This window comes from Monodelphis domestica, chromosome 3, assembly GCF_027887165.1.
Source record: "Monodelphis domestica isolate mMonDom1 chromosome 3, mMonDom1.pri, whole genome shotgun sequence".
In the NCBI taxonomy this organism is placed as follows: Eukaryota; Metazoa; Chordata; class Mammalia; order Didelphimorphia; family Didelphidae; genus Monodelphis; species Monodelphis domestica.
Window position 1 is genome coordinate 257,448,635 of NC_077229.1, and position 61,487 is coordinate 257,510,121.

A 61,487-nucleotide genomic window follows, 5' to 3' on the forward strand; every position below is an offset into this window, starting at 1 on the left:
ACTTTTTGACTACCTCCTCTCTGATAGTTTTCTTGGGCACTGGATCTCAAACCATCTTATCTTCCTCACATCATGGACAATTCATATTTAAATCTTTGTGAATTTTTGGTGAACAGAATTTGCCCCATGTACATGTCTAACCCTTTCCTTCATCTTATGGAGTGCCACATAGCTCCTATACACACATGGTAACCTTTTTCATTGTTCTGTCCCCATCTCTATCCTTCAGATCTCTTATCTGACACTGGCAGTTCAGAGCATTTCTACACTTGGGCTATAATATTTATTTCCTGTAGTATTTTTTCCTCTGGAAGGAAGAGAATGGTGTGATATTAAGTTCTATTTGAAGTCTAAACATCTGTCCAACCACTTCCCTTTGTTCTTCTGCTCTCCTGTAGTGATCATTTGCAGTACAGATTATTGCCTGCCATAGTGTTCACTCTATGACATGGTACCAGCAAGCTTCTGCTCATGCATGATATTAGGAATGTCAAAACTCCAGTAAGCTTCTTCCCCTGAAGAACTGCCACAGCACTGACTGTCTGTTGCGTGTGACCTGAACAGATTTTGACAGCCTGGAGTCAGATCTCCACAGAGCTAGAAAGAGGAAAGTGGAGAAGGGGTTGAGGTTCTATTTCAGTCCTCTGTTGGTTTCTTGGTATGTTGAGAATAGTCTTGCTGATGATGATACAAGAGATGAGTACAGAGTTAAATTCAGGATAGATATCAGTTCACTTTTTTTAAACTTTCTTTTGGATTCTATATATCCTAGACTAGAGAAACAGATGTAGAGTTTTATATTTGACACATAATTACTGGCTTGGAGAAGTTTAAGAAGTTACAGGGATCAGAGAAAATGATTCTTCTGCCATCTTGCTGATGATGTGCTAGGTACTTTTATAGATCATTATTTTTATAGATCTTAAAAGTTTGAAAAGTACTAAACATATGTTATCTCATTTGATCTTTACAACAACCCTGTGAAGTTAATGCCATTATCATTCACATTTTGAAGAAAAAAATGAGCTAAGAAATATTAAGTGATCTCAGCAGGGTCACTAAGTTAATAAAATTTTGAAGGACAATGCAAAGTCAAGTGTATTCTGACTTCAAGTCCAATATTCTATCCTCTGGATTGTGAAGCTGCCACATCTGATAATCATATGACTTTAATATATGGTGATCCTTAGTAGACCATCTGGGCCAGCCTGCAAGTGTTTTAGCTGAGGAAACTGAAGTACATAGCAAGTTGCATGATGGCCTCTAGCAAGTTAATAGGAAAGATAAGGTTCCTAATCAGGTACTTATTACATAATCCAAATCATTCCAACCTAATCCAAGAAAAATAACTAAAATTTTAGTTTTTGTTTTTTTTTTTTTTGTTTATTAGCCTATGGAAAGTGTTTGTTTGCTATATAGGTTTAAGGTATAAAAAAAGACAAAGTTTTGAATCAGTTCAATCCTCAAACCTGGTAAAACTTTGTTGAAGAAAAAAGATGCATAGTGTTCATGCCATCCACTGTATAATATGGCATGTTACCGGCAAATAAGGTACACCTCAGACCTTCCTATTTAGATACTCTAATACTAATGTCTGGACTTTACCTGGACTTTGGGACAATATGCAACCCTGTATCTTTCCCTTATTAATACTGTCAATAAATAACCCTCATGAAGATGATGCAGGACTACTGTCAACCTGAAAAAATATAGATCCAATAAAGTAGCTATAATAAGGGTCTTTAATTGAGGATAAGAAGATTAATCTCAAAAGACACACAGAACCTCAGTTCTGACACTCCCACTGAACAAATGACTGCAGCATGTTTATATAGATTTATGTAGCAGGGGGTGGATTTATTTCTAGTCACTCACTTGAGACATGCACTAGCCACAGTCTAAAATAACTAGGAGATGCCTCTATGCAATAGCCTAAGGATAGCCTAGATACAAAAGGAGAAACTAAGAAAACCAAAAGGATAACTAAGACTTTGATAATATCTGCTAATCCTTTGTAAAATGATCAACGGATATTTGGGGGTTTATGGTTTCATGAGGGATGAGGTTCATTGAGGGGGTTTCTTGAAGACTGGCTGATTTTGAGGTTTCATAAAACCAAGTTTTTACTATCAACCACAAGCATTAGTAGCAATAGCAATACACAATAGGAACTCTAGAATGGTACTCTGGTCCCACCAACCAAGAGCCTTCACACATATACGTAACATCTATCTTAATATCTATGTTTTGTGCTATTTCAAAACTATTTCTACATAATTGAAATTCACAGAAATATTTTGAAGTGAGATAATTACATGTGAATGTTGAAGGAAATAGTTCTGTGTTCTGTAGGGTCAAAGATTCAACCAAGCAATTTATTAGATTTTTAAGTAAATGCATGTTTGTGATATAAGGTTAATTCACTTAAACTAGATGCAGGGAAATGACAAATTGGGCTCAGAATAACTAGTCTTCAGTGAAGAAACAAGTGAAGGTTTCTATAGGCACTTGTAAGTCTTGAATAAGTATTATGTATCTTTCTGAGGTGATTGAGGATCATGGGGTATTGTATATGCTTCTAGACATGACAACTTAATGAACATACAGTCTCCCCTTTCCTTGTTTTGTATCAGTTCTAGGTTATAGCAATATTATCTAGAGCCAGAAAACAAAGAAAAGATCATTCAAGGATGAAAAATATTTGATAAACTGTCAAGCTCTGAGAAGTCACTAAGGAAGAGGGGAAAGAAGCCATGGAATGAGAATACCTTCCTTGCTGAAGATATTTGTATTTAAAAGTCAAACCAGTAGATTCTATGAATATTCTTTATGGGCCAAGACACTGGGATTATGGTGACTACTCAGAATCTTTTCCACAGAATAAAAAATGAATCAATGGAACATTTTTATTTTTTTTTTCCTTAGACTAACTCATGGAACCTAAAGCTGTAAAACTTTGTTTTATAAAAAAATTATCATAAGAAAAATAAGTAAATATAATTTAGCGAAGTAATTATTTTTCTTAATCCCTCATTTCTATAGGAGTTTAGGATTCACCTAGCATTTTCTGTAAGGCAAGCAGTGCAAATATTAATGGACCTAATGTATGGGATGAGTGGTATGTAATTCACAGAGTCATCTTTGGCTTATTGTAATACCAATTTTCAAGATCCCTTAGTATTACTATTCCTTAGATTAAAACTGCCTTCCTCCACCACTCCATAAAATTTTTAGTTTTCCTGACCTATTTTCAGTTTATCTGTACCCTGGGAAGAAAGCCAAACTATAAGATAAGCTGACAGAGGGAAAGTACAGAGACTACCAAAAGTACATTTTTGTCCTAGGCTGGGAATCCCATAATAGTCATGGTTTTTCTTGATCATGGAGTTCTTTAGGGGTTCAAACCTGGAAACAAACGTCACAGCTTCTCCACACAATTAAACAGAGGGGAGGAAGAGAATCTTGCATCAGGACTATTATAAAAGTCTGTGATTGTACCTAGAAGAAGAGAGGACATTTTTGCCCTGAGCAAGCTCCTTTTGTGGACAGAATCCCTTTACTTCCCTTTGCCCTTCCCCTTCCCCACCTTTCCTGCTGTCCTCTCTTTTCTCCAAATAAAGCGTCTTGTCTCTGCCAACAGTTTATCAACTGTTTATCTCCTGTCTGCTCATTAGAGTGATTTCTGAGGGTACAAGCCCCTGCCCCAATTCCACTCCACACACTAGTCTACCCACAAGTTAACTGGGAATCTTTGTTGTGTAAGGTCACATAATTGGTAAGTCTTGGAAACAAAATTAGAGCCTACATCTCCTATTTTGTCTTCAAATGTCTTCAATTCCAGAGCTCTTCTAATTACACTGTGATGGTCTTCATGATTGACATGCTGAACTCTAGAGCAGTAGTACAAAAATAAAAGCTATGATCTTTGGGGAGGAGCGGGGAAAGAAGGCCATTATTTAAGAAAAACCTTAAGAGTTGAAATTTATTTACGCCTAATAGTCAAGTGCCCATGCTAATGACAATGTGTGACTAATCCTTTTTAATAGTACTGCCAAACTTGCTCTTGTGTAACACAGATCTATCAGAGATATGGGAATAGGTAAATGGTAGAAAGAATATATTAAGTAATAAAAACACTGGTGAAGTAGCTAAGAAAACAGGTTCTTAGTTATGGTGCTCCCACTCATTAGCTCTGTTCCCCATCACTTAAACTTTCTGGGTTTCAATTTCCTCACCTGAAAATGAAGGAATTTGATTAGATGATTCCCAAAGCCTCATATATTTAAAAATTATCCAATCATTGAAAGTTCAAGTTAGGTTGCTGAAACAGCAACTACTTTGGGGTAATAGAAGCCAATCCAACAAGTAGCTATTAAATTCCAATAATGCCCAAGGTGCGAGAAATAAAAAATCATTTTATAAGTGAGGCAACTGGTCCTCTTGGTTGCTTAGTTTCACAAAGTTGTCAATTGTAGAAAATGAAATGTGAAATGTGAAATCAGGCTCCTGTCTTCAATTCTAGAGCTCTTCCCAATACACTATGATAATCATGATTTTGACTTGCCAAACTAAAGAAACATGAGGCATGAAAACAACCCATTTCTACAAGGAGCTTATGTACTACTGAAGGAAGAGGAATTACCATGATTGATTAGTCTTTAAAAATATATATGAACCAGATTGGAAAAGGCTTTAAATTTGAGACAGAATTGTTTTTATTTTATTCTAGTCATTTAGGAGTTATTGAAGCTTCTTAAGCAGGTTAATGGCTAGGTCAGACCTGCCCTTTATTTTGGTCTGTTTGATCATTCAGCAGCCTATTTCAATAGTGCAGGTGAGACATGATGAAAGACTGAATAAGAATGATGGCTGTGTAATTGTAGAAAATGGTATGGATATGAGCAAAATTATATGATTGTACTAGATGATCAGTAATGATACTTTCAGATCTGAATGCTATTACATATCATCCTCAATTATGCCACTTTTTGATTCCTAGTCATTGGTGAGACTTGATTATTTTTGACAAGCACATTAGATAATTATTAGCTAGATAAAAGAGATCAGAGTGGCCTGAATACCTCAAAGAGGAAAAAATAATTTCTTGCTCTTCTATAAGGGTACCTGATGGATATTAATTGAAAAGAATTAAAATGTGCAAAGATGAGGGAGGAGGTTGAATTCCTGGCATGAGGATCACATAGAAAAAGGCACAGATGCAGGACTCTCTCTCTGAACAATGAAATAGTTCGATTTGATTGGAATAGAAATCATTTGAAAATGAAATGAACCTGGAAAAATAGTTTGGTGATAAATTATGAAGTACCTTCATTGGCAGGATATGGATTTGGGGTTTTATTTAAAATAAAATTAAGGACAACTAAATGCTTTTGAGCAAGGGAATGATGTGGTCAGTCCCATATGTTAAGAAGATTTCCCAATGATATGGAAATGGAGACAAGGAGACCAGATAGGAGACTGATAATCCAAGCAAGAGCATATGAGAGCTTACTTATGATTAAAATGACATGTGAAAGCTATTTTTTAATAGTAAAATTCACCAGACTTGAGAACTGATTGGTTGGAAGGGAGGGGTGTTGTGAGAAGTAGGAAAAAGATTACATATGATTTAAGGCTCAATGGCTGGAAGAATGTTTGTTTCAAAACTTTGACGAGGCTCAGAGTTCCTGTTCAAGTCAGCACTTTTTGATAGGTATTATTGAGTCATTATCAGCTAAGCGATATTGTACAATATTCATAACTATGAAGTTAGGTAGGAAGTTCACTTTTCACATTTTCAGTTTAAGGTGTTAAAAGATACCTAGGTGAAGATTTTCAGTAGCCAATTAGAAATTCAAGAACTAAGTATAGAAGAGTTATTGCTAATGGAGATGTAGATGTAGGACACATCTGCAGAGCAATTATAAGGAGTATAAATAGTTCAGATTTGACTACATGTTGCTTTTAGGTTTATAAGTACCTCCCAGATCATAACCCTTCAGCAGATCACCATCATCATTATTATCATTAAATCATCATTAAAAATACAATTACAAATACAATCATCATTAAATATTATTGCCATTTTACAAATGAAAAACCTGAGACTCAGGGATAGTAAGTGATCACTGTAAAAATAGTAATTATTGGAACCAAGATTCATGCCCAGAATGCCTGATACTGAGGCACATTTTCATTCTTGTGTAACAAACTATTGTGTTTACCATGAAAATATTTGGAATACATTAGTATATGTGGAGAAGATAATATGGCATTTAGGTATATGCACACATTTATGGATAAGGAGAAAAAATAGATCAGTGAATGAAGAAAGATTGATTGGAAAGATAGGAAAATAAGAATCGAGCAATGTTATGGATTTTAAGGGAGAAGAGAATAGCTTCAACAGGTGAAAATGAAGAAGAAGCATCATGGATAATGGGTCCAAAGAAGAGGGTATTGAACTTGGGAATTAGAAGGTTATATTATTTTGAATAATACTCTTTCAAAGTAGTGTTGGAGGTAGGAACTATCATGTGAGAAGTTGAAAAATGGGACCAGATGGTGAGGAAGATCAGGTAGCAGGTATAGATTAATATATTGAGGACAGCAGTGAATGAATAAATAAATAGTGTATTTATTAATTGCTTCTTCTATGCAAAGCCCCGTGCTACGGACTGGAGATACAAAAAGTAAGGCACTTCCTATTCACCGAAAGCTCATGTCATATTTAGAAGACAATGAATATGCAAGGTTTCAGTTAATAGACAAACTGAAAGGCCTTATGGACCTTAGGATTTGATCGCAATGTATATGGTAATGTTTCTACTTGAATATAATTTTTACAGATAAAATATTAATTTTCAGATATTAAACTTTTTGGCAATTCCCAAGAACATTAGTGACAAGACCTTTATTTTCTGAGTTATAGATCTGACTGTGTCACAATCAGGGTGAGTTACCAGGTTATACCAATGGAGTTTCTTCCCAATAAGATGGTTATGGGCACTGAGTATAAAACATTACTATTTTAGTGTTTTAGGCTGTTTCTAAGAGAGTTTGAGAGGAGAAAGAGGCTACGTTCATTATAGAGATTTTCCTTGCTTGGAATAAGCTAGTTCCAGTCTCTCTTCAAGGGTTGTCTTCTTTTTTAACTAAACTGCCTCATCTGTGTTTTGAATGGCACTTTCCATAGACCCATGGTGGTGAACCTATGGCACATATGCTGGAGCGGGTTGCTCACCTGCCCTTCTCCACATGCACCTGAGGACATTTCTCTCATCACCCCCTCCTCTGCCCAGTGGCTCAATGACAGTGTTTCCTGTCTCCCCTGCCTGATGTAAGGCAAGGAGGTGGTGGTGCTGGTGGCTCACATGTAGCATGAAGCTTGCAGTTTGGGCACTTGGTTTCTAAAAGGTTCTCTATCACTGCCTTAGACCTTGTATAATATTGTCTATGAAAGCTAGATTGGAAGCATTGCCATTGTTCTGGTGGGGACTGGCATTTTAAAGACTCTTATCCTTATCTACCCATTGGTGGCAGATGGTCAGCAGTTGATGATAGTGGTGATGAGTTACATAGGTCCATTCTCTGCAATGACTTCTTTCCACAATTATGGCTTTAAGTGCTGGACTAGAAGCAGGTCTGGTGGCTTGGGAGATACTGTTATTCCCAAAGATCTTAGGTACATGGTCTTGGTATATTTTTGCCAATGCCCAAGGGAAAATGCATTTAAAGATCGTAGTCATGGTGGTCAACTTGCCAGTTTCATGCTATCACCCATATCCCCTCAAGATGCATTGCTATTATAGTTAGACTGACTTACTTGCTTGCCTTGTTCGTAGGGATGAATGACCCTTTTCCCAAAAGAATTATCTCCCTGAATGATGACTGTGAGAGCTAGGCTGGAAGAAGAACTCAATGTTCTGGGAGGAGAGAATGCAATATCTCTTTGAGGGCATCAGAGTGAAGAGGAAGTTTGCTGTTGTTATTGTTTGGGAGAATGAAGGTAGGTAGAATATTTGCAGGAAAGGAGGAAAGAATCTTGAAGTTGAGAGTCATTCAAGCTAAGAGAAAGATTGGTTCATGAAGCCATTTAAGGGAATTAATTACACTCCCCAAGCTAATAGCTATTTATAAAGTACCAGCCCACTTTTCTCCCTTAATGAAACAAAATTGAACTTGATACCTTTGGAATTATATCATCAATCTCTTCAACATAAGCCTAAGAAGCAGGAAAAGGTAGAAATCATATTTTATATTTCACTGATAATATCTTTCAAATGAGAATACTGGAAAACCGAAATGGCGATATAATTTACCACTATTGCATGGTGCCTCTGTACTGGATCTAGGAATCTGTTTTTACTCTTAATTTTGGAGACTCGGTAAAATGATCTCAGCTCTATCTTTAGACTACACTGCTGCCAACTCTCTGGAATAAGTAGTGCCATAAATATGAGACCTGATTTTTATAATGTACTGAGGCAATAACAATAGGAATATTTACATTTCTCTCTTGTGATTTCTGATTTCCGATTGAAAGATTGTATCCCTCGTGAGTGAGATTTTAATTTTGTGCATTTGAATTAATGTTAGTTGGAATTTGCATCTTTATGAGTATGATTTGAAGAAGAAAATAGAGGAAAACTAAAAGGTAAATTCTGTACTTCTGGAAGGGTATGTGAATAAAATAGGGATCATAAAATTCTGAATTTGAATTCTACACCAAAAGGTTTTGTGTTCCTAGGCAATTCATGTAATCTTTCTTAACCTTGTTATGCTTTTTTTTCTGAGTTACCCATTGTCATTTATTATAACACAATAGTACCCTATCACAATCATATGCCACAATATGTTTGATCAACTCACAGCTGAAGAACTTCCTCCAACTATCTAATTCTTTTCTACCCACACCAAAAAATAGCTGCTGTAAACAATTTTGTACATATAGGTACTTTTCCTTTTTCCTTTTTACTGGATTGGTTTACAGATTTGGTAGTGATGTTGTTGAATCAAAGAGTATGTAGTTTTATAGCCTCTTTGATTGTTCTCAAGAATGATTGAACCAGATCACAATTCCACCAAGATTTCATCCCCTCCAGCATTTGTCATTTATGAAAGATGTGAGGTGGTAGCCCAGACTTGTTTTAATTTGCTTTTCTCTAATCAATAGGGATTTAGAACATTTTTTTCATTTAAGTAAAGATAGCTTTGATTTCTTCTAAATACCTGTTAATCTGCTTTACCATTTATCAATTGAGGAATGGCTCTTGTTTTTACAAAATTGACTTAATCCCATATATATTGAGACCTTTTCCAGAGAAATTTGCTTTAATTTTTTTATATTACTTCTTTTTCTAAAGTACTATTTAATTAGTTTTAATTTTATTTTTCTTTTCTCTGAGATCATGATTGCCACCTCAGTCTTCTTTATTTCAGGTGAAACATTAACTCCAGGCCTCCATTTCAACTTTGTATGTATTTTTTTGTCCCAAGGGTGTCTTTTGTAAACAGCATATTGTTGACATCTGTTTTCTAATCCATAATTCTATCCCTTTGGTTCTCTGCATTAGCTCATCCCATTCCCACTGTGCATTTCCTTCCCTCCCATTTTCTTTTGTTTCTTCTCTTTTTATTCTGTCCCTCCTCAAAAGTCTATTTTGCTTCTAACTGCTACCATTCCCATTCAATCAGTTCACCCATTATAATATCTCCATAAATCTCTTATCCCCTCCCTCTCCTATTTCCCTATTGAGATAGATTTCTATACTCAAATGATGAGATAGATATTGTAAAGATTAAATTTAACTCACCTCTGATTGTGAAGATAAAATTGTAAGATGTGTCTATTTTTAGGCTGAATCCCCATAAGTGTAAACACTCTACTTAAAGTTGAGTATGTAGATCTGCCCATTTTAGATCTAATCACCAAAGATGTAAACATCCCATTTCACACATTAAGTGGGAGGTCTGTGACCCAAGTGTGAAATAGTGGGTGACAAATTAGAATCAACTGATTGCCCAGTGGGGCAGTCCTAAAACAAAGCGTCAACTGTGATTGGTAGACATAAAACTAGGGGAAGATACAAGATGTGACACAAAAGAAGCATCTTTAAAAGGAGCTGTTACTTCCTGTAGGACAAAAATTCTTCATTTTTTGATCTGCTGTCTTGACTTGAGAGCCTGTTCCTAACTGGACTGACATGTGGTGAGTGAAAAGATGACTCTTAACTGCTAGTTTTTCTCTGAAGACACCAGCCTCAGGAAAGACCTGTCCTCTTGAGAGAGTCTCCCTGTATCCCAAAGGCCTCAGCTACAAGGGCCAAGACCCCTGTGACTAAGAACTAACTCTCCCTGACCAGGAGCCTGGAGCAAATTAATTAGTATTTAGGCTAGATATCTTACCTTATTATCTCTCTAATTTCTTGCTTCACTCTTCCTACATTTTAAAAATAAATTGTAAATAAAATCTCTTTGGAATTAATTAAATTCCTGGTGACCACACTCATGAATTATAAGTCCAACCCTTTTAAAATTAACCCCTTACCTCCCCCCTTACAAAATATAAGATTCTTTCATCTTCTAACCCTTTCTAATTAGAGTGAGGTTCAATCACTGACCTTTTTCCCACAGTTTACCTTCCATTATAAAAGCTCTTCTTTCTGTACCTCCTTAATGTGAGAAAAACTTGCTCCATTATATGTGTCCCTTCCCCCTTCTCCAAGGACATTTGGTTTTATCTCTCCTACATGCTATTTTTGGAGATGATCCCAACGTAATTGCCTCATACCAGTTCCCTCTGTCTATCCAGACTCCTTCTAACTGCCTTAACAATGTTAAAGTCTTAAGAGTTAGATGTTTTATATGTTTTATATTCCCATATAGAAATGTAAACTGTTTAATTCTTTATGAAAAGTCTTTCATGTTTACTTTTTTTATGCTTTTCATAAGTCTTCTGTTTGAATGTCAAATTTTCTATTTGACTCTGATCTTTTCATCAGGAATGCTTAGAAGTCTTCTGTTTTTAATAAATATCTCTTTTGGAGAGCAATTTGGAACTATGCCCAAAGGGCATTAAAGATTGTCTGCCCTTTGACCCAGCCATATCACTGTTGAGTTTGTACCCCAAAGGGATAATAAGGAAGAAGACTTGTACAAGAATATTCATAGCTGCTCTCTTTGTGGGGGAAAAATTGGAAAATGAGGGGATGCCCTTCAATTGGGGAATGGCTGAACAAATTGTGGTATATGTTGGTGATGGAATACTATTGTGCTAAAAGGAATAATAAAGTGGAGGAATTCCATGGGGACTGGAACAACCTCCAGGAAGTGATGCAGAGCGAGAGGAGCAGAACCAGGAGAACATGGTACACAGAGACTGACACATTGTGGTACACGAGAATGTAATGGACTTCTCCATTATTGGTAATGTAGAGAAAAAACACTGTCCACATTCAGAGGAAAAACTGTGGGAGTAGACACACAGAAGAAAAAACAACTGCTTGAATATATGTGTCAAAGGAGATATGGTTGGGGATGTAGACTCTAAATTAACATCCTAATGCAAACACCAACAACATGGAAATAGGTTTTGATCAAGAACACATGTAATACCCAGTGAAATAGCATGTCAGCTATGAGAATGGGGGGAGAGAAGGGAGGAAAAGAATATGATTCTTGTAACCAACGAATAGTGTTCTAAATTGACTAAATAAATTAATTTAAATTTTAAAATATCTATTTTTTTTACTAAGATTATACTCAGTTTTGTGAGTAGGTTATTCCTGGTTGTAATTTTAGTTACTTTGTTTCTTGAATATCATATTCTAAGCCCACTGTTTCTTTTAGGTAGAGGCTGCAAAATCTTGTGTGATACTATTTATGACTCTAAGATATTTTTTTCTTGTTCCTTGCAATATTTCCTCCTTGATCTGATAGCTCTGGAATTTGGCCATAATATTCCTGGGAGTTTTTATTTTCGGATCTTTTTTTTTTTCTCAGAAAATGATTGATGAATTCTTTCAATTTCTTTGTTCTCTAGATTTAAGGTTTTAGGGTAGTTTCCTTTATAATTTCTTGAAATATGATGTCTAAGCTCTTTTCTTTTTGATCATGGCTTTCAGGTAGTTCAATAATTCTTTCCTCAATTTATTTTCCAAGTTAGTTGTTTTTTCCAATGAGGTATTTCATATTTTCTCCTATTTTTCATTCTTTAGATTTTGTAATATTTTTTCTCAAAGTCCCATGAAGTCATTAGCTTCCAGCTTGTGTAATTCTAATATTTAAGTAATTATATTCTTCAGTGAGCTTTTATACCTTTTTTTTCCATTTGGTCTATTCTGCTTTTACTGGAGTTCTTTTCTTCAGTTAATTTTTGTGTGTCTTGTTAATTCTTGGGGTAATTCAATTTTTATGGTGATATTTTGGTGCTTCTTTTATCAAGCTAATACATTTTCATAATTTTCCCACATTATTTCTATTTGTTTCCCAATTTTTTCATGTATGATAACTATGTCTTTTTCAATGCTCCTAAAATTATTCTTGGTTTTGGATCTAATTAGCATTTTTATTTGAGACTTTGGTTGTAGCTATTTTTATAAGGTTGTCTTCTAAATTTATGTCTTGATCTTCTTTGCCACAAGTAGCTTTTTAGGCTTAAATTCTTTACTTGTCTATTTTTTCACTTTCAACTTTATGTCAAAATTGGACTTTGTTCACCTGGGTTGAGGAGGTAGCATGCCAACCAGCAGACTTTCTTTCAGCTACTGTTTTCAGAGCTAGTTCTGAGGAGTTACCAAGGTTTTGGTGCTTCCAAGAAATTATTAACCTCCTGGGAAAGTTATAGTCACTGCTTTCCTGGTCTGCACTCTGTTCTTTATCCATGAAGTACATATCCATCCCCTCCAGTTCCAAGTAGTAGTGTTCCTCTTAGCCCTAAAACTAGGACCATGGCCCTGATTCTTTGCAACTATAAGTATTAGGGTTTTTCTTAACCTTACCAATTTTTCTTTCCTCCTTTGTCAGGTACTCTGATAAATCATTAATGCAAGAAAATTAAATAATGGGCCAATATGGTTTGTGATAGATTATCTGTTAACTTATAATCAATCCTTTCCCTTTGTCCTCTCCAAAAAAGACTAGGCCACAGGGCTCTAAAATTCTTGGCAAATAAAGGCAAAGATATGTAAGAAAAAATCACTATCATTAAGCATCTATCATTAGTAGAAAAACCAGAGACTTCTAGAAATTCTTGAATTTCTTTGGGCATGTCAATAATTTTATTTAAACTTTAGTTTCCTTGTGTGTAAACTTAGAGATTTAATGAAAATGACCTCAACCCCTTCACCCCTTTATGCTTCTAAAAATTTGCAAATATGGATGACCATGTTTTGGAAAGAAATGGTATAGACCTGGGTTCCGGTAAAAGCTCTTCTATTAATTAGGAGTGATATTGGGCACATATCATTTAATGTTTTATTTCCTAGTGTCTTCATCTATAAAAATGAGGAGAGTGAACCAGATTAATTCTAAATAAAAATCCTTATCAATTCTAAGATGCACACAGAAAGTAAATGCCAACAGTCAATTGGAAAAGAAATCAATCTGATGCTTTAGAGTGGATTGTCCTTTTCTTACTCATTCACTGGAAAAAAGTAAGAAAAGAAGGATGAAAATTAACAAGGAAGAAAGAGAAAAAGAAATAAACCAATAATCAAAAAGAAAGGGAAAAAACACAAAAAAGGAAAAAATGCACAAGAAAGAAAAAAGAAGCAAAAGAAAGCAAATTAGAAAGTCATAGAAAGGAGAAAAAATAAGACAAACAAGATAGGAAGAAAACAAAAGCAAACAAAAGAGCAAGCAAGAGAAAGGGTAAAAAAGCAAGCAAGCAATATTAAGGGAAATAAAATAAGCAAGAAAAAAGTGAATGAAATAAACATTCATCAAGTGTTATGGTGTGCCAGGCACTAGGATTACAGGTTCACTGACTCATAATAACAAAACAAATGCCAGGAAAAACCCCTTTGATTTATGCAAAAATTATATCTTGAGTTGTACATATTCTAAGGTAAACCATTTGTATATGCTTGAGCACACAAGTGTACATTATATTTATTATATTATGATGTTATATATAATATTATTGAATATTATAATGTATTATATATATCATATACCATATAATATGCAATATACATATTATTTAAAACCACAAATATATGTCTATCTCTCTATGTGTATGTATATATATATATATATATGTATGTGGTATGTGTATAATAGAATAATACATCTATTGTGTCCTGCACTATTAAAGGTTCTGACCCAGAGAGGACTTTATATTCCTACCTTCCAGGTCAGTGTCTTCATCATGGCAGAAACTTAAATGTTTGAATGGTTTAAAAGTCTCTACCCTTATGAGGATTATATTTTGTTTGTTAAATAAAATATTTACATCAACAAGTATATACAAAATAACTTCAGGGATGAGAGAAGAATAGAAAGAGGAGAAAAGAAGGGAGTGAAGATCATGAAACGGTTAATATTAGGGCTGATCTATGAAGGAAATTAGGTACTCTAATAGACAAAGATGAGAAAATAGTTTATTCAAGGAATAGGGGACCACATGTTCAGTCCTAGAAACAGGAGACAGAATAACATGTTTGAATAAAGACATTTTGCCAATTTGACTGAAATATAAATTGCACGAATTGTGAATTGAATGAAATAAGATGAGAAATGTTAGTATGAGCTGTATTATGAAGAATTTTAAACATCATGCTGAGGAATTTTCTTAATGGTTACTAAAGAGTTTTAAATGAATTAGAACTGGTCAGAAATATGTTTTAGGAATAATTTTAAAGATAATAACCTGAGAACAGTCAAGAAATCACCAGTTTGAGTATTCTTTTGATACCAGATAAATCTAGAAAATCAGAAAGTTAAGTGGAATATTTATCACTTCTACAAAATGTGAGAAATTAGACCATTGTCAGAGGTTTTTGTTTTATTTTTCCCAATTTGTTGCTTCCCTTCCAATTTGGTTGCATTGATTTTGTTTATATAAAACTTTTAAAATTTAATAAAAAATATTCATTTTACATTTATGTAGTATTCTCTGTCTCTTGATTGGTCTTAATTTCTTTCCTTTCCTATAGATCTGACAGGTATACTACGCTATGTTCACCTAATTTATTTATAATTTCCTTCTTTATATTTAAGTCATTTACCCATTCTGAATTCATCATGGTATAGGGTATAAGATATTGATCTATACCCAATCTTCCTCATATTGTTTTCTAATTTTCCCAGCAGTTTTTGTCAAGTAGTGAGTTTTTGTTCCCAAAGCTGGGATCTTTGGGTTTTTCATACACTATCTTACTGAGGTCTTTTTCCCCAAGTCTATTCCACTCATCCTCTCTTCTGTCTCTTAGCCAGTAGCATATTGTTTTGATGACCACTGCTTTATAGTACATTTCAAGATCTGGTACTCTTAGGTCCCCAATCATCACATTTTTTTCATTAGTTCCCTTGATATTCTTGATCTTTTGTTCTTCCAAATGAACTTTGTTATAAATTTTTTAAGCTCAATAAAATAGTTTTTTTGGTAGTTTGATAGGTATGGCACTGAATAAGAAAATTAATTCATGTAGGATTGTCATTTTTATTATATTAACTCATCCTGCCCATGAGTAATTAATGTTTTTCTAGTTATTTAGCTATCACATTCTGAAAAAAACTTATAAAATTATTAATTTCTGTATATATCCTTACCAAATATAATTTAGAGAAAACATCCTTTCTCTGCATTGTCATCTCCATTAAAAGGTTGTTAAATTTATTTGTGTGGTTGAGACTGAAATATAGTCACCAGGGATTTAATTTTTAAATCCCAAAATGAATTACTAAAGTAAAATGTAATTTATAGTAGTTTTATTTATAATAGAAGGAAAATATTAAGGAGAGAGAGAGAGAGAGAGAGAGAGAGAGAGAGAGAGAGAGAGAGAGAGAGAGAGAGAGAGAGAGAGAGACAGAGAGAGAATGAATGAGAATTCTAAGGCCCTAATCAGGGAATAATCAGGGAAAAATGCCTCAAGACAATGGGACTTTCTTGGAAGTTTCTTTCACAAAGTTATCAAAGATAGGGTAAAAGGACCTGCTTATATACAAATACTTAAAGCAGCTCTTTTTGTGGCAACAAAGAACTGGAAAATGAAGGGATGTGTAATGGAGGGGGAGAATGGAGTCCCCCAGCACTTGATTCAGGACTAGAGTGTGGAAGAGATGGAATGGAGCTAAAGGGTGGAGAGAGGAGATAGATTGTTTCTCCCCTCTCCCTAGAAAAAACCCACACAGGCTGCCTTCGGATTCACAGACTAATTTCTTCAGAGACTGTGTTGAAGGAAAATCCAGGACTGAACTGTTTCTTCTTCCTTGGGAAGGAAATATAGTTCTCCTCCTCCAAAGCTTTAGGTCCTTCTCCCTAAATATCAGGAGCAGGCACTTGATCTATATAAATAGCTATTTATTCTGGAAGAACACACAAAAGGTAGGCTAAATGAGATTGTAGGATAAGGTAATGGGGAAGTGGGAAATAGGAAGTCCCTAAAGATTAACAACTGAACCCCTTCTCCCCAAACCCTGCAGAGTCAGTCTTTGCCTGCCTGACCCTCTGTAGTCAATTGTAAGAGCTGTCCTGACTTCTAAGTGTCCTAGTATGGTATGAAGTTCAAGGACTGCTTTAGAGGGATGGAGAGGAAACCTTCCTTGGATGGATAACTTTATGACAAAGTCCTATCGACTTCTATTGTCTTCCACTGGATTCAGGGGGTCCGGTTTCCCAAAAGGATGATCAAGACTCAGAGGTTCTCTCAGACCAACCTCTCTGGAGGGCTCCCCAAAGAGAAGTGAGTAAACTGCTTGGATTCTCTCAGCTCTTCAGTTCTTTCACCAGAATTCTCTGTCCTTCCTGCCCTTTCCCCGCTCAAGTTGGTCTTCCAGCATGGTGAAGCTGCTTTCCTTTCTTACAGATGTCTATCAATTGGGGAATGGCTGAACAAATTCTGGTATATGATTGTAAAGGAATATTATCATTTCTTATGATGATCACAAAGAAACCAAGAAAGGCTTTTGTGGATGATGCAAAGTGAAGTGAGCAGAATCAGGAGACTGTTGTACATTAGTAACAACAATAAAGTATGATGATCATCTATGAATCACAACTATTATCAGTAATGTGAGAATTCACCCCACAGGCTATCCACTTCAATACAAGAAACTGATGGAGTATGAATGCAGATTGAAGCAAACCATTCTTCACTTTATTTCCTCCATTAACTTTTCTCTAGTATAAGTGATATGTGCATTCTTTCACAAAAATGATGACTAGAGAAAAAAGTATATATAGAGAGAGTATGATAACACATGTATAAGCCATATCTTATTACCTGCTGACTTGGGGGAGAGAAGAGGGGAGGAAGGGAGGAAGAGAACATAGACTCTGAGATGCAAGACCTTTAAAGGACACTAGTTCAACCCTGACTGAAGCCCAAGGCAAATGTTTTCCCAGGCTCACTTGAAGACTTGTGGTGCTATGAAACTCCTTACTTCCCAAGGCTGTTCATTCCATTTTTTGATTGACATCTGCTTGTGCAATTGAGATTCTCTGCATGATAGAATTCCCATTGATCTACATGCATACATTGGGCTTTATGGATTTTTAATGTGATGCTTAAATAATGTAAATTGACTAATATGTTGGCTAAATTTGGGGACTTGACTCTAATACATTATTATTTCTTCAAGAAGGAATTTTTCATTTTATTAGTAGTTGAAAACTGTTGCATTTGAATCATATTGCAGAATCATAATACTTTCAAGTAGTTCTTAATAATGTCCACAAAAATGTAGGTGGTTGCTTAATTAGAAATTCCATTAAGCTAATGACTTATAAGCATCCTAGCTTGAGGCAAATCATTCTAATATTTTTGGATGTTAAAATTCATCAGTTGTTCATGTGGTCAAAGGGCATATACTCTCAGATCTGAGTTCCTTGTGAATAGATGAATTCATGAGTTAGCTATAAATAAATTTAATGATGCAGTAAAGAGAATGAAGTTCATGTTCCTCTGTGGAAGATAGTAATTGGCTCCTAATGTTGTGGTGAGGTTCTAATGAGATCATGCAAAACACTTTTCAAGTCTTCAATTATCATATATCAGTTATTATTCTTTTTTCAGTTTTCAGATGAATAGTAATGTCATAGTAGGAAGAATCTAAATTTTGGTTCGCAATTTGTGTCCTATGTGCCTAACATAGTGCACACAGGGGGAACTTAATAAATGCTTGTTGAAATAAATTGAACTATACACAGTATTCCAAAGCAAAATGCCTTATAACTTTGATATCATGAGATTATTTAGAAGAGAGAGGCTGTCCTGTACAACTTCTTCCTTTTCCAAACAAATAAAATAGGTGTCAAAGAAAAGTGAAATATTGAAGGTCTTACAGGAAGCAAATGACAGAAAGAGCAGCATCAAATGCAGGTTGCAAAACTCATGTTCTTTTCAGTAAAGCATCACATCTTTCCATATGATTTCTTTATCAGTTGAATTTTTGATCCTGGTCTATTTTCCTGTCCTCATTGTTTTCAAGCATGATTTCTATTTAATAACTTTCCTTTGTCTTTTTTATTCAAAGGATAGGTTACTACTGAACCTGGAGGTAAAATGAGAACAGTCTTATTAATATCTTAAAAATACAAATTTGTATTTATGAAGTGTTGAAATATTTTAAAAGGGGGAGACTCAACACTTTAATTTTTATTGCTTCTTGTCTCCAGTTGCTGCCAATTCTCTTTTGTTAAAAGAAAAAAAAGACAAAGGTGCCATTGTTGCCTGAGGCCAGCCAAACTTCTACTTTCTACTGCTACAATAAAATCCAACTTTGAACAAGTCATATAAAATTTCATATCCCTATAGTAAATGATTTCACACACAATAAGCATATAGTCAAGTTTTCAGATGAGATATAAAACTGAGGCCCTATATACTGTGGCATCTATGGCCAACTTTCAAAGCAGGTCATTATATTCTGCCATTTAATTTTTTTTTCCTGTTGTTTGAATTCATTTTTAATTTCTACCTCCAATACAGCCCTTTGGCTGGTGAGTCTCACCAAAACTACACTGAGTTTATCTTGTGGTATATTTAATTTTCAGGAAGATTTTTTTATTTCAATAGAATTTATTTCCAGATGTCTCAGCTATTCCCTCCCTTTCCCACAACATAGAAGGCATTATCCAGCAAAATCATAATATATATATATATATATACATATACACACATACACATATATATTTTCTATATATGATGTCTTTTGTGTTTCTACTTTTCAATTCATTCTCTGGCGGTGAACATTCATAAGTTATTCTTCAAATATTAAATCTGTAGCTATATGTAATGTTCTCTTGGTTCTACTTGATTTACTCTTCATTATCTCAAATAGTTCTTTTCAAGTTTAAAAATATAATTTCGTAATTTCCTATAGCACAGTAGTATTCCATCTCAACCATGTACCACAATTTGCTTAGTTATTCTGCAATTTATGGACAATCCCCTAGATTTCCTGTTCTTTACCACCACAAAGAGAGCTATTGTAAACATTTAAATATATATAAGTTCTTCTGTTTTCCCTGATCCTCTTGGGAATTAGATCCATAAATGGTATTGCTGGGTCTAAGGATATACTTTTGTCTAAGAGTATACACAGTTTAAATATGAGGTTATACACAGTTTTAAAGAAGTTTTAAATAGTTTGCATGTGTGTGCATGTATGTGTACACTTTTACAACTCCCTTGAATTTTATCAAAACCTTTTAATCTTTGTCTATCTAATCCAGTTTTTAGTTTTATATTTCTTGTGGACAATAGTGAGTCTTTTGGTATATGTAAATGACTATCTATTTATATCCTGGATGAAAATTTAAAAAATAATTATAAATAATAAAACATTTAAAACATTTGAACTGATAACTCTAAAATGTCATAGATTTTTTATACTTACCTTTCTAAACATTTCTCTAGGGTAAAACTCTTCAAGATCTTGGCAAGTTCCCCTCTTTCTACCTTATCATCTCTACTTTGGCCATGCTCCTTCTCTCTTTCAGCACTAATATTAAGCCCATCTGACTTGAAAATTATTTGCTATAAGTAATTGGCACTGCCAAAATTCTGTTTGTTCCACAGTCCAAAGCAAGGCTTAGCCCATTCTCAGACATTCAACCCACAAAGTTTGCACGAAATATATTAATACGAGTAACCATTTGTCAAATGAATGTATGAATAAATGAATGATTTTTAAAAATCCTCTGAAGCATACAGATACATTTTCATTCAAGGCTCCTCAGCATATAAATTCAAGACCACACATATAACATGTACCTACATACCCATCCACCAATCATAGACACAAGTATATATATATATATATATATATATATATATATATATATATATACACTAGCAGGGGATCAGGAACCAAAGCTTGAAAGGTCTAAGAGAGAGAGGGGATAGATAAATAGAAGCACCACTTCCTTTCCCAGGCACAGCTACACTAGGGGAAGTGAGAGATTAGATCAATGTCCAGAGATAAAAGGTAAAGAGGAAATCCTCTTCAGTCTCTGGTTTCTGGTTTCTTTCCTGGATGGATATTATCTTGATCCCCTTACTACATTAGAAGAATAAGATGTTCAGTTCTTCTGAATTAATAAGATCTATTTATAGTTTTGATATTCAGGAATGGTAGGTTTAGAAAAGAGGAAAAATAGGAAGTCCCCAATCCTATTTTAAACTAAATTCCCTTCAGGAGTTGAGGGTTCAGATCTGGGGACCTGGGTCCCTGAGGGAGTTGTGGAGTCAGGCTGGTGTAATTTCTTAATATCGAGAGATACAGTTATTGAAAATATCAATGGAAATCTTCTTGAATGGATAGTCTCTTATCTTTCCCAAAGGGAAAAAGTATCTATTCACCACTACTGAGGAAGGAGGGCTAATCTGATTTCTTCAGGTTGATAAGAGATCACAGCAAGTTGAGCTCAGCAAGATGCTCTTCTCACTTTTAGTTCAGGAGAGAAAAGAACCCCTTTCCAACTGCCCATCTGCTTTTCTTGGCTAGAGGTTCTAGTCCCAACCCCTGTTGCCAGGAAAGTTCCATTGTCTTCCTGCATGAGGTTTCATTGTAAATTAAGTCCTTGCAGTGCAGACTGTGCCTCTCTCATCTACACTACATACCGATCTACCAATCATAGACACAACTCCAAGATGCCTCACACATATGTTCCCAATTCTACAATTTTCAGTTGTCACTACTTTTCTGCCTGCTCACCTGGTTGCTTTGTTTCAGGACCAATGATGATGATGATGTTAAGAAGATAGAGTAGCAAGAATGTCGAGAGAGATGGACAAGGTCACACATAGTTCAGAAAGTCAGGTAGCCAACATATTTAAATGAAAATTGTTGAGTACTTTCAGAGATCATGCTGGTTGTGGGTGACAGAGAAGAAAGCAGTAGCTTAGGGAACCCAAAAGAGCTTGGGAATGAAACTACAGAAAGATGCTGCTAAAATCCAAGCCTTTTTGGTCCTGCTGTGCAAATAAAAAAAATGGCTGGACTAATATTATGTAACCAAAGGTTCAGAACTATAGTTCTGAGCCTATGCATATCAAATACAATTTTGGCATGTTATAAATCTATATGGTTCATTTTACTATCACCCATAGTTTGTACTGTGAACATTAGAACTTCACCAATATCTTTAGAGTCCTGAGATTCCATTTGGATAATTAAGCTAATCAATTATTGAATTATATAGATAGATTTTATATACATTCTCCCCCCAAAATGTGAAGTACAGACACCAAAATCCTCAAAAAATTTAATGAGCTTCTTTTTTCTCTTCTGAAGGATTCTTTCTTTTTTAGATAAGTGCATATTCTTCATGATATATAAAGTTACATTAAGTGCAATCACTAACAAAAGAAAATAATTCCAAGTTGCTAGAGAGTACTGCAGCCCAACCTTATTCCTGTGACAATGGAATTCTTGTTCACTTCCAAAACTCACAACATCAGAAACAATAGATCCTCTGCTTTGAAGCTTCTGATGCCTTTCATGATAGTAAGACCTCTCTTCTTACTGCTCCTCCCATGTAACTATCTGGTAGTGGTTACTTAATACTCATGGATGTCTGGGTTGGGAAGGGTCCTTGGAGGGAATACAAAGAAGCATAGATCTCTTTCTATTGGGTATTTTAAAACTGCTCCACTATACTCAGGCAGACTTTAGAAGATTTGATTTAGTTATTTCCTGATTAGTAACAATGGGGATACTTGATTTAACAGAATCAAGTCTTGGGAACTATACATTTCTCCACCCTACTTAGTTTAACAAGGTCACCATACTCAAAAATTTAATTATCTGAGGAAATGGCCTTCAACAGACATATGCAGAAAAAGCAGACTTATCCCTGGGCTGTCCTAAGTCAAGCTAAGCTTTCATTGGTACAGAAGAGATGCAGGAAAGTGACATAAAACCGTCTATATAAGGGACGTCACTTGCTCTCTCTCTTTTTCCCAGGAGAGGCAACTCTGGCTGGTAGCGTGCTAAGCTTTCTAACATCTTGGTGTGGTGGCAGCTATTGTCTGGGTTTGGCGATGAGTTTGCCCTTGAACTGATTCAAGTTCAGGCATCTTGGCTGAGCCCTTTGGTGTTCAGGCTGATTCTTTCCTCCTTACTCTTCAAAACCTTATCTTCCTGGAGCCTCTGGTCTTCTTCATGGCACTACCCAGGTGGGAGAAATCCTACACCCTTTTCCTTCTTCCTTCTTCTTAATTTATTTCCACTATATAAATTAAATCATCATAAATTTCAGCTGACTTAGTTATATTTCTTTTATATTTGGGATATCCCTGGTGATCAAATAATTAACATAGTTTAGGTCACAATGCTAAATTATCCTTTACAGTTTTGGCTGACCATGTTGGTTGTGACAAAATACCCTCAATCTTCTTAACTTTCCTAAATCTTTTCTCTACTGTGACTATCACTAAGTTCAGTTTTTAATAGCTTATTTTGATCAGCTGTAGAGGTAAGACAATTTGGAAATTTTTTCCCTCTCTCCTTAAATTAGATAGAATACAACTGTTTTTCCTTTTTTTTTTTAATCCAAAGTGGCAGGACTGGGAAAGCTGTTTATTAAATGATAAATTCCCCATAAGCTATGAGTTCTAGCCATGAATATGAGTTGGGGTCATAGCAGAGAACACAAAAGTAGAAATAATGAGAACTCAGGACAAGAAGGATTCATGGTTTGTTAAATAATTATCAAGTACCCCCCCCCCAAAAAAAAAAGAGGAGCTCATCTGGATCCTTCCATAGAATGTCTACTACAAGTATATCAGATTTATGGAACTGGTGAAACTGATGAGTAATATATATATATATATATATATATATATATATGTGTGTGTGTGTGTGTGTATGTATATATATACACACATATATATTTTACTCTTATTTGTATATAAATTTTATTTTTAAAAGGTTGTTTTTAGAGGAAAGTCTTTGTGAAGAATTCAGTATAAGTGTTATTATTATCCCAATTTTAAAATGAGGAAACATGCTTAGAGATCTTATGGGATGATTTACATTCATTTTGATTTATATTGATGAAAAGAAAGCTATTTGAATTTAGTGGTTACTTCACATTGAACTCTTTTAAAGCACCTATCACTATATTTGGCATATAGGCACTTAAGTGTTTGCTTACTTGATACCTTACATTAGTAGAGAGATAGAAAGATGAAGGAGACTTGGGAAGATAATAATCTAATAATTCACTTCAGCTGGAAAATAAAGTACAGGAATAGTGAGAATGTGAAAAGTAAGAGAGATTGTGAAAGTCCCAAAATGTTATGCGTAGAGTTTTTTTGTTTTTTTTTTCACCATGCACAAAAGGAAGATGTGAGAGAAAAATTTTTGAGTTGCAGAGAAACAGAAGCAGTACATGAAGGGAAATAAATTTGGCAGATATGCAAATGACAAAATGGAGAAGGGAATGAATGATGCCAAAAAGACCAATTCTAAGGTCATTAAAATACTCTAGGTAAAAAGTAATTAAGAAATAAAACAGTGTGAAGCAAGGCAATTAGAAAGAAAGTGATTTTATTTGAAAAGCATTGTGGAGATAGAATATGCAAGAATTGATAATTAATTAGATATAGGGGTTAAGAAAGAAGTAGGTGATGGACTTTGAACTTGAGTGATGGGTAAGTCATTAGTACTCTCAACAGGAGAAGAAATGTAGGGTGAGAGGGTAATTTTATTCATTTTATTGAATATGGGGTTTGGCAAAATATCTAAAGAGATCTAGATCATTCTATCAATGTATTTGTTGAAGGAATTGGTGATACTTGACTAGATGAAGAAAAGATTTAGAGGGGATGTGATAGTTGTCTCTGAGTGACCAAAAGCTTCTATGTGGAAGAGGGATAAGACTTATTATTTTGGAATCCAAACGTCAGAAAAATAGGTGCGATTTAGGACAATTTGGGCTTAATACATAAGGAAACCAAATAATAAAAGCTCTCCCCAAACTGGAATACATCACCTCAATATTTACGAGGGTGGTAGAGTCGTCGCTTGATAGAAGTCTTCAAGTGAGAACTAAATGACCATTTTTTCAGGTATTTTGTAGATGGAATTATAACAGATGGAATGTTGGACCTGGAGACAAGATCTTAATTCAAGTTTTGCTTCCCAGCTTGGGATCCTGAGAGAATCACTTAAATCTTCCAGAGCTCATCTTCTCTATTGTCTGTAGTACAATCCAAGTCAAGAGTTAAAGGAAATGCAACATTTAAAGTCCTTCATAAATGTCAGATACCATTCTTTTTAAGTGTCAGGTTTGGATTTTGCTAGATGGTGTCCTAATTCCCTTCTTGTGCTTAAATCCTGTGATTCTGGGATATGATTGACTCTGAAAGGTGAGAAAGTTGGAAATCAAAGATAAATTTTAAAAAATTATGAAGACTCTGGGCTGTGCTCCTCTGGGTAGCATAGTGGTCATATTTATAATCTATTTGATTTTAAATATTGTTATTGTTCAGCCATTTCAGTCATGTCTGACTCTTTGTGACCCTATTTGCAAGATTTGGGGCAAATATACTGGAGTGGTTTACCATTTCATTCTCATTTCTTTCTAGAGATAGGTGTGTTAGAGGAATAATCCAGGGACTTTGAATGACAGAGACTGGAAGAAATGAAAAGGTTTCCATCCACAGCAGGGGATAGTTGAGAAGACTTAGAAGGGAAGAGGAGATTCCAGGGAAGAGGCATTTGGTCTCTTTCTTGAGACAGCAAAGGAGAAGTTCTGATCTGAGACTGGATCCTGAGCAGTATACAAAATCCCTCAAATATCCCAAAGATCCCAAGAAGTGTGGCAGAAACCTGAGAAGAATAAGATACAGCCTAACAAGATCTCACACAGCTCCTGTGACACCCTGGGTCTGGACATTGGCTCTGCTGTGACAAAGACCAGGGGTCACCAAACCTGAACCTATTAGAGGTCAGGCTACCAAGCCTAAGTCTCTCAACATTGGAGGGAGGGAAAGGGAGATTTAGACAGATAGGGACTTCCTTTCTCCTTTTTCCTCTAGACGCTAGCCCTTCAGAGACCTTCCTGTTTTACCCCCTGACCATTATTGTTAGAATAAAGATTTGTCATTTATCCTAAATTGACTTCCTTGTCATAGTGAAAGAGGGAGAGAGCTGATTTCTCTCTCTTTCTCCAAGGGAAGAGGTTCATCTATAAAACCAGTTATTAGAGGGGAGTAAAGTCAGGATTAGTGAAGAGACATCTTTGAAGAAGACTGAAGGGGGGTAATAATCCATCTCACCCTCCTCCTACCTTCTGGGCATATGTCATCAACTCCTTCTCCATAACACCCAAACCAACCCTTTAATACACAGGTTAATTTTTCATTTTGATAGATGGATAGCTATACTTCCTGTGGATCTCTCCATATATAATGCTACTCAATTAATGCCATTCATTCTATTTTTTTTTCTAAAAGAAGTTATACATGTAATGAACCACTCTATTGCTTCAGCATATGCTCATTTATTTTCTCTCATCCAGGAGAAACCAAAACAGCTTGAGGCAAGTGGTAGAATTTAATCCTAAACTAGTTAATTTTTACCCATACCTATGGAATTTTTACAGATGCTTATCAGTTCAGATAGTCAGTGCAACAAATACATATTATTATATGAATACTAATGTCTTTCTTCCTGAGTTTTCCAAGTTAGAATCCCTCCCTTTCTTTGACACTTAGATCTTTTGATATCTAAGGGAGAAATAAGAATAAAAAAAGCCCTAAGGTTTCACTTCACACTCAGAAAATTAGCAAAGATGACAACTGTCGGGGATTATCAATATTGGTGGGAGTGTGAAAAGACAATCATATTAATGCATTATTGACATGAATTGCTATAATCATTCTGGTAAGCAATTTGGAATTATGCAGATAATGGCTAAATAGTCATGCTTTTTGACTCAGAGATTCTATGATTAAGTATAAATTTCAGCCAGGTTACTGACAAAAAAAAATTGCCTGGGTAAATCCAATATGATAGAGTAATGGTAGAAATTCACCTAAATGCTCCCGAATTCCTCTACAAAGAATGAAAAACAATCCCTCAAATCAAGTTCTGGAGCAACATTGCCAACATAAGGTTGAGGTGAAACAATTTTCAACTTATGAATCAGCAAGAAAGGTCAAATGCATCCAGGTGGTAGTTGGGAAAGAGCACAGAGCAGTCTCTGTTATGGCAATGCCAAGAGGAAGACTTTGAGGTGGCTGCAGCAACAGCAGCAACAACTTCAGGAGCTGTTAGCCCTCAGATGGTAAGAGGATCAGAAAACTATCCATATCAATCATGACAGGAAATGATCACCATAATCTAGTGCTTGATAAGCCTGAAGATCTCATAATTTGAGACAAGAACTCACTATCTGTCAAAATATTTTTGGAAAACTGGAAAGCAATTTAGAAAAAAAATAAGAACTCAAAATTAAAAAAATGAATATTAAGATTGTTTCATTTAATTGAGAAAGTAAAATAAAAGCAAGAAAAAAAGAAAAGCTCCATCATGTGTGTTTTAAAAAGGATCTGAACCCTGGGAGACTACATCCCCCAGGACTCTACCACAGCTTCGTCCCCCATATCCCACTTCCTTTGTGGGAGGTGTCTAAGAAGATATAAAAGAAGAGAGAATCCCAGGTTTTAGCACCTTTTCTGGATAAGCACCCTTCTTCCTGAGAGGCTTTTCCCCACCTTTTGCCACTGGAGATCTATTTTCTCCAGCTTTCCCAAACCTTTATTTTCCTAGCACAAATAAGCCCATCTAACTATCCCTAGAGCCTGGCTTGATTTAATTTAATTCCCTACCATAATTATAGCTGAAAAGAAAAGTCTGATCACTTTCCTTACTGGGGCTGGGGGAGACCTTCTTTTCCCTTTCCTTTTCCCTTTCCCTCCATTTTTTTCCCCTTCAACAATCAATACATTTATTGTAACTTTTGTGGTGCCAAAAAACTGGGAAAAAGTCAATTTCCATCAATTCAGGAATGCCTAAACAAAGTGTGATATGTCCTATAAGAAATCATGTAAGTGAAGTAAATGAAAAAAGAAAATATTAATATTGCCACTTACTATCTGGTGAAAATGAATTTTTTAAATTAGGAATAACAAGATTGACCTTAGTGAACAGAAAAAGAAAATATCGTTTTACAAATGTTTTGGAGAGAATATTGTATGGAGGAGGAATATTGTGTGGAAGATTTTATATATATATTTATATGTATATATATATTAATATATATATACAATGTTAGTTTTGTTGAAGGTTTTTTATTTCTTCATTTTCCTACTTTTATTGATTTTGTGTGTGTCAGAGATAGAGAGAGAAGAGAGAGAGAGAGAGAGAGAGAGAGAGAGTAGGGGGAGAAGGAGAGAAAGGGAGAAAGAATGATAATGAAAAGCAACTTCAGGGGGGCAGCTAGGTAGCTCAATATATTGAGACCCAAGCCAAGAGAACCAAGACCTAGAGAGATTCTGGATTCAAATCTAGATTCAGATACTTTGTATCTGTGTGACCCTGGTATAAGAGTTAATTAAGTACTTGGACTAATTAGGATCTTGATAGCTAAAAATAGGGAAAGAAGAGTGGAGTTACCTTAAGAAGTCAGCTGGAATCTTCATAGGGGTTCCTGAATAGAATTTGCCAGGAACCTAAGGGTTTTTGGGGAAAATAACTGTCACTCTTGGGGTTTGCCTATTCTCAGGGTGGTTGGTTGGATCTGCTCTCTGGAAAACCTTGGAATAGCTGGTGACAGTTGGTGTTGGAGAAAACCTTGAAGATTCGGGAAAAGTGTGGTGGAAGAAGATCAACTGAAGGAGAGACAACCTGTTTTTCTCTATCACTGAAGAGTGAAACAAGCCCAACTGAGGCCCAGAAGAGAGCCAGAAGCTGGAAGAGTGAGAGACTGAATTGATTTCTATCTGAAGAAAGTAAAGGAGATAGTGAATTTATACATATACATATATATAATGTTATTAATTAGAATAGCTTACTAAGACAGATTTGAGGGAATTAATTAGTTATACATTAAGGAGTAAGTTAGGCTTGAGGAAACAAGTAAGAAGAAAGTCTTTTTTGCAAGGCAGTGGGATACTGGGAAAAGCTTAATTTTCTTAGAATTAGGGAATATATCCTCAACCCTATATTTATGCTTTCCTTCCCTTTCTTGAATTTTTATTAACTTATTAAATCGGTTTTGTTATAAACTGAAAGCTTATACTTATCAGCCACTAACTTGGCCCAACAGCTACAACCAATTTCCAGCTCACACCAGCTGTAGGAATCCCTTAAAAAGAGATCAATAACATCTGATAGCTGTTACCATATCAATTTTATCCTTACATTGGGCAAGTCATTTAGCCCCCATTGCCTAGCTCTTATGACTCTTAAGACAAACTCCACTGCCTAGCTAATACACAGCATTTATTTTAAGATGGAAGGTAAGGTTTTTCTTAAGTAACTTGGGATTGGGCATAGTAATAGGAGAGAAAAAAATCTTTGAGAAGGAAGAGATCATGTTGTTATTAATACAAGCAAAACAAAAAGCAAAGACTTACTTAAAATGTGAAAAAACTATTGAGATGTATAGATAGAAATATATGTGTATAAACTTAATGAAAGAATGCAAAAACATAGAAATAGAAAACTAAATTTGAATGAATTAAATTATCTAATAAAAATGAAAATATAGAGCAAAAAAATAAAGGAATCAGTAAAATTTGCCCAACAATAGCTATGTACAAGAAACACAATTAAAACATTAAAGATACATATGGAACAGAAATATGAGTAGAATGAATGAAACAATTGACAAACATTCATTATCATTTAAAATATATAATAAAACATAATATATGTATGATTTGTTATAAATATGAAATGAATTAGAAAAAAACATTCTCATTAATTCTGTTCAAAAATATGGAATGGCTTCATGTAGAATGTTCCATTGAAACTGAGTCTTGAAAGAACCTAGGACTTTGGGGAGTCAAAGGTCAGGAGGGGACAGCCTGTGAAAAAATTCTTAATAGAAAAACTAAGTGGATTTTAAAAAGATATTGATCATATTACAATACAAAGTAAGATTGCTTAGTATCTCCTTTCAGGGACAGGTAAATCCAATAGAAAGATAAAAAGACAATATCAGTTTATACAGAATATAGTTGACTATGTAATTTGTATTTTAAACAGAGATGTATTAGGAAAACATTTAACAAAATTAGTCACATAAAAAAGAAAAAAAATTAAATACAATGGTTACTTCAATAGTTTCAGACCTTTAAAATATATAGCACTTTTATTTTAAGATTATTAAAAAGCAAAACATGAGTGTCTTCTCATGATATCGTCAAAATTCATATTTTATTTATTTTAAACCCTTCCTTACCTTCCATCTTGGAATCAATACTGTGAAATGGTTTTGTAAAGGATAATTTTAGTGTTTTGACCTAAACTGTATTAATTATTGGTCACCATGGATATCCCAAATTAAAAAAAAATACCCAAGTCAGTTGGAAATTTATGGTGATTTAATTAATATAGTGGAAATAAATTAAGAAGAAGGGAGAAGGAAAGGTTGTAGGATTTCTCCTGCCTGACTTGTGCCAGAGGCAAGATTAGAGGCTCTAGGAAGATAAGGTTTTGGAGAGTAAAGGAGGAAGGAATCAGGCTGAACTCCAAGAGAGCTCAGCCAAAATGCCTGAACCTGAATTAGCTCAAGGGCAAACTCACCGCCAAAACCCAGACAAATAGCTGCCACCACGCCAAGATGTCGGAACACTTAGCATGCTGCCAGCCAGAGCTGCTTCTCTGGGGAAAGAGACAGATGACAGGAAGCCAAAAAAAAAAAAACCCCTAGCTGATTCTACCTCCCTTTCCTGCATCTCCTCTGCACTAATGGTATTAGCCTAAGCTTGACTTAGGACAGCCCAGGGGTCTGTCAGCTGTTTTTGATTTGTCAATTTCTCTATCAAAGGCCATCCTCCTAAACTCTCAATCTTCAAGTATGGTTACAGGCAATCCTGATTTTGTTAGGCTAAGCATCTTCATTGTTACAAATCAAGAGATAGCTAAATTCAATCTTCGTAGTTCCAAGGCAGAAGAGTGCTAAGGACTAGGCAATAGGGGTCAAGTGACTTGCCTAGGGTCACACAGCTGGGAAGTGTCTGAGGCCAGATTTGAACCTAGGACCTCCCATCTCTAGGCTTGACTCTCAATCCACTGAACTACCCAGCTGCCCCCTAAAATGCATATTTAAAATAAAAATCTAACATTACTTTCAGTGAGTTTATAATAGAAGCTTTACCAATATCAACTAAAGCAAGGAAACTAACTCTTTCCCACTATTTTTAAACATTCATTAAAAAAATGCTCATTTTCAAAATAAGGATAAAACAAAAGCTATGGAAGTTAGCAAAGAGGAGACAAAGTTATCTCTATTTTCAGATTACAGATTAAATAATGACATACTTTTTTAAAAAAACTAGAGAAATAGCCCAAAACAAATCAAGATGATTAGTAGCTAGATTAAGTTAGCAGAATACAAAATAAATTCATATAAATAATCAGCATTACAAAAAAATGTGACATATAATGCTAACAAAAAGAAGAAATAATGGAGACTACATTCAAAACAATGATAATGCATAAAACACCTGGGATTTATCTACCAAGATCTTAACAAGATTCATGTAAATATAGCTCTAAAGTGTTGTGTGACCAAAATATGTGCCCAAATAGTTTTATAATTTAAATTCCAGACAAGGCTATACCAATAAATGACAAAATTAATCTGAAGAAATAAAATACAATAATAATAAAGATAAAATTTTAATGAAGTAGACATAGCTTTATTAGGCCTAAAATTATAATGTAAATCAGAAGTTATCAAGAGTATTTGATAATGATTAAAAATAAGAAATCTAAATCATTAGAAAAGAGTAATTAAGCAAATATTAGAAATAATAATTAACTCAAGAATATAAATTACTACATGAGGAAACCTTTTTCTATTATAAAAATTGCTGGAAAAGTAGAAGGCAAATAGAAATTCATTGTAGATCAACATCATACCATATACTACAATATTTAAAAATGGATGTGACTGAAAATAAATGAATATATCATAAAAATGACAAAAGCTTCAGATTAGGTATCTTTTACTACTATCACTAAGGGGAGATTTCTTAAGTAGTGAGTAGAGAAGAACATTAAAGATAATAGATAATTTTTATTGTATAAAATGTTTAAAATTTTGTCACAACTGAAATTAATGAAGATAGGCTAAGAAAAGAAATTACAGAATGAGAAATATGTCTGATTGTATATGTATGTGCACCTATGTGTATATTTTATTTACATATATATATATATATATATATATATATATATATATATATATATATATAGAGAGAGAGAGAGAGAGAGAGAGAGAGAGAGAGAGAGAGAGAGATTTGGTGGAAAAGCATGAAAGATTTATTCCCTGGGAGATAAATCATCAAATGTACTGAACAGTTATCATTAGAACTCCAAAAATACAAATTATAGCATGAAAACAAATTGTAAGAGAAATAAAAATTAAAACAATTCAGATTTTCCCTCATTTTCTATGAATTGGGAAAAGATGATAGAAAATAGAAATAGTGTCAGATGGGTTTTGATAAGAGAAGCATGTCAATACCAGAGCTGAGAATTAAATCAATCATTTTGGATATATATATATATATATATATATAATTACATATTTACAGAAAAAAATGACTAAACTATTCATAACCTTTAATCCAGTGATACAACCTTTGAACATATATCCCAAGGAAATAAGAATCAAAGGCCCAACATATTCCAAAATATTCACAATAACCCTCAATTAACTATAAACAATGTAGCATCCATCATTTGAGTGATAATTAACAAATTTTTAAAAGGTCTTTTCTGTGAATGAAAATGAAATGTGATGGTCTAGTAAGAGATTATATCTTATGGAGATATGAAGAATTCGGAGAAATATGGGAAGATTTAGATAAACCAAAAGAAGCAGAACCAGAAGAACAATAAAATATAAACTAAATGGCATTAAAATTTATAATGATAATCATTAATGGTTGCAAGACTTTTATATCACATCGCATATGGTCCTTATAATAATCCTATGAGGTACCTGCTCTTATTATTCACAATTTACAAATTAAAAAATTAAACCTCTATAGGGCAAGTGATTTTCTCAGTGGCACACAATCAATTACCTAAATAAGGTCCTTGAGAAAAAAAAATATATTTTTCTCATAACAAAGGTTAAGGATACTAAGACAGAATGTCATTGTCAAATGATATCAGTGTTTTGGATATTTTAGATTAATTCCCATTCATTGACTCAAGGCAGTGTCTAACCTTATGGGGAAGAAGGAAAGGAGATCATTTTGTTTTCCAGAACAAATGATGATAATGTATGAACAATGGTCACCAAGAAGATGGAATACAGAGATCCCATTTGGTGCTAAATACTCTTAACAGTTTTACTTCAGGAAGCTAGGTGGGCACAATGGATAGAATAGTGAATTTAGAGCCAGGAAAACCCATCACCAAATCCAGGCACAGATACTTACTAGCCCTTTGATCTCTATCTGCTTTGATTTCCTTATCTGAAATATAGAGATAATCATAGTATCAGGATGCCAGGAGGATAAGATGAGATAACATTTCCAGTGTTTTTTTTTTTTAATTCTATAGCAGTATATAAATGCAAGGTATTATTAATTTGCCTTTGGTTAAGTGGAGAAAAATAGAAGTATTTTTGGCATGAGAAGTTGTCAATGTCCATGTCTCTTCTCTCATGATTTCTGAAATTCTTCCTTATTTACCTCTTTTGATGTGCCTGACAAAGTAACTTGATTCCCAAAGTATCAATGCCATATAAGGTGAGGCATGCAAATACTAAAGGGTAGTAAGTCAAAAACATAGCTTGCTCATTAAGAGTGTCCATTTTTTTCTAAACCCTTCCCTTCCATTGAAGAATCAATATTGTGTATGTAAAGGGTGAAAATTATGGTTGAGACTGAAAAAATCTAAATTTAAATGGTCGCCTAGGGAAATCCCAAATAATAAAATACCCAAGTCAGCTGCCAAATTTTTATGGTGATTTAATTACAACAGGAGGAAGAAAATATTAGAGGGAGGTAGAGGGAGAGAAGGAAAGGAGAGAAGGAAAGGCGTTTAACTCAGAACCACTCTGGCTCAGTCTTAGCCAAAGCAGGTGTTAAGGTCTTGGAGAGCCAAGGCAGGGAAAGGGGTCAGTCCTTATCACTCACGTGACCGGTCTGAAGGAAAGCTGTCTGCAGGGCTTCTCCAAGCTCAAGCTCCAGGATTGAACTCAACTCTAGCCCTCCTCAAAGGAAGTCCCGAGAACTCCAGAGTCTGTTCTCTACCTCACTTCCTGCATCTCACATGTGCCAATGGTGGCTCTAGCTTGACCTAGGACAACCCAGAGGTCTGTGCTTTTTTTGCACATGTCTGTTGAAGGCCATATTCTCAAATAATTAAATCTTGAGTTTGCTGCGGCCCTTCCTAATCTTGTTACCCTGAGTAGGGTGGAGATTGGAGTTTCCAAGACCTGATTCTGTTATTCCAAGTATCTCTATTGTCATTGATCAGGAAATAGCTGAATCAGATCTTCTAAAGAATGGTCTGATTAGAGTGGAATAGTTTTGAAATTCACATGTATTGGTTCCAAGGCAGAAGGGCTAGGAAATGGCGGATAAGTGACTAGCCCAGGGTCACACAGCTAGTAAGTATCTGGGACCAGATTTGAACCTAGAACCTACCATCTCTAGACTTCACTCTCTGAAGCATCTGGCTGGCCCACACATTTTCTAAAATAAATTTTATTCCATATGCTTCATCTAAATCAATATTTAGCATTTAAGATTCATTCTAAATTTGAGCGGCATATGAAGCTCATTGGATTTCCAAAATACCCTTTGTAACTGTCCTCACTTATATAAATTTACAGATGCAGAATTTATCACTGAGAAAGTTCATTCAAAATGATTTCTTGTTGCTAAAAAACTTGAAATGTCCTGGGAATGTATAAATTAACAGCATTCACAGACTCAATTCCACATGAGAAAGTAGATTTCATTTAATGGGAAAAACCTTAACTTCAGAGATAGAAAAATCATATTATTATTAAACATGGTGAATCTTGGGGGAATTTTTGGCTCAATGAATTGAGATCTAGGCTTAGCAATAGGAGGTCCTGGGCTCAAATTTGTCCCCAAACACTTTCTCACTGTATGACCCTGGGCAAGTCACTGAACCCCTTAGAGCTCTTCTAGCTTAGGACCAACATACAGTATTGATTCTAAGATAGAAAACAATATTTTTAAAAATTAATTTTAATGATGATTCTAAGAAAGTCTCTGAATCACAAAATCTCAGTGCAAACCTTTGAGGTCACCTCGTACATTTCTGATCAAAATTTCCTCTACAACATAATAAGCCTTTGTTGAAGGTTTCTAGGGTGAAAGATCCCATTACCTATTGAAACAGCTTATTCTTCCTCACCAGAGCACCAATTGTTGGAAAGCTTCTCTATCTATCAATCTTAAACATGTCTCTTTGAAACACCCACCCTTTGCTCCTGATTCTATTCTCAGTTGACATGTAACACAAGCCTAATTCTTGTTACACGGGATATTCCTGCGTATGTCTGAGAGCATCTACGGTGAAGCCCCTGCCTAGCCAGCTCTTGTCTAGGTAAAATGCTCAGTTTCTTCAAACAGCCTTAATATGTTGCATGACTTTGTGGTCTTCCACCATCCTGTGACTGTCTTTAGGATATACCATAGGTTTTCCTTAACCATCAATATTTTCCCTTTAAAAAGGGTCCCTGTATTAAACATCATGTTTCTTATTTCATTTTAATTTTAAAATAGCCTTACTTTCCTTCTTGAAATCAGTACTAAGTATGGGTTCCAAGACAGAAGAGAATCAGGAATAGGCAATTTCAGTTGCAGGGTTACATAACTAGGTAGTGTCTAAGACCAAATTTGAACCCAGAACCTCCCATCTCCAGACTAGCTTTCTATCTACTGAGCCACCTACTAATTATCCCAAGCAACATATTTTAGATGTAGTTTGATTAGGGAAGAATATATTAATCTTGGAACCCATGTCTTTTTTTTTTCCCTGTAATTTAAGATTATACAATTTTTGAGCTACTGAATCACACTGCTGACCTAGCAATTGACTAAAACCCTAATCCAGTTCCTTGGAGATGATTTCCCAGGGGCAGTTATAAATCATAGCACTGGAGGATCATGAAATAAAGTGAAGTTCAAGTGAGAAAGAAATGCCCCAGTACCCTGGAACAAAACTATTTTGCCCTTTCCTAGATAGGACTTTGCCAACTATTGCATCATTGTAATGTTTATTATACTAACTTCTTTTTTAACCGTTTGAGTACCAGTATTTTAAATTCTAATTAAGTTTAGACATTTCTCATCTGGAATTTCTTTTTCATTTTTTATTTGGATTTTTTTTTATTCTTATAACAAATTTCCACATAAGTTTTCCCAAGTTATATGATCCATATTGTCTCTTTCCCTTCTCTCCCCACTCCTGGAGCTGACAAGTAATTTATTCTGAGTTATACATGTATTATCATGAAAAACATATTTCCATATTATTCATTTTTGTAAGTGAATAATCTAATAAAACTCAAATGTCATAATATGCCCAAATAAGCAATCGATTACTCATGCTTTAATCTGCATTTCTGCTTCAACAGTTCTTTCTCTGGAGGTGGATAGTATTCTTTTTCATAAGTTCCTCAAAGTAGTCCTGGATCATCATATTGCTCTTAGTAGCAAAGTCTATCACATTTCATCATTCCACAATAGTTCAGTTATTGTGCATCATGTTCTCCTGATTCTGCTTATTTCACTTTTAATCAATTCATGGAGATCTTTCCAGCTCTTTCTGCAACCACCTTGTTCATCATTCCTTATAGTACAATAGTATTCTATCATCATAGTATAACACATTTTGTCTAGCCATTCTTCAATTTAGGAACATCCCTTTAGTTTCTAATTCTTCGCCATCACAAAAAGAGCAGCTATAAATCTTTTTTTTTTGTAAAACAGGTCCTTTCCCATTTTTTAAATCTCTTTGGGATATAGACCTAGTGATGGTATTAATGGATCAAAATTTATCTATTCTTTTATAGTCCTGTGGGTATAATTTCAAATTGCCCTCCAGATTGGTTGGATCAGTTTACAATTCCATCAGCAATACATTAGTGTCCCAATTTTGCCAAATTCCCTCCAACAATTATCATTTTCCCTTACTGTCATATTGGATAATCTGAGAAGTGTGAGTGGTACCTCAGAGATGTTTTAATTTGCATTGCTCTAATCAAAAGGAATTTAGAACTTTTTTTTTTCAAATGGTTGTTGATAGCTTTGATTTCTTCATCTGAAAACTGCCTATTCATATCCTTTGACCATTTATAAATAGCAAAATGACTTGAATTCTTATAAATTTGACTTAATTGACTTTATAATTTGAGAAATGAGATCTTTATCAGAAAAATTTGTCATAAAATTTTTTTCCCATTTGTTGTTTCCCTTCAAAACTTAGTTGCATTGGTTTTGTTTGTTGTGTATAAGAATCACCAGGAGACAAAAGAATAGTAGCCTAGAAGTCTTAAACTGTACTACAAAGTAGTAATCATCAAAACAATCTGGTACTGGCTAAGAAATTGAGTTGTGGATGAATGGAATAAATGATCTTAGAAATCTAGTGTTAAACCTAAAGATTCCAGATTTTGGATATGAACTTACAATTTTACAAAAACTGCTATGAAAATGGAAAACCTTATGGCAAAAAAAGGGATAGGTTACTATCTCACACTTGACCAAAATACGTCAAAATGGGTATATGATTTATACATAAATGGTAATATTACAAGTGAATTAGGGGAACATAGAATAGTTTACCTGTTAGATCTATGGAGAAGGGAAGAATACATGACAAAAGAAGAGAGAGAACATTACAAGATGTAAAATGAACAATTCTGACTATTAATTTTAAAATTTTTGTACAAGTAAAATAATGCAGCCAAGATTAGAAGGGAAGCAACAAATTGGGGGGAAAATTAGAACAAATTTCTCTGATAAAAGAGCTTTTTTAAAAAAAATAATAAAGCACACATTTCTTTTTATTTTACTTTATATTATTCATAGATATTTTATTTTCCCAATTGCTTGGAATAATAATTTTAATATACATTTCTGAATTATAAGATCCAAATTTTGTACTATCTCTTGGAGTTGGTAATCAATTTAATCTGACTTATTAATGTATTAGCAGGCAAAATGTGTTTCCCTGTTGCTCATTGTTATAAGTGAACACTCATATAAAGCCAAAACACAAAAATAAAAGAATAAATAAACTAATGTGAAAAATAATATTTTGGTCTCTATCCTCCAACAGTTCTTTCTCTGGACAAAGCACACATTTCAAAACACAATTAAACATGTATATAGAGTTTAAAGGCTCTCTGATTTAGATCTAGAAGAGTTTTTAGAAAATATCTAAGATCCCAAATATTAAATGGTAAAACCTTGCCCTAGAAAGGAAAGGTGACATATCCAGGTAGTAAGTGGCAGTCAGAATTTCAGGTTAAAATCCAATACTCTATCCTCTGCGTCATGCTGAAGTTTCTACTTGATAAAATGGTAATCAGTCTAGGAGTTATCACTGACTATTTTGGAATTTTCAGTCTCTAAGAATGTGTTTTTTTTAAGTCTTAAAATTCACAGTGAGTTTCTATAGAACTCCAGAAATTTTTTAATGTTATCTGTTCCAGATGACAGCAACAACTTTTACCCTAGATATTTGCTAATCCTACCATTGCTATTAATCAATTTCATCTCCCACTTTCTCAGGACTTGATTGGTGTCCCTGCTAGCTAATTAAAATAATGCTAGATTTTAATAACATTATCTTATAATGTAACTTATAAAGTATAAAGTAACTTATAAAGTAACATTATCTTATAATGTTGTCTCTCTCTAAGGATATGATTGAGGGATGATCATTTTCCTTCCATGCAATCAACAAATGGAATTGGGATTTGGGGGATTTTGAACAACATAGAAATTTGCTGGCGATATAACTTTGGCAAGCCCCTCATTGCTGCCTATCTTTAGTCTGTGTCTTTTACAGGAAGTCTTCCCCAATCCATCTTGATTTTAGTGCCTTCCATTTGTTGATTATTTCCCATCTATTAAGTATATAGAGCAGTTACATATAGTTTATTCATGTCTTCCCCATTAAGTTAAATTGTCTCCCCTTTTATAAAAGATCATCATCTTTTGTCTTTCTTCATATGCCCAACATTTAGTACCATTTATTGCACATATAAAGATTAATAAATATTTAGTGAGTTACTTTAGGCAAGGGACAGAATTAAACCTTTATATGCATCATTGTTCCATTTACCATTAGGCATGCCTAAAGGAATAGAGTCATGTGCTTCTCAGTCCAACAGAATGTATTCTATTTTTTTCCCCCTTTGGTTAACTTCTTTAACTGTGATTCTTTGGAAGGCAAGTTCCTAGATTACCTTAATATCAGGCAAAAGTTTGGGAAACTTTTCTTATCATTTCCAACCAACATTTACCAATTAGTCTACTGAGGAAAAGAGGGATATTGAATGATGGAAAAATTAGTTGCCTTGCTCTTTGAAGAAACTTGGTTTCAAATCCCTCATAAGGTTCTAATTGTAAAAGTTTGATTGCTCTGACTCTCTATTTCCTCAATTAAAAAATGAGTATTGTGTGAAGGGAATCCCCCTCCCAGGAGCACATACTGGGGTCTTACCTCTGCCCTGGTACTACTAGTGCTACATCACTGAGTGTGCTTCATCATGGGTCACGAGCCAGTGACCTAGGCACATGACCTGGAAAGGATCAGGTTAGGATTGGGGTGGGGGGAGAAGATATAAAAGACGGGGTTCCAGAAAATGGGCTCTCTCTATTCCCTTGGACATAGTGGTGAAAGGAAAGTGGAGGAGAGAGCCATGTGGTTAGTTAGAAATGTGTTTTATCTCTCTATCAGTCTGCCTTCTTTTACTCAAGTATATATTAATAAACACTATGGAAATTAAGGACCAGAATTTTAATTTAACTTTAACAGGATAACAATATCCATAGCACCTACTTCCCCTGGTTTGATACAATTATCCAATATGACAATATGTGAGCCTGAAAGTGCTAAATAGGTATCACATATTCTTATGAATGCCCCTAACCAAATAACTATTCTTGACAATGAACAGAGATCAATAGGACTCTAAGGTGGAACTCTGAGCCAATACCAGCAAGTACATCCTGCCATGTGAATGAAGTCCATGACCCAGCACAAGATATATCAGATGACCCCAAAGGGAAAAGAGAAGGCGTATCAGTCATCACCAATTACAAGCCCAGGATCTGAATGAGTCTGGCAGGCTTGCCACAATCCAGGTATGTTGCGACATTCCAGGATTGGTACCCCACCACAGGAAGGAGACTTCCTTAAAGAATGATCTCTAGAGATGGAACACTAATCAAGACATAGCTGGATGCAAAAATGATTTAATTCAGCCATGACTACGTTTCTTATGGTTTCCATGAAATGCTCTGCTATGACTTTTCATGATCATAGGAAGATTTTTCCCCTTTATTAAAAATGTCACTGGTCAATGATAGACATTTGAAAATGAACTCTAAGCAGACATAGGACTTACATCTTTTCCCAATTAAAAACCCTTCTCCTCTCCAACTTACTAAAGATTTTTAAGTGACATAATACAGAAGAATTGGATAGGTCTGTCAGTGTTCAGTGGCTGAGAGTCTGATTTCTGGCAAGGTGATGTGTCTGAAAGTTAAAATTATAGCACACACAGCAAGACTCTTGGTCCGAATATCTTTTGTTTAGAGTTTTTTTGCCTTAGGATGAAAAGTTAAGCATCACTTAACTAGCTCCTGGCACTGAAGTTTCCAGCCCTAGTACAAAAACTGCCTTTAGTGCTGTTATAACTCTGAGTTAGTGAAATGTCGAATGACATGCAAGCTAATAAGAAAAAGGTGGTAAGGAAAGGACTTGGCTGCAGGGAGAAAATGAACTTCCCCTCCTGCCTCACCTCTTAACCACACTAAATATCTGTAGCAAATAGCTGTCATAGGGCCAGGCTACAATTTGTGGAAGAACTCCTGCTTCATTCAAAGTGGCCCTGGGAAAATGAAGATAGGTTCAGTAGTTGACTCACTGTCTTTTCCTTCTTTCCTCTCCTAAGCCAAATCACAAGATAAACTTTAAGAGTTCGAGGAATACACGAATTGGGTTAATTTCATTGGGAGATTTCTAAAGAGATTTTCTACAGTGCCAAGAGCTATGTAAATGTCTCATTAGGGTGCAATAAAGTTTTTTTTTTCCCCTCCTTTTTCTGAGCATGTTTATAAAAAGAAACATGTATAGCATTGGGAATATTTTTTTTTTTACAGGTAAACTACACCAGCCCATTTTATCAAGTCAGAGCTTAACTAAAACATCCTCCAAGAAGTAAGGTAAGGGCCAGGTAGCTAAGTGGCTAAGTGGAAAGAAAGCCAGGCCTGGAGATGAAAAGTCCCAGGTTCAAATCAAGGCTCAGGCACTTGATGACTATATGACCCTTGGGGAAGTAACTTAACCCCAACTGTCTTGCCCTTACCACTCTTCTACCATGGAATTGATAATTATTTAATTTAGATTCTAAGATACAAGGTAATGGTTTAAAAAAGATGGAAGACAGAGTAGAAAGGCATGGATGTCAGAAGGTAAAAGAAGTTGATCTCAAATTTTTGCCATTTCCCTCATTTAAAAAAATTTACTTAGAATATTTTTGCATGGTTACATGATTCATAATCCCTCCTTCCCCACTCTTTCCTCCACCCTCCCAAAGCTGACAAGCAGTTCCACTGGGTTTTACATGTATCATTGTTCAAAACATATTTCTATGTCATTCATATTTGCAGTAGACTGATCCTTTAACATCAAAACCCTAATCATATCCCTATTGCACTATGCGAATGAGTATATATATATATTTTCTAATGTATTTGTGGTTCCACCATTGTTTCTCTGGATGTGGACAGAGTTTTGTCTCATAAGTCCCTCAGAATTGTCCTGGATCACTGCATTGCTGCTAGTAGAGAAGTCCATTATGTTCGATTGTACCACAGTGTATCTGTCTCTGTGTACAAAGTTCTCCTGGCTCTGCTCCTCTCACTCTGCATCAATTCCTGGAGGTTGTTCCAGTCTCCATGGAATTCCTCCACTTTATTATTCCTTTGAGCACAATAGTATTCCATCACCAACATATACCACAACTTGTTCAGTCATTCCCCAATTGATGGGCATCCCCTCATTTTCCCATTTTTGGCCACCACAAAGAGCGCAACTATGAATTTTCTTGTACATGTCTTTTTCTCCATTATCTCTTTGGGGTACAAACCCAGCAGTGCTATGGCTGGGTCAAAGGGTAGATGGTCTTTTAGCTCCCTTTGGGCTTAGTTCCAAATTGCCCTCCAGAATGGCTGGATCAATTCACAACTCCACCAGCAATGAATTAATGTCCCTACTTTGCCACATCCCCTCCAGCATTCATTACTTTCCTTTGCTGTCATGTTAGCCAATCTGCTAGGTGTGAGGTGATACCTCAGAGTTGTTTTGATTTGCATTTCTCTGATTTATAAGAAATTTAGACCACTTGTATTGATTTTTGTAGGCATATAGTTATATTAAACTAAATCCCTACTACTATCTCTCTGTATATATATATATATATATATATATATATATATATATATATATATATATATATATATATATATATATATATATATACTCTCTGTTCTGGTTCTATTGTGTGTGTGTGTGTATGTGTATTTTTTAAATTTTTTGAAGTTTGTATATTTGTGCTGAGGGAATAGAAACCCTCTCTGATTAAAATAATTTTGCACTAAATATATATATATACATGTATGTATATATATATAGGGGTGCGTGTGTGATAAAGTTATTAAGTACTTAGGTACTTAAGTACCTTACATCTATTAAGTATATTAGCTATCATCTTATTAGTAATATAATCAGTTTAACTTCATTGTTTCCCTTGATTACCTCAAAGTATCATAAGTATCTTAAGTATACTAGTTACTACTTTCCCATGCAAGGAATGTAATTAATTTAACCCCATTGTTTCTCTCTATTACTTTAACTATTTTAAATACTTTAGATATCTATTAAACAATAGAAAGCTTAAATATCCTAATCATTACACTCCCATGCAGGGATATGATTAGTTTAACTCCACCAATTTCCTTGTGGGTTTTTTTCTGTTTACCTTTTTTTCTTTTGCTTCTCTTAAATGTCAAATTTTCTCATCAAATTTACTTTTTTACCTCTGGTCATTTTGTCAAATATTCCAGGAAGTCTTCTACTTCATTAAATATCCTTTTATTTCCTTGGAGTATTATGCTCAGTTTTGTTGGGAAGATGATTTTTGGTTAGGCCTAGATTGTTTGCCTTGCAGAATAACATATTCCATGCCTCCTGATCTTTTAATGTAGAAGCTTCTAGGTACTGTGTAGTCTTCACTCAGGTCCCACAACATTTTTTTTCACCCCAGCCTTCTTATAGTGTTTTCTCCTTCACTTGAGAATTCTGTAATTTGCTTATAGTAGTTCTGGGATTTTTAAATTTGAGATTTTGTTCAGGAGGTAATTGGTGGATTCTTTCAATTTCTATTTTCTCTTCTTCTTCAAGAATATTTGAGTTATTTTCTGAGACATTTCTTGTAAGATGGTGCACAGGCTCTCTCTCATTTTTAATCATGAAGTTAAGGCAATCCATTGATTCTAAGGTTATGGATCCTGTACCTATTTTCCAGGTCAGTTGTTTTTCCAATAAGAGATTTCAGATTTTCTTCTATTATTTCATTCTCTTGAATTTGTTTTATTGTTTGCATGTGTCTTTTTTAGTCATTAGCTTCCATTTATCTATTTATAATTATTAGAGATTCATTTTCTTCTTTTAGGTTTTCTACTTCCTTTTTCAGGGAGTTGTTTTTCTGTGTGAGGTATTATATTTCCTTTTTTTTAGGAATATGCTTTCTTCGGTAAGTTTTTGTTTTAAGATGTTAATTTTTTTCAATCATTTTATCTTCTAATTTTTCTTCTTGTACTCTTATTATTTGGTTTCTATCCTTTTATCATCTTCCAGGAATTCATTATTGGCTTAACATCCTTTCACAGTTTTCTTTGAGACTTCAAATGTTTTCATTTTTGTATTGCTGTCTTCTTCTGAGCTTGCATTTTGGACATCTCTGTTACTAAGATATTTTTGGACTATCAGGCATTTTCTCTATCTTTTACTCATTGGATGATTGTCTCCCCCATTTATTTAGTCTATAGGCTGAATTTTAGCTCTTTTCCTAAAGTAGAGGGGGTACTGCATCATTCCTATGCTGTTCTCTATTCCAGTTCTTGGAGTCATTTCAGCTGTCTTTGTCTCAGATTGAGCACTCCAACAACATTGCCTAGTTGACCTGCTATTGGGAGATTTGCAGCTGCTCAGTTTAGATACTATTTGTTTTGGGTCATGTAAGGTTGTGCCCACTGCTGCTGAATCTGGTCCTTGTTGGGCTGAGTTCCTTCTCCTACTGCTCACTTTGCATACCAACCAACCTCTGTTACTATTTCACTATATGTTCTTCCCATTGCTGCCTGTTCTGTATTTCATTGATTTCTGCTTTTCCCCCTGCTGAGATTGGCAGAACCAGATGTGTTCCAAGTTCCACTGAGGCTGACTCAGCATTCTCTCCTCCTACCCCAGATAAAGGGGCTCTCCTTGCTGTTTTTTTTCACACTGTTCTGGGCTAGAACACTGCTTCACCCCTTTTTTCTGTTAATTCTGATATTCTAAAATTTGTTTTGAGCCATTTTTGTTATTCTGTGGTAATTTGGAGGATGGTTGGCAGGCTCTGAGTGTTTTTTACTTTGCCATTTTGGCAACCTGCAGTCAATTCACAAAAAATTAGATTTGAATGAGGCTGTTGCAGAAAGTTGTCAAACTAACTCTCTTCCAGAATTATCCAAGACCAGTGGCAGGGCAACAGTCAAGATGACTGTCAATACCTTGAGATACAATGGATAACCTTGGATTTTTTTTTTGTTGTCTAACAAAAGCTCCATAGTGCTTCCTTCTATCTCCTTAGTCACTGCAACAAATCATTCCCCTCCCATTCTTCTTGGGGAAGTCATATTCCTGGTGTAGACACCCTTCTAACTCATTGACAGGTTTGAGACCTGTCAAATACTGTTAACCTGGTTTAGCTTACCTTCTGAGACATTTTACCAGGATATTTGATAAACTATGTTCTTGGAGCCACAAGTGAGAGCCAAGTGGCAGGTAGACACCAAAGGAGGAAAGTGTCCCTTAATAGGGCTCAATAAGTCTTCACACCAGAGGCACTAATTTTCTGTGAACACCCTTTACAGTCCATTGACCTTGAAGGACAACTTTTCTATAATTTATCATTTTAGAAAGTTACCTGGGGCATTATGAGATTAAGTGATTCACAAAAGCTCATAGAACCTTGTTTGTCAAAGCCAGAGACCAGGGGTCTTGAATCTAGTACTTTCTGACTTTTAGGTAAACACCCTCTCAGTTTGCACAGGAGGCTCAGATAGGTAAATGCTTTGCCCTAGGTCATATGATTAGTAACCAGCAAGGTTAGAAATTCAAGTCCACATTTCCTAGTGCTGTCATACATTTTCCACTATATTTTGCATAACTCCCTATCTTCGAGAAAAACTCTATCAGATAGAAAAGGCAGTTATTGTTATGCTCATTTTAAAGTGAGAACTTTGAGGCTCCAATAGGTAATATAATTTTCCCAGAATCAAATTTAGTTGGAAAAATGAGAACTATAGCTTGGGTGTCTTTACTCACATGTTTCTTCCTTTTCTACTCTATATTATCTCTCTTATCAATGCTAGTTTTTCATGATCTAGTAAATGCTTTCCACCAATCCTTCATGGCCCCCACTTTTTCTGGCACTTGATATGTTTCCTGAAAAAAGTAGGGCTTTGGACCATAATTAGGTTCTCGCTCTATAAATTTCCATCATCATGGTTGTGTTATCTTAAGATTTCCCAACAGATGGCTTCATCATATTACCTCATTTCACAAGTAAGTTCAACGGTTCTTACAGGAGTTACATGTATCTATATTCTATCGAAAGTAATAATAGTCTGTTTATGAGAATAAAGTAGAGATATCCTGTATAATTTCAGCCAGTAAGAAATGACAATTCCAAATGAATACTAAGACTGAATTTGTCTTCTTTTTAGTCATGTTCACAAAACCAATGTAAACAGCTGGCCACATGCCCATAACTCAGTGTGCCCAGAAGCTGTCTCATCCTTGGGGAAATGTCAAGAGGCTATATAGTTACTCCAGTGGCCCTAACACATGGAGTCAATTAATCATGTGGAAGGACTTGATTTTCTTTGGAGGAATTTGTACCACTTCTCTAGCAGCCAAATTTCTCATTGGTTTTCAAATGGCTTAGAATTATGAGAACAACCTGGACTTAAATGGGTTTATTATTAGAGAACTGGGCTTGTCTTGCTTTTGGATTCCACTTTTAATTCACTTTCTCTCAGAATTTTTTGAATCTAAAATTAATATAATTATAGATATTTTTTCTTTTTCTTCATTTATTCTTTCCTTGTATAAGGGAGAATCTGGCACCCCTTCTAATCTAGAACCCAGCAAACAAGTATGCATAAATAGTACCATTTCTGGGAAATTAATGGCATACTTCAAGGCCTCAAAATGGCACATCTTCAGCATTAGATTATAGATGTAGAAAAGGAAAAAAAGGATGGATATCTTTTAGTCTAACCCTATTCTTTTTTACAAATGAAGAAACTATACCCCAGAAAAGTTACATGATTTGCTGATGGTCATAGAGATTGTTACTGACAGAGATGAAACTTGAACCCAACTCATCTGGTTTCTAATTGAGTTTCTTCTCCCTAACCATGCATATTACCTTTATCTCATTCAATGATAGCAAGAATTTTTCTTAAGTTAGGATAAAAGAGAAAGATTGAATAGTGTTAGCAGGTAAGGCATAGTGGTTGGTTGGAGAGTGGGGTTGTGGAAAGGCCAAAAACAAGTAGAGAGTCTACCTTAAGGAGTAGTTTCTTCAAGTTTTCCCCAATATTAAGTGTTCCCCTTTCCTCCTTCCCTGTTAGCATACTAGAAATATTAATTCATATGACACTGTAATCTATTATCCCTTTAGGTAATTATTGGTTTTCACATATTAGCATTTTATAATGACATGGAAATCACTCTAGTTTCCCAAAGTCTATGCTAGTAGATCATAAGATGGAAAGTTCGTCTGCCATTGAAGAAAAATAAAATATATCCCTTCAATAGGCTATCAATATATGAACCATCCTAGTAAAATTTGGAAACATTTATCAATAGCAGCTGATGATGGGCCATTTGAGCATGGTCATGTTGGGCGGGTGAAACAGAGCACCTTATGAAGCTCTCAGGACTTAGCACAGTCCCTGGCACATGGTAGGTGTTTAATAAATTCTCATTTCTTTGGTGTATAATAAAGCACAGAGGAAAGAGATTTGTGATATAATGTTGTTGGAAAAGGACCCATTCAAATGAAATCAAAGATTTTTCCAAATATTGACTTATATAGGTGAAGGACATCGAATCTACTGATGGGTATAGAAAAAAAAATGCTTTGAATATATTTTCCTTTATATTTTTCTCCTGAACACTTTTTGGTCATTGGAATTATGAAACATTAATTTTGTATCCTTGAAGCGTAGTTTTGGTTGGTGTTCTTTTTCTTGAAATAGTTTGTAGTTTCTGCCTTGTGTTTTCATTTTCTTGTGTTATTTGTGGATGATTTTCTTGTGTTATTTCTTAAATCATAATGTAAGATTTTGTGATTTGTTACATTTTTCTGTGATATCTATGGTACTTAAACAGTTACAATGCATCTTATCTTAGAAATCAATGCTTTTGCTTAGAGACCATGTGTTGTTAGCAAAACTGCCTTTCCTCCTTCTTCCACATTATCCTTTACTTAAATATATTTGTCTCCCAAATATTTTCTCTGTTTTGCTTCTTTTTAAAGACTTGTCATCACTGATTCGAGTTTTTCATTGTTAATCTTTTCTGAGTTTGTAAGCAGTACATTTTGAAATGTGTTCTCTTTTCTGTTATCTTAAGATTTTACTCTTTCTTTTGAACCATCCTGGAGCTTACTATCGGTGCCTCATCTCTCCTGGGTTTCCACAGGATTCTCTCATTAGACAAAGGTTGAATTTCATTGTTCTTTTAATGTTTAGTTAGATAAAATTATAACATTTTAGATGTTTAGTACTCATCTTTTCCTCTAATATTGGTACTCTGTTGATTTATCTACTTTTTCTATAGGTTTTTCCCCAAGCCTTTACCTTTTATGTAAGAATCAAAACTGTACATTGGTTCTAAGGAAGAAGAGTAGTAAGGGCTGGACAATGAGTATTAAGTGACTTGCCCAAGATCACATAGCTCAGAAGTATTTGAATCCACATTTGAACCCAGTACCTCCTGTCTCCATGCCTGACTCTCAATCCACTGAGTCACTTAGCCTCCCTCTTGGTTTTTAATTGATTTTTCTTCCTCTTAAAAATATTTGTTGGTTTTGGTCATTTCTTCCCTGTAGTATCCAGCTATAAAGAAAGATATGACCCCCCAAAATTGATGGTGGGTACATTTTTGGAGCTGGATTACAATGCTGACTCAACCTCTTCCCATATTGGTAAAGTTATTTTCTACTGGCATAAGTCCTTGAACTAAGTATCTTGTGGTGGGACCCCTCTTATTCTACATAGTTTTGTGGAGGCTGGTGAGGGAGGAATGCTGACGGAATACCTTAAGCTTTCTCTATTGTTAATCATAAGACTGTTGGACTTATTGTCTTGTCCTTATATTCATTAAGTCATACTTAATTTAACTGTTGCAAATAATTTTGCAATGGGGAAATTTTTGAAAATTGATAGAAAATGGAATAAGAAATTAATCTTCTATCTTGTTTGTCACATGACCACAGCTTCCCTCCCCACATTTTTCTTAATGTGTGTTCTTACCACAGGGCTAAGCTATCTTTTTCATCATAATATTTCATAGGCTTTGGATATTTTTTAAACAAACTCAGCTGTTGTGGCATTTAGGTTGGCTGCCATAGACTGTTTCATTTGGCCCTATCTATTCCTATATTGGAGAAAAAGAATATGCAAGTCTCCTGCTCATTATATAACTAAATCAGGAAGAAAGATAACATATATAATATATAAGGTTTCTGTGTAACACTTGATAAAGGGAAGAATCACTTTAGGCTTTGAGTAGCATTTGCTGCTCTTGCTCTATTACCTTTGTATATATCTCTCCTATTTTTCTCTTCTTCTTTTCATTCTCTTTTTTCTCCTCAGTCTATCTCTTTCTTCTCAAGTTCTTTCTCTCTTCCTCCCTCTTATGTAAGACCACACAAGATCCATTGGTGGATATAGCTCCTAGCAAATATCTGAACAATACTAATGTAGTATATTCTAAATGCAAAGTAGTTTTCAAGTGCTGAAGACTCTACAACTGAGTAGTAATCATCTTGCCTTGTGTGTAGGTAGAATAGGCAGAAGCCTAGATATTGTGCCTTTATGAGATTCTAGATCAGGTTTCTTCCTTTGAAAAATCTAGACTCATTCTTTTTTGTCTAAAATAATTATATGATTTACTCCTTTGGATTTTTACAATATGTACATGTTATGTAGAAATAATAAGGCATTTAACCATTCCTACCATAGCAATTTAAATTTTGAGTGTGTTTCTCAACAGAGATTTGGATAATGAGGGAGAGAAACACAGAAACAATGAGATTAGAGTGAGGGAAGAAAAGGGAGAGAACATTTGGCAATATCTGGTATGTTATGCCACTGAGGCAGTGGGGGTGGCTGGGATATTAAGCTATAGCTCTAATTACCTGATGTAAGGGAAGAGATGAATACAGAATGGTGAAGAAATGGGTTGTTTAGAAGAAATTTTGCTGGATTCACAATTTTGCCCTGAATTGAACCAGATCACTAGAGGAAAATGTAGCTGAGGTTAACATATATTGTTTAAGTTTCAAGGGACCTTTAACTAAAAACCAAAACCAAACATCTAGATTTGAGACACCGTAAGAATGGCATGATTGCTATTTGAGTATTAGAATACTTTTCATGTGGAAGATATTTCAGACATTATTTTCTTGAATACAGAGTGGAAAAACTGAAGCCATGAAAAGGGTAGATTTTCAACTCTTTATAAATAAGAACTTCCTAACTTTTAGAACTGCTAAACAGTGAGATGCTGTCCCTTGGTAAACAGTGTATTCCATATCACTTTGTAAGTTCAAGCAATAGAAGAATGACTATATGTCAGGACTGTTGTAGAATTAATTCATATTTTGATTACATGCACAATATGTGACCTCTGAAATCCCCTTTTACCTTTAGAAATTTATAATTGCATGATTTTCCTGAATAAATTGGTCTGTGTGCTTTTTGGCTAAACTACTAATAATTTTCTCAAAGGGAAAAAGATAAGTAAAAAAGCTTCTTACTTGGGTAATTCATATAGAGGACTGACTCCCTTGTCTCTCATCTTCACAAAACATAAAACACTTGAAAAAATATGAAGCCAAATCCTTCACTTGGCCCTTTTGATTTTCTACTTCATGGGAAAATTTCATGTTATTCATTTTTATTGTATTTATGCTTCAAGGTTTTTGGAAGCTTTGTTCTGACTCCACCAATAATGTTTTGCCTGAAGGGTGGTTTTAATGAACAATATGTTGAATATTTCTTAGCAGCTCATATTTTTATTGGGAGTTGGAGGCTATCATCTATCCTAAAACAATGTAAGTTGCAAACACAATGCAGTTTCAGTAGCAGGAGATGTATTTGCTGAAAACTGATTGAAATGGAGGGAAAGTATTTTCTACACTGACAAAGGAATTATCTGGGTGTAGAGAGATGAAGGGGAGGAGAATGTATATTTCAGCATGTACCACTGGGGAAAAATACACATATTTGTAGCAGCCTTTATTGGATATCCCAAGAACTAGAAATGTGTTTCAAATATTGGAAAGATTACTGGTCAAAAGGTTTAGATTCTCGTCCAGGATATACACTTAAGAGTTATACCTTAATATATGTGAATGTACATATAAACGTGGATATATTCATACCTATATGTGTATAGATCTATATCTATTGATATTTACCTGTGTGTATATGCAAAAACAAATAAATACAAGGTAGCTTGGGGATTGTAGGGACCATAAAATAGTTTCATTTAGAAAGGACACTTCAAATAAGTCATGAAAGAAACTAAGGACAAAATGTAAAGATGTTGAGGGAGCTCATTTCAGGCATGAAAGAAAGACACAAGGAAAAGAAATTAATCATAAAGTATGAGAACAGCAAATAAAGTATATATACTCCATACAGACAATATGAGGAAAAAATTACATAAGATATGTTAAGGACTACATACATATCAGCTAATATCATTATTTTCATATATAATAAAATAAAATTATTTGTATATGTTTGTATATATATATATATATATATATATCCTTTGAATAGAACAAACATTTGCTGAAAAGCTTTAACATTTTTGTTACAAACCTGTCATCAACATACTTAAGTGAATTTTTTTCATTATTTTCCTTGAGATTCACAATCTCGGGATAACTTTTGTTATTTTTCCTAGTTCAGTAAGCAAGGAAAGCTTCTAAGAAATCATGTACCTCTTTTATGCAGTTTTGATTTTAACAGAAATATTAATTAGAGATATTGGTTCGTATCTTTCTTACTCTATTTTACATCTCCCTGGACAGTTTTAGGAACATATTGATCTCATAGATGGTAGTTGGTAGTATGTTTTCCTTCTTTTTGCAAAAAGTTTATATAATATTGTGTTGAATGTTTGATAGAAATCCCTTATAAAAATATCTGGACTTTTTTGTTTCTGTTTTATTTACTTTGGGGATTCATTTGTCACTTCTTTGATTTCTTTTACTGAGATCAAATAGTTTAAAATTTTAATTTCTAACTTCTTCCTTGAAGAATTTTACATTCTTGTAAATATTCATCTCCCCACTGAGCTATCAGTTTTGTTGACTTATAATTTGGCAAAAGTTTCTACAAGTTCCTTAATTTTGACATTATCAATTTTTAATTCTCTTTTATATCCTTATAAATTCAGGCATTTTGCTTTTCCTATATATTTTCAATCAAATTTGTTAATTATATTTCTATTGTATTAGTCTTTTAAAAAGAGTTCAACTATGAAACAATAGTTTAATGCAGAAATATTTAATTATGTAATCCCAAAGTAAAGAAGAAGGATTTACTCTGGTCCAGTGGTTCTCAACCTTTTTAATGCCGTGACCCCACAATACAGTTCCTCATGTTGCAGTGACCCCAAACCAAAAATTATTTTGGTGGCTACTTCAAAACTGTAATTTTACTACAGTTATGATTCGGAATGTAAATACATGATATGCATTATGTATTCTCATTGATACAAATTGAGAGGTTGAGAACCGCTGTTCTAGTCTGACCTACGAGTGTTGTCTAGATTTCAAAAACTGTAATGTTCTGAAATATTATGAAGTAATGAAGGCTTGCCATGCATAGGGAGAACTTTGATTTTGTTGCTTGGAGAAAATTGAATTTCAAATAATAAAAAAGAGGTTAACAGATCTACCTGACCCTTTGAACCTTGTTCTATGTTGATTTGCATGACAATAAAGAGTATATGGGGAATGAAAATAATCTAATCACACTAGTTCTCCATGTGACAGTTTTGCTAAGTAGAATCCCTGGAAATTTTCTAAGGATGAAAAGAGATATCTGTCTTAAGACAGATTGTGAGAAGAATTTTGTAATCCTAATGCAGATTGGTTATAGAAAGCAGTGTCATAAAGACCAGCAACAGGAATAAAACTCTAAGGATACATGTTAACATGTCTGTGAGCTTATCTAGCTAGCTGACTGTAGGAAAGATAATTTCTGTACATATTAAAAGGTTCTGAGGCTGTAAATTTAAAGCTATCCAACTCCTATACATAAGCTTACAAGTAGTTGAAGAACAGCCAATGACAGTAGAGCCAGAACTGTAGTAGCAAAGATTCCTAACAGAGGGCAGAAGCTGAAGTGGAACTGTCCAATAGCACTGAAGCTGTCCAGCAATCAGAGTTTGTCATCAAGTATTTTTATTGTGTTTACTACTTGCCCATTACTATCCTAAGTTACTGGCATACCAAAGAAAAGCAAAATCAGAAAATCAGATTCTTTACCTTCAAGGAGCTTACATTCTAAGGCAAGGGGAAATGTGCTAATGATTATGTATGTACTAATGAGGATCAGAAATATCCAGAAAATAATAGGTTGACAGAGAGAACCCAGGATATCATGCTGAAAAGGAAAAAAAAAAAGATCTTAATTGAGAACATTAGTGGTTCTGTAGAACTGGAAATGTGAGTTACTCCAAATATACATATATTCTGGTCATGAGTTTCCTACATGTGTCTCATCATGGATATCCCCTGGTTTTGTCTGTACTCTGTAAATATCCCATACCACAATGCTAGGGGTGTGTGCTCTCCTATATATGAGGTGGATCATTCTTGCTATATGTTTTGTTATGTGATTTAATTTAAACATATATATTTTTTTTGCTTTCAACTGATGTGTCTTTTGGTAGAAGAAACACAAACATGGCTATCAGGAGTTCTTGTTATATGTATATGCTGAATCACCCCCAAAACATGTCTGGAACTTAGGTTGTAGACAGGAAGACCTGATTTCATATCTGGCATCAACTAAGTAATAGGTACAGGACCTTGAGTAAGTCACTTAATTCTTGTCTTTCTTATAAGGTGAGGGAGAATTAAGAATGGAGAGAAATAATAGCATCTACCTCCCAAGGTTTCTGTGAAGATCAAATGAGATCTCTGGAAAGTGCTTTGTAAATCTAAAAACATAACATAAATACTATCTGTTATTATTTATCATCATCATCATCATCATTATTATTTTTTATTATCATTATTTTAATATTTTTATTTAATATTTTTATTTTATTTTTATATTTATTATGTATATTATATATTATACATAATATATACATATATTATATTTATTATATAATTTATTTATTTAATATTATTTAATAATTATTATTATTATCATTATTACAGTTGACCCTCAACTTTTGTTGGGGTTATATTTCTAGATGATGGTATAAAAATAAAAACCAAATTTACATGAATGTTGATACATCAGACCTATGGGGAATTGGGAGATAGGTTCCTACAACCACTAAAAATAGTAATCTTTTGCTAGGAATTTCTGAAAACACACTTTTATGCGAGAAATTTTTTTAAAAAAATATTAATTATGATAATATATATTTTTATAACAGTAACTTTGAGATAACTGATTAAAGGAACTACATAAAATAAAATTGGTAACATGAAAAACATTTTTCTCACTAGTAATCCATATGAATGCTTGAAGTCATTAAAGTTGAATGCATGAATTTGGATGATCAATTATATCATTTTCTATCTTTGTATTCTCTTATGCCCCTTTACCAGGACCCTCAACAATAAACCATAGTTTCCAGAGTTGATGAATCTAATATACATTCTACCCTGAGAGGTACCATGCAATAGTAGAAATAGACGTGGCCTTGGCCTCAGGAAAACCTGGGTTTAGTTGTTTCCTCTGACACATACACAAGCTATTGGATTAGTTGTTTAATGTTTTGGCTCCTTAGGCAGTTATCTATGACTCTATGTTAAAAAGAAATTGCCAATCTCCATTGCCCGAGGAAGTCCTTTTATGGGTAGCTCTCTATATCAATAAAATCGAGGTCCAGTTAAAATACATAGCAAAATCCTTTGCCCTTATCAAATAACATTGGGATTATTGTGCTGAGTTCTAAATGCACCATTTTAGGAATGTCATTAATAAACTGACACATTTCCCAAAGAAGGTGGCCAGAATTTGAGAGGATTTCAAACCAAGTTAATTGAGAAGAGTAGTTGAATGAATTAGACATGTTTAGCCTTTTAGGAAGATCCAAAAGGAGGCATATGATAGTTCCCTTCAGGTTTTTGAGGAGATTTGTTTTAGAAGCTAGATTAGATTTGTTATAGTTGTCCTAAAAGGGTAGAACAAGAACCAATAGATATATAAGTAGAAAAAAAGTCATATACCTATCCATTGAATTAGAAATATCACAGTGAGTTTTTGAAAGAATGAATAAGACTGTATATACTAAGTACACACTATATGGCAGGCACTGTGTTTGTTGCTGTTGATACAATTATAAATATAAAAGTAAGAAACTCTGTGCCCTCAATGAGATTATATTCTAATATCAGAAAAATGTCAGAAGTGTTGGCTATAGAAGATAGTTTTAGTCTTTGAAATATCAGGATACTTCTGGAATGGGAAAAAAGGCAATCAGCTGAAACTCCTTTTCAAGAAGCAATGGTAATGTTGATTTGAATAGTTTCTGGAGTAAGAGATGGGGGGTGAAATCCAAAAATTGCAAGGGAGAAAACATGAATAGATCTGGGGCTGCCTAGCCATAATGAGATCTTGCCAAACTATAAAGTTCAGGCCCAGGGCTGGAGTCCCCAAACTCTTCTAGGACATGGTTTCTGCAGACCCAGCTGGAGGGTACAGCAATGGTAGAAGGTCAGAAAGCAATATATGTATGTACACTATATACAAATAGCTACATGTGTGCATTGTGTATATACATACATTTATACTATTATATATGCTATAAATGTATGCATATGTGTGTTTGCACATATACATATATGATTATGGAATGGATTTGAAGCTTCAATATACAGATAAAGACATGTATGCATATATATGTGCATACATTCATGTGTACTTCTGTGCACATACAAAGATGTACACACACAATATATATATGGGCATATATGTGTATATATGTACAGACACATACATTCTTATGGACTAGACCTTTTATTTCATTGGCATGCATTCATATATATACACAAACACATGCATACTTATAAATACATGTGTGTTTATACACACATTCATACATGCAGACATACATATATGCTTGTCGTTATTGCCTGGACCTTTGATGTCACTGGCATAAGGAATCCCTGAGTAAAAAAATCTTCCTTCCAATGTCAGTTGTCTTCTTATCTCCATTAATTATAGAGCTTTGCCTAGAGCACAAAGACATAAAGTGATTTGCTCAGGTTTACTCCACCAGTAAATGCCAGTGGTAGGACTTGATCGCAAGTTTGCCTGGCTTTTCAGCTGGTTCTGCCCAGGACATCACACTGACTTTCCATACATAGGTACAAACATACATATATACATACATACCCTCACATATGTGTGAGATGTGTGGAAAGGATTGAGGAAGGGGGAGAGAAAGAAGGACAGAGAGAGACAGCGACAGAGAATGTGACTTTCATATGAATTGTAAGACATGAAAAACATACTAGCAAAGGGAGTTATATGGAAGAATTATGGTTAGCTTTGGGAAATAGTGAGACACCACAGTTTAAGGTCTTCAGAGGGAGTCTCGCTAGTCCCTTCTCAGGGATGTTATAGAGGAAATTTCTGCTTAAGTGAAAGTTGGACTCAATAACCTCTTTTGTACCTTCTAATTCTAAAATCTAATGATCCTATAATCCAAACTAAGGTTGTCTGACTCCAAACTCCTGAGCTCTACTCTGCCCCCTACTTGTGGTAGTCATTTGATAATAATGAGGTATGAAATAGTTGGAGAAATCCACAGTAAAAGTTCAAGAGCCACAGTACTATTTCTAATGTTATATTTAGATGGTATAACCGATAGGCAGAATGAGAAAGAATTCAAAGCATTCTCAAAAGATTATCTCTTTTGAAGATATATGTGTGTAAGGGGAAAAAAATACTGCATTTAGAGAATGTGGCAAGTAGATTTGCACATAGAAACTGCTCCCAAACTGTGACATTTCAAGCTGAATTCTTTTTCATATTTCCACTGTGATGAAAGGCGCCTGCCTTTTGAAAGTCAAAATACTTTGTCATCATAGCCTAGGCTATGTGAAGCATTTTTGTTTTAAAGACTAAATTGGTGGCTCTGCCAATTTGCCTTTTGATGGGAAATATATATCTCACTACTTTGGAAAATAATTTCCAAGCAGACATACTTCCATTTGGCCTTTGTGATATTTGGTGGATATGATCACTGTGACTATTTTCCCTGAGTTTTCCCCTCATGAATAAGTATGTGTTCTGTATATGTATAATTATAGTTAAATTATTAGCTTTCTCCCACTTGGGTTTTTCTTTTTGTCCTTTAAGTTTTAGGGACTTTTGAGGTAACATTTTAGTAAAATGGTAGCCTATCATCTTCAGATTTCAGTGGAATTAAAATCATAACACTTTTAGGAGGATTGAATATACTTTTGAATAAGGAGAGTAAGTCCACATAGAGAAATCTGTTCAAGACCTCTCCTGATTTTAGCAACAGCACCAACCTATCAGATTTTCTCTTACATGGGCAATTAGTAGTTGTATGTGAATTCAGGAATGCCTGACATTATCACATTGTATGTACTAATGGGTTTATGATACAAGTGCTATATCTCTAACAATTGTAAAGAGTTATTAATCAATTACTCTCTTTTTTTCACCCAAAATAACTTGTGGCCTTGATAAAATTAAATAATATTCAACTTGGTTTATGTTGTTCTTGATTATAGCAAATTACCCACCAGTGATTTGGGGACACCTTTTTTTTAAACATTATTTTATTTGATCATTTCCAAACATTATTCATTGGAAACAAAGATCATTTTCTTTTCCTCCCCCCCCCCCCACCCATAGCCAATGCGCGATTCTACTGGGTATCACATGTGTCCTTGATTCGAACCCATTTCCATGTTGTTGGTATTTGCATTAGAGTGAACACCTTTTTGAAAGAAGTATTTAAACTTAGAATAGAATATCAAGTCACATTAGTACCAGAGATCCTATAGGAAAAGGTGTATTTGAATTTGACTAGTATGTTTAAGAGAAACCCTTTTTTCATCTCCAAAGTGCCAGTGGAATTTGATTGAATTATAATTTATTGTTCATCTGTAATTCATGATCTTGTCCAAATTAGAGTATTAAACTTTTAGTTGTAGTTGAGATCTTAAAGCCCATTTTATATTATTTGGAAGAAAGGAACACTTGCGCTATCACCAGCATGGTACATTGCAACAGTTACTGGGACATGTGGTAGCTCTATTCCATCTCACTACTCTCTTTGCTCTGACTAATTCCTGAATACTTGGATACTGAAAGAAATCACCCATAGTGACTTCATTCAACAAGACTTTTTGAATCTTGTCATAGAACCCTTGAATTATTCTGCTTTGAGTGACAAATCTAATATGAACTAAATAAGATAATGAGAGTAATGGAAGAATTATTGGACTCACATTCAGAAAACATCTGTTAAATATTGGTACTAATAACTAATTCCAAATGCAAGCACCAAGTATATCACTTCAAATCTATAAGTTTTCTTATTTGCAACATGGTTGAAAATTTTGCATCATCAACCTCACAGGGTTGCTATGGGTAAAATAATGTGTAAACATTAAAGTTATATAAAGTTGTGAATCTCTATTCCCTTCTCTCTCTCTCTCCTCTTTGTATCTCCTTAGCGGAAACATCAGGAAAAGTATAAATAAGGGAGACAATGGTCACCAACCAACCAATCAACATTTGCAGTGGAGATCTACTACAAAGACCAAGTTGAATGGGGATTCCTTCTAGGTGGTGAAATCCTTCAGATGCTCTTGTTCATGTAGAAAATGGTAACTGCATGAAATCATAAAAAATAACATTTTCTTGGAAGAGATCGATAATAAATGAAAAGCTTGACCTAATTATCTACACAAGAAAAACCAAATGAATGAATGATGTCAGCTGTCCAGATTATGATATGACTTCAATTGCATAATAATTAAAGGGATTGTAGAAGATTGAAGAGGTACAGGGGATAAGGAAGGTTTTGTAACATGGAATGGAGGAGTTGAAGGAATGGAGGAGTTGAAGGGATAGAGGGAATATGGATGCTGGTGAGGTAAAATGAAAAAGATATCCCTTTTTGAGAGGCTGTCTGTGAAACCTGGGGTTCCTGAGAGATGAGGCAATTATGATAGCCTGAGAAGATGTCTTCTCTATTGATTGATGTTGAAGATATCTCAGAGAAGGTAAGTTAAGCACTGACCCTCCTGCGGGACAAGGCACCCCCCCCCCACCAAGGTCACCTGGCAGGGGTCTGATAAAGACCGTTTATGCAGAACTATTGTCCATAGGTCCTGCTCCCTCTATGTTTCCCTGAAATGATAACCCTCTTATCTGACTGCAGGTTATTTAACTCAAGATGAATTTAATAATAAGTTTGGATCAGGAAGATATCAGGGTAGAGGGAAGAGGGGTTCCCTATACTTTTTCCCAAATTGGGCTTGAGTGTCTGTCAGTTTTTGAGCTGAGGCCAGGTCTTGCAGGATGGTGGAGGGTTTCTTTTATTCCTTTCTATGCTAATCTATGCTAGCTTTCTTAAATTCAAAGTCTTTAGCAGTAGACAGCAAGAGGAAGAAAGGTTCTGACTTTCAGAGCTGGTTGGCTGTGTCTTTTTGGGGTGATGCCCCTAAAGACTGGTCTTACAGTTAAAACCTCTCTCCTTAAATGCTTTTGTTCAATGACACGATTTCAGAAATCCAGGTAGAGCACAGAGTTGGGAAAAATCCAGGAATAGAGATACTTCTATCCAGGGACAGGGAAAGAGCTCCTACCAGTCCAAGGGCCAGGACAGAGAGAATAACCACTCAAGAGCAACTGTCACTCTCCCTGTCACCCCTTCTCCCACCAACTGTCATCATTTTCAATACCTTCACTACAACATTTCAACTGCTGTTGGTTCCACCTCAGTGGCAGAAAGGCCCAAAACTTTATTCAGTTTTCCTTTCCACAATCGGCAATGTATAGACTTTCTTATCTGAGATAGTCCAAATGACTCTTTAGTTGAACCTAGAATTAACAGGAGGAAGATGAAGAGCTATCCTGACTTTAGAAAATTATCATACTTCTTCAATGACCCCCAAATTTTCTCAGGATCAATGGTTTGTCTTTTTTAAGACCATTCTTCTGCCAGTCTTTTTCATATGGTTTCTAGATATGGAATACAACAGTCTTTGAAGAAGGCCAGGCAGAAAAGAATGAAAGAAATGCACTGTGAATGAGAACAAATTATTACAAAACAAATAAAATATTTTCAAGAAGAAAATACTAGGGAAATATATAATGAAAATGACATATATAGAATATACATATATATATGTATATATATATATAGTGAGAGAGAGAATATATATAGAATAATACACAATCAAATAGCTTAAATGACCAACTGGTATCTTCAGGATGTTAAGAGCAATCAAGGAAAAGCTCTGGAACATTCAATATACTACCTAGGTCTAATTCATGGAAGGTAGGAAGCAATGAATAAGCATAATTCAGGATGAGCAACTATGGATGCATAGTCATCTATGTATAAATGGAGATTTTGAACCCTAGACTTCAATCCCCGGAAGTCCTTGGTATTTCCCAGAATTCCCTATAATCTCCTGAGTCTCCATGTTGGCAAGATCACTTCATTTGTATTTAACTGGCAGCAACGCCTACCACACGTTCTTTCTTTGAAATGATGCAGTAAGTGTAGTGGTAAGCTAAGTGTGGGGATTTTAAATGGGCTAATCAGCCATGAGCACGTGGTTTTTATTTTGTATTCTCTTTATTCCTTGATTTCTAATGATCCTTAATAAACCTCATATAATATAATATTTTTATTATTAAAGATATAATTTAATGTTTACATCTATATCATTAGAGCAAACACTGACATCCATAAGATTAACAATTCCTTTGGGTATTTGGCATACCCAACATGTTGTATGACACACTACATGACAAAAGACACTTAATGTCTCTAGGTTTGAATTTTTTTTTTACTTTATGGACTGATAATGTAAATGCCCACCTTCTTACAATGTGATGCATTGTCCAAAAGGCAAACTGGAAGGATTTTAAGAATACAAAATGAAGGAGAAAGAGAGGAGAGGCCTGGGAAGAAAACAGGATTTTTAATCATCTCAAAGTTCATTTCTCTTCTCCACATTCCTGAACTTGGCCACCTTGCTAGTACTCACAATTATTACACTATTATATTCATTTTTTTATGTTATATGTCTAGATAGGAACTAAATATAGAGTATTAATTTGGCATATTAGCCTTCATTTGGCATAAAAGAACTGTAAATATTTTAATTATATTTTCCTTAGCATGATATAAGTGAATAAGGTTGCTTTAAAACAGAAATAAAATGCTTCCAAAGTTTCTTATGATACACATCTCTATAATTTCTGCTAAATAACAAAATATTCTTGAGATAACTGGACAATTACACTGTCACATTCATCTCTCCCTTCCTCGAAATTGAATTAAAGGCTCCATAA

At 34.6% G+C, this 61,487-nt stretch overlaps 1 long non-coding RNA gene across 3 annotated transcripts; it reads left to right on the forward strand.

Moving 5' to 3' along the window:
- The first annotated feature begins 28,244 nt into the window (after nt 1-28,244).
- Nucleotides 28,245-60,740, forward strand: LOC107648937 (uncharacterized). 3 transcript variants are annotated; one of them, XR_008917663.1, is made up of 4 exons: nt 28,245-28,598; nt 40,043-40,229; nt 41,250-41,312; nt 58,631-60,740. It is a non-coding gene; the product is annotated as an uncharacterized LOC107648937 (long non-coding RNA). The 3 variants fall into 3 exon arrangements; XR_001628895.2 differs by having other exon boundaries at nt 28,248-28,631; XR_008917662.1 differs by lacking the exon at nt 28,245-28,598 and adding an exon at nt 35,389-35,454.
- The last annotated feature ends 747 nt before the right edge of the window (nt 60,741-61,487 follow it).